The 68,796-nt window shown below is 36.3% G+C and overlaps 8 protein-coding genes, 1 long non-coding RNA gene and 1 pseudogene across 16 annotated transcripts; 8 read left to right on the plus strand and 2 right to left on the minus strand.

The window, feature by feature from the left end:
• On the plus strand, positions 662-2,499 carry LOC18789842 (UDP-glucuronate 4-epimerase 1). The gene has a single exon (XM_007222319.2). The coding sequence runs from the start codon at positions 859-861 to the stop codon at positions 2,155-2,157; it is 1,299 nt and encodes a 432-aa protein (XP_007222381.1). The 5' UTR covers positions 662-858; the 3' UTR covers positions 2,158-2,499.
• On the plus strand, positions 8,459-11,465 carry LOC18788880 (cell division cycle 20.2, cofactor of APC complex). Its single transcript, XM_007226740.2, has 6 exons — positions 8,459-8,829; positions 9,376-9,648; positions 9,765-10,034; positions 10,156-10,737; positions 10,822-11,036; positions 11,125-11,465. The coding sequence occupies exons 1-5, from the start codon at positions 8,731-8,733 to the stop codon at positions 10,960-10,962; spliced, it is 1,365 nt and encodes a 454-aa protein (XP_007226802.1). The 5' UTR covers positions 8,459-8,730; the 3' UTR covers positions 10,963-11,036; positions 11,125-11,465.
• LOC18793149 (HD domain-containing protein 2) lies at positions 11,628-15,261 on the plus strand. 2 transcript variants are annotated; one of them, XM_020554046.1, is made up of 8 exons: positions 11,628-12,547; positions 12,648-12,772; positions 12,853-12,890; positions 13,232-13,342; positions 13,451-13,527; positions 14,167-14,203; positions 14,614-14,655; positions 14,924-15,261. In XM_020554046.1, exons 1-8 carry the CDS (start codon positions 12,314-12,316, stop codon positions 14,992-14,994), a joined length of 735 nt encoding a protein of 244 aa, XP_020409635.1. In that variant the 5' UTR covers positions 11,628-12,313; the 3' UTR covers positions 14,995-15,261. The 2 variants fall into 2 exon arrangements, with proteins under 2 accessions (XP_020409635.1, XP_007223758.1); XM_007223696.2 differs by having other exon boundaries at positions 13,448-13,527; positions 14,924-15,132.
• LOC18788168 (5'-nucleotidase domain-containing protein DDB_G0275467) lies at positions 24,309-32,302 on the plus strand. Its single transcript, XM_007223016.2, has 14 exons — positions 24,309-24,530; positions 24,635-24,674; positions 24,917-25,114; positions 25,200-25,336; positions 25,439-25,588; positions 26,989-27,090; positions 27,992-28,156; positions 28,298-28,408; positions 28,643-28,740; positions 28,971-29,094; positions 29,186-29,275; positions 29,363-29,407; positions 29,814-30,134; positions 31,673-32,302. Exons 1-14 carry the CDS (start codon positions 24,486-24,488, stop codon positions 31,700-31,702), a joined length of 1,656 nt encoding a protein of 551 aa, XP_007223078.1. The 5' UTR covers positions 24,309-24,485; the 3' UTR covers positions 31,703-32,302.
• LOC18789531 (cinnamoyl-CoA reductase-like SNL6) lies at positions 35,713-37,791 on the plus strand. 3 transcript variants are annotated; one of them, XM_007222768.2, is made up of 7 exons: positions 35,713-35,782; positions 35,881-36,051; positions 36,122-36,279; positions 36,369-36,557; positions 36,977-37,130; positions 37,265-37,457; positions 37,554-37,731. In XM_007222768.2, exons 2-7 carry the CDS (start codon positions 35,883-35,885, stop codon positions 37,636-37,638), a joined length of 948 nt encoding a protein of 315 aa, XP_007222830.1. In that variant the 5' UTR covers positions 35,713-35,782; positions 35,881-35,882; the 3' UTR covers positions 37,639-37,731. The 3 variants fall into 3 exon arrangements, with proteins under 3 accessions (XP_007222830.1, XP_020415016.1, XP_007222832.1); XM_020559427.1 differs by having other exon boundaries at positions 35,716-36,051; positions 36,110-36,279; positions 37,554-37,791; XM_007222770.2 differs by having other exon boundaries at positions 35,717-36,051.
• Positions 39,406-41,181, plus strand: LOC18789303 (annotated as a pseudogene).
• On the plus strand, positions 43,961-47,432 carry LOC18788818 (tetratricopeptide repeat protein 1). 2 transcript variants are annotated; one of them, XM_020554685.1, is made up of 5 exons: positions 43,961-44,318; positions 44,631-44,810; positions 45,692-45,818; positions 46,033-46,146; positions 47,004-47,432. In XM_020554685.1, exons 1-5 carry the CDS (start codon positions 44,112-44,114, stop codon positions 47,117-47,119), a joined length of 744 nt encoding a protein of 247 aa, XP_020410274.1. In that variant the 5' UTR covers positions 43,961-44,111; the 3' UTR covers positions 47,120-47,432. The 2 variants fall into 2 exon arrangements, with proteins under 2 accessions (XP_020410274.1, XP_020410273.1); XM_020554684.1 differs by having other exon boundaries at positions 43,991-44,318; positions 44,628-44,810.
• On the plus strand, positions 52,753-55,319 carry LOC18788969. Of its 2 annotated transcripts, XR_002271099.1 has the most exons (6): positions 52,753-53,539; positions 54,022-54,181; positions 54,265-54,360; positions 54,497-54,563; positions 54,758-55,002; positions 55,103-55,319. It is a non-coding gene; the product is annotated as an uncharacterized LOC18788969 (long non-coding RNA). The 2 variants fall into 2 exon arrangements; XR_002271098.1 differs by having other exon boundaries at positions 54,758-55,319.
• LOC18793502 (putative clathrin assembly protein At5g35200) lies at positions 55,436-60,883 on the minus strand. 2 transcript variants are annotated; one of them, XM_020561480.1, is made up of 16 exons: positions 60,574-60,882; positions 60,068-60,205; positions 59,916-59,985; positions 59,448-59,545; positions 59,005-59,146; positions 58,821-58,921; positions 58,468-58,551; positions 58,077-58,127; positions 57,899-57,964; positions 57,744-57,809; positions 57,558-57,638; positions 57,392-57,469; positions 56,814-56,978; positions 56,651-56,726; positions 56,411-56,547; positions 55,436-56,171 (listed from the first exon to the last, which is right to left on the minus strand). In XM_020561480.1, the coding sequence occupies exons 2-16, from the start codon at positions 60,143-60,145 to the stop codon at positions 55,761-55,763; spliced, it is 1,704 nt and encodes a 567-aa protein (XP_020417069.1). In that variant the 5' UTR covers positions 60,146-60,205; positions 60,574-60,882; the 3' UTR covers positions 55,436-55,760. The 2 variants fall into 2 exon arrangements, with proteins under 2 accessions (XP_020417069.1, XP_020417074.1); XM_020561485.1 differs by having other exon boundaries at positions 55,548-56,171; positions 56,411-56,535; positions 60,574-60,883.
• Positions 61,897-68,216, minus strand: LOC18790565 (lactation elevated protein 1). 2 transcript variants are annotated; one of them, XM_007223251.2, is made up of 15 exons: positions 67,883-68,216; positions 67,260-67,543; positions 67,088-67,167; positions 66,610-66,710; positions 66,320-66,442; positions 66,018-66,087; positions 65,512-65,598; positions 65,357-65,422; positions 65,136-65,228; positions 64,808-64,864; positions 64,578-64,706; positions 64,390-64,480; positions 63,586-63,674; positions 63,018-63,211; positions 61,897-62,291 (listed from the first exon to the last, which is right to left on the minus strand). In XM_007223251.2, exons 2-15 carry the CDS (start codon positions 67,483-67,485, stop codon positions 62,186-62,188), a joined length of 1,512 nt encoding a protein of 503 aa, XP_007223313.1. In that variant the 5' UTR covers positions 67,486-67,543; positions 67,883-68,216; the 3' UTR covers positions 61,897-62,185. The 2 variants fall into 2 exon arrangements, with proteins under 2 accessions (XP_007223313.1, XP_020411073.1); XM_020555484.1 differs by having other exon boundaries at positions 67,088-67,173.

Raw genomic sequence — 68,796 nt, forward strand, 5'->3', positions numbered from 1 at the left:
CGCCCACTTGATTGATTGAGTCACCAATACCACTCTCTAGACTGCAGTACACAAAGCCTACTCTTCCCCTATCACAAGGGCCTCGTAGTTCAAGCGACCAAGAGTATGCATCGAGGTTTTAGTTTCGATTTTTTTTTTCTAATATCGCTTGTATTAAAAAAAATCTCCATTATCACTTTATAGTACTGTAAATCATATTTGTTAATTAAAATTAATTACAAATCATCAAGCAACATTGCTATGTTGTGTCGTATAACCTTGCCCTAGATTCCCAAGTACCCAATAAAAATTAGAAGCATCTATAATTACTATTGCCAGCACTAATCCACTCCTTTAGTTTAATTATTCAATTAAGGAAACAAAAAGAATCTTCTAATTTAACATTATTTAATATTTGTTAGGTCGGTTGGCGATGACAGTATTTCTATCTTTCACAGTTGAGTGTTTAAAAATTGATTCAACAATTTCAACTCCATTAGTATATTGATATTTTTATGTGACGAAAATACCCTTTTTGTTTTGTTTTTGTTTTTTTGTTTTTTGTTTCTCTCTTTTCTCTATCACTTTCTAACTGGCCGTCCCGGTCCATAAACGCGTTCACGCGTTTGCCTTTGTCGAGTATCAATGTGGGTGACCACTATATATAACCCTTCATCATCTTCAATCTATTAGCAGGTGCAGAAAATTTAATCACCCAAAAATAAATTTTCTTTTTCTCTGCACTTGTATTCTTCTTCTTCTTCAATTTTCTTCTCTACCCCTCTTTCTCTGCAAATCTAAAAACCCAAGATTTTGTAAAGAAAAAAGAAGAGATTTCAATTTTGGTTAGAGAAAACAAAGAAAGAGAGAGACCAGAGAATGCCGTCCGCATTGGAAGATGAGCTGTTTCCATCGACGCCAGGCAAGTTCAAGATCGAGCGTAGCCACGGCATGAACCGCCAGTTCCACCGGTGCTTCGCCTCCACCAGCACCATGTTCCTGTGGGCCCTGTTCCTGATCGCCTTGACGGCGTCGTATTTGAGTTTCCAGAGCTTCGTCGACTCCGGTAGCCGGTACTTCTCCGCCTCCTGGGGCGGCATCCAGTGGGAGAAGCAGGTCCGCAACTCCGCCCAGATCCACCGATCCGGCGGCATGTCCGTACTGGTCACCGGCGCCGCCGGTTTCGTTGGGACCCACGTCTCGCTGGCGCTCAAGAAGCGCGGAGACGGCGTCGTCGGGATCGACAACTTCAACAGCTACTACGACCCGTCGTTGAAAAAGGCCCGCCGCTCGCTGCTCAAGAGCCACGGCGTCTTCATCGTGGAAGGCGACATAAACGACAATCGTCTCCTCGACAAGCTCTTCGACACCGTGGCATTTACGCACGTGATGCATTTGGCGGCTCAAGCCGGCGTCAGGTACGCCATGGAGAACCCCCACTCGTACGTCCACAGCAACATCGCCGGCCTCGTCACGCTTCTCGAGGTCTGCAAAACGGCCAATCCCCAGCCGTCGATCGTCTGGGCCTCGTCCAGCTCCGTCTACGGCCTCAACGACAACGTTCCATTCTCCGAATCTGACCGCACCGACCAGCCCGCTAGCCTCTACGCCGCCACAAAGAAAGCCGGCGAGGAAATTACCCACACTTACAACCATATTTACGGCCTGTCAGTTACCGGGTTGAGATTTTTTACCGTTTACGGGCCGTGGGGCCGACCCGACATGGCGTATTTCTCTTTTACCCGCAACATCCTCCAAGGCAAGCCCATCACTATTTACAGGGGCAAGAACCGGGTCGACTTGGCCCGCGATTTCACGTACATTGACGATATTGTGAAGGGTTGTTTGGGGTCTTTGGATACGTCCGGGAAGAGCACCGGGTCGGGCGGAAAGAAACGGGGCCCCGCACCATACCGAATCTTTAATCTGGGGAACACATCACCGGTGACCGTGCCGACACTTGTCAGCATCCTGGAGCGGCATTTGAAGATGAAGGCGAAGAAGAATTTCGTGGATATGCCTGGAAACGGCGACGTTCCGTTCACGCACGCGAATATAAGCTTGGCCCGGAGGGAATTCGGGTACAAGCCCACAACCGATTTGCAGACCGGGTTGAAGAAGTTTGTTAGGTGGTATCTTTCTTATTACGGCTACAATCATGGCAAGCCTGTAAATTAATATTTCTTTTCCTTTATTTCCATTTTTTTTTTTAAATCTTACTTTAAATTTTCTAGGATTTTTTTCCCCAACCAAAAGGAAAAAAAAAACCTGTGGAAAAAGAATCCTATGGCAAAAAAAGAAAAAAAAAAAATCCGAGATACATTCTTTACTTGGGAGAGCTGTGAAGTTGTCATAATTTTTTTTTTTCTTTTTTGTAAAGGAAATATTTCAATATGCCTTTCTTGTGGGTATCCTAAGAATCGTTTGAAAAGAGGAGAGTCTGAGAGAAAGGTTCAATTTCCGGCATTCTATTTTCTCGGAAAGCGAAGCATAAAATAAAGTAGAGATTTTCTTGGCCTTTTTGAATTGTCCAAAATTTGAGTATTGAATGGATGGAGTTATTTTGGAATAATGATAAAAGCTTAGAATTCTTTTTTCCAATTTTTGTGGGTATAATAATATCCCAGAAAAATTAAACTTAATTGGATAAAATAAAAAAAAAGCATGATTATTAATAGGAAACAGCTTTTGCCCAAAAAAAAGATAAGAAGGAAGGAGACAGCTGGTACAACCGTGACATACGGCTGTGTCGGGTCCCACTTCGAGCTCGTACACGATTCCACAATACACACACAATATCCAGCTGTAAAGTGTCTGTGTAAACTAAACTCTGCTCGTACTCGTACTGAAGAAAAACGCACAGCTTTGGCTTTGCTTGCCGACCTCGGACTCGAAGGGGTATTTTGGTAATTAACAACGATTAACTTCTTTTGGACACCAACAATTATTAAGCTCATCTTTTGGTTGTCGTTTAATCATTTTATGTTGAAATGACTAACATGTCGATGTATCGCCGTAGACGAGAATTGGAAAAATCGAATGTAAAAGGCGATTAAAATGTCCACGTAAATAATATTTGACATCTCCTTAAACAGGATATCGGACCTAAATAAATTAGATGATTCTTAATCTCAATTATTGATGAATGATATGTGATTTAGACTGTTGATCGTAACATTATATTAAACTATATGTCATTTGCTTTGGCACGTCAAAACAACATGTCGGGGACATATTTTCCACCGACAATGGTAGGTCTTTTTTTTTTTTCTTTTTTTTTTTTTCTGGGAGAGAATTAGTGCGTCCATGTTCTATGGATGAACATGTGCGTTGCTTTGGCTGTTGACTAAAGATGGTAAGATCAATATGCTTTTCAAGAAGCCATGTGTTGTGCTGTCTTTGGGTCTGAGGTAGAGTATACAAATAAAACAACTTGTAGGCCCGTTGAGTGCCGCTTTCCGCGTAAGGTTGACAATTTTTATTCATTTATTTCTTTTTCTTATTTACAATTGTTTTGAGTGAACTTGGCTCTTGGACAAGTTTAGTAAAAAATATTAGGGTCGAAAATAATTTTGATAAATTAAGTTATGTCGTCAATCTTTGCGGTTATCCTACACGTGTGGTGTGTGCACGGCACGTGAGCTACCTTGCATCCCTCCTAGTACTTACCAAACGCAAAGAGAAATTATAGTGATCTAGTATCACCATACTATTAAGGGTGGCAATTTCTAATATGACCCGTTACACGATTCGAATTCGCATAATCAATAATTGTATAATTTTTAGGTCAATCCGTTATGACTCGTTTAATAATACGGAGCAGAAATCACGGAGGCAGAAAGCCAAAAATTACAGGTGTGGAGCTCGAGGAACGCCGGAAAAATCATAAACGAGTATCATAATGGACATCTATAAAAGGAAATAAGGAAAGAAAAAAATACAACTCAGAAAATGCAAATCTCGCCAATTTTCTTCCTTGCCATTTTTCTCAATCTAAACCTATCTCCCCAAACTCAGAAAAAAATGGCATCTCCTCAAACTCAGTAAAGTACCTTAAGGATAGAAGTCACCCAACACAGTGATAAAAACCGAACGTGTTAAAATTTGTTAATCACTAGTTAAGCACTTAAATCAGTTTCTTTGTGTGTTTGGACCTTGGTGGACACCTATTAAAATCAAAGAAAGATTACAACAACTTAAAAAACAAAAAGTTCCATTCCAAGCAGAAATCAAGAATCTAGAAGTGTTATTAAAATCACCATAAGTAATTAATTATCCCAGAAGAAAAGTAGAAGTGTCTAACAACATAACAAGAAATCAGTACCATCTCCTATTCGACGTAAGAGCTGACATATATTAGTGTAATCCTGCTCATTTTGGGGCATTTACATAATTTTTTAGGTCTATCGTCGTTTTGATTTTGGGCTTTATCTATATTTCTTTTGGGCTCTAGCTCTCAAACTTTGGACCTTTATGAGTACTGTCTTATGGGGGAGCTTATTCAAGCAAATATTTCTTCAATACGTAAGAGTTAGGTTATTCTTGTAAACTCTTTGTGGATTGAACATCTAAGACTTTTTACCTATATTGACCTTAGGTCCCTTCATGCATTCATATCATACATGAAAAATTGTTTTATGTAAAAATATTGGATAAGTATGAAAACTGGTTTTTCGGAATAATCATTTTCTCAAGATAATTTTTGGCGGTTTTTATTCCTTACACATCAAATAAAAAAACTTGATTTTATGGGATTTTAGTATGAAGTATATATTGACTTAATGAACCATTATTTTTTTGTCTAAATCGTAATTTGCACTAAACCCAATTTTTCATATTTTGATTTGGTGTGAATGTGATTTTCTAGTATGTTTATTTGAATCCAAATGGGGGTACTTTCTTATTTACATTGTAAACTTAAGTAAATGAAGTAATATAAAAATAAATGAAAGTAAAAGGACATATATATTTACTTAAATGATGAAAATGGAAATAAGGTAATATGTACAACGTCGTCATTTTGGCATCAGGAAAGTCCTTTGGACTCTAGAGCATTTCATCAAGCAATTTGTGGACAATTTGCAGGGGTCAACGTCTTCTCCTCCAATAGTGGATTCTAGGCTTGCAGGGGTCAATTGACCCCTCTTGTCCCTATCTGGATCAACTATGCCTACGCACAGCCAAAAGGGCTGGCTGCTTATATTTCTTTTTCTTTATATAAAAAAATATATATATTTATAAAAGTTTGAGTGGACTGGGCTTTGATTTGTGGGTTGCTTTTAGGGCATGTTTACGTATCAGTAATGGAGAAAGTAAGGAATCAGATAATTTAGGAATCGGGGAACTACTGAATCGGTATGGGAAGAATCATTCCCATTAAGCTATTTACTAAACATACGAAATTAGTAAAGGAATGGGGTTGATTCCCATTATTATTGTTTACTAATTTTCATGAATCAGAATCCAAATTAATTTGATTACTAAAATGCCCTACACATTTTCACCACATCACATATATAAAATTCACCCAAAACCAAAAGCTATAGGAAAAGGGGTTTTGAATTAATCAGTAAGAGGGAATCCGTTATCAAAGAAAATTATCAGCAATTTATTCTGAACCAAAAGCTAGACAAGCTAACCTGGCTAAGAAATCTTTGATCAAGTGAGATAAAATTCACAAAAGAAGTCACCTGTGTTGTAACGTTAAGGGTTTGAGTTGTTTGAACTCCTTCTGGCTTTTTTTTTAGGGTTTGAGTTATTTTGGAATTATAGTAAAGTGGTAAGGGTATTTTTGGAAGTTAATAAGAGAAAGCAGGAATGGGAATCGTATCGACTAGTCCCCCCTAGTCGATCTGATACCTAGTTTTGAGGGAATGTGATTACGGATTTTGAGGTGGGGCCCACTTATTTTTTCATTCCTGATTGCAAGTAAACGCAGGGGAAGTCAGGAATGGAAATCATTCCCTTTCCTCCCATACCCATTACTGATACGTAAACATGCCCTTAGTTTGTTTTTAGGCTTATTATCACTAAACGTCCCTAAGGTTTATGAAACTATCAGATTGCATCCTTAATGTTTTTTTTGTGTCACTTATGATCCTCAAGGTTAGTATGTGCAATCACAAATGGTCCATACCGTTAGGTTCTGTCAAAAACTCTGTTAGTTTGCTGACTGGCATACATATATATATATATATCACAAAACATCCCTGAGGTTTACACACTTCACAAATGGTCCCTATGAATTTTTTTTTTAAATTTAAAATTCATAAAATTTTGGTTTTCTTTTTAAAATTATTTGTAAATGAAAAAATCATTTATAGAAGGATTTTAATCTTGAGGACCATTTATGAACCCTAAACCTTTAGTTTTTTTCATTTTTAAATTTTATGAATTTTAAATTATTTTTTAAAAACTTCATTAGTTTGTTGATGTGGCATATACATGGAACCAACATCTACAATAATATTGTGTCACATGTATTTAAAATTTATTTTAAAATAATTATAACTCATAAAATTTTAAAAAGAAAAAAAAAATGTTATGAATTTTAATTTAAAAAATTAAAAAATTTCATAAGGACCGTTTGTGATAGGTGTGTGAATCTCAAGGATGTTAAGTGATATACATATATGCCACGTTAGCAAACTAACAGAGTTTTTGACGGAACCTAACGGCATTGACCATTTGTGATCATGCATACTAATCTTGAGGACCACGAATGACAAAAAAAAAAATTAAGGATGCAATCTGATAGTTTCATAACCATGACGTTTTGTGATAATAAGCCTTTTTTTTTTTTATGTGTTTGGGTAGGCAAGGGCTTTGTATGTTTCACATCATCACATGGGCTAAGTAGGAATATGTATGATTACATAGAGGGGTTTTTTTTGTTGAAAAAAAAAATGGAATAGGCGGCTGCCTACCTTGCCCTTGTAGGACCGCCCCTAAACAAAATAGTAGGATTTTTAGCTGAGCATGCTTAGTCCTCCAGAGTCTAAACCAACTAAGCAAGCCATAAAAAAAATACAAAGGAGCAACATTGACAGAACAACAATTGTTTAATCATGGTCATATGAACCTCCTTCATCAGTCATTATAAAGATTGATTATGATACTACATCTAAGAGACTAGATGAAACATGCGGGTTCAAGATAATCAAGATACAAGAGCAAGTTTTTGATGAATTGTACAACAATATAGCAGATAAGTTAGAAACAGAAGATAATGACAACGTATATTGAAACAGCTTGGAAGAAGAAGAGATACACAACATAGAAAACATGATGAAAGCATGAATCTCCCAACAAACACAAGCAGCCATAATGAAGCCATAACAGCAACATGAAGGCATGTGAAGATCTCATGATAAAAGAAGCAGCATCAACTTCCTTTGGACCCAAAAAAAAAGAAAAAGAAAATCTTTGTTTCTGGCGCTATATGGAAAGCATGAAACTTCTTTGGCACCATATGAAAAGCAGAAAAAGCCTCTTCAAGCAATCTAAAAAATAAATAAAGGCATTATTGTCCAACCACTACAAAATACATATGTATACGTCCTTCTTTATAAATACAGCCCTTCTCAGGCATATTGCTTGGGGAGGCCTTGATACTTTTCAAATAAAATTACAAATAAATATAAGGGTGGTGATTTTCCCACTCTCCTTTTATCCATTTACACTTTATTTTGTTTTTTTAATACTTTTTAAGATAAAATGGAGTGTAAGTGAACAAAAGAGGAGTGAGAACATACAATTTTAATAAAATGGAGTGTAAGGACCAATTTGATATTACTGTGCTGTAAAAATAATCGTTGTCAAATTTGTTGTGGATAAAAAATGAGTGGAAAAATTAGTACAAAACTATAAATTGCTCACCAACCTCACCTGTGCCTTTTCCTTCCCCTATAAATTGCATTAACAAACTCGCCAATTTTCTCCAGGCATGTCCAGAAAAATGGATTTTTTTTTGAGATATTTAGTGATATACCCATTTCTAGCACTAATATTATAAATAAACCCTACACAATTGAATTCCTATAAACAAACCCAAAAAAAACCCAAAAAATGATAGCTGGCCTTATTGAATTTAATATTAATTATTAAATTACTTTGATGCCCTATTGAGTGCTTTGGGTATTTTTATGAGATTTTGGGGTTGGGCTTGTTTTAAGAAATTGATGGCAGTTTTGTAATTTATAAGAAGTTAAAAGCTTTTTTGTTATGTTGTAAATGGACTTTGGGTGTGTTTCTAAAGTCCATTTTATATAGGGTATTTTTATAATTTTGGCCCCCATATTGGGTATAATAGTGAATCTCCCTTTTTTTTTCTTGTTTGTTTTGAAAAAAATTAAAAAATCAATCTTATCATTTTGACTCTCCAATTTTTGACCAATGTGGTAAATGAGCTTTTACTATAGTACCCCTGAATGTGGGTGTTCTGTCCGTCGTCACACAAAATTACATCATCCAAATCTTCCCCTTCATCTCATCATTTCAACTTCTCAATAAATCACTTGCGCGCGCTCTCTGTCTCTCTGTCTCTCTCTCGCTCTCTTCTCTGAATACGCAATTAATAAAGCGGCCTCCGATTTTCTTTTATTTCGTAGTCATATACAACATTCTTTTTGGGTTTCTTTTCTCTGAATCTGACATTCTTTTCGCAGGAATTTTCATTTTCATCTCTCTGCTATTTCATACTGTTTTCTTGTGTAGTCATATATATATATTCTTTTGTGCGCAGTAAACATAATGGATGCAGGATCAATGAGTTCTTCGTCTAAGTTGAAGTCAGAGTCAAGCTGGCCTCTTCGACAACAACTTCTTCAGGAAAGGAATACTAGGGAAAATGTAAGTTTTTTTTTATATCTTACACGTGGATCTTTATTAGTGTCCAAACCATTATAGATTGAATTGGATTTTCTTTATTGATTGGACTTTTCCGTTTTGAATCTTTTTATCCTAGCGTTTGGGGTTCATCTAGTTTGGGATCTGATGTAAGTTTTTTTTCTTTTCAAAATACCAAATTGATCTTTATTAGGGTTCGATCTATATGACCACTGAAATCAGGTGTTCTGTTATTCTTTGAATTGGATTTTCGATCTATACCAAGTTCTTTATATGAAGTTTATCTTTATTAGGATTCAATCTGTTTGATTGCTGATTGATTTTAGGGGTTCTGTTTTACTTTGAATTGGATTTTCTCTGTTCATTGGACTTTTTATTTCTGAATCTTGTTCCCCTTACATGTGCATGTATTTATCTGGTTTTCTGTTAATCTATTTTGGGATCTGATGTTAAATTGAATTTGAAAAACAGTTAGAAATATGATTGAAATGTGAGTTTTAATCTTTAATAGACTGATATTCTGATGTGCTTGCGTTATGTGACTATCAGCTGGACAGGTTCATCCCCAACAGATCAGCGATGGATTTTGATTTCGCACACTTCATGCTTACTGAAGGTAGGAAAGTTAAGAAAAACCCAGCTATGGTATCTTCCCCATCCAAAGAGGCCTATCGGAAGCAGTTGGCAGAGTCCATGAACATGAACCGGACTCGAATCCTAGCTTTCAAGAACAAGCCTCCGGCCCCTGTAGAGCTCTTCCCACGCGAGTTCTCTTCTTTACCACAGGAAAAACCGGCAAAGCCCCGAAGGCACATTCCTCAAGTGAGTGTATATTTGATTTTGATCTCATGACTGGATTATATTTGCTTGAATGTAATTGGTTATTTTGAAAGTAGTTGTTGTATAACTGACTACTTATGATTTGATCATATATGCAGACTTCAGAGAGGACATTGGATGCTCCCGATCTTGTGGATGATTACTACCTAAATTTGTTGGATTGGGGAAGCTGCAATGTTATCACGATAGCTCTTGCAAACACAGTTTATTTGTGGGATGCTACCAATGGTTCTACTTCGGAGGTCACCACATTTGAGGATGAAGTCGGACCTGTTACCAGTGTGAGTTGGGCGCCTGATGGACGCCACATTGCAATTGGACTGGACAATTCTGAAGTACAGTTGTGGGATTCGACTGCTAATAAGCAGGTTGGTTTGTTTTTGTTGTCTTTTATCTTTGTTCCTTTCATATTCCTCCCTTTCTGTTTTACATTACCTGCTGCCTGATTTTGCTAACATTTTTTGGTTATTGTGATGTTTCTTTCTTTAGCTGAGAACTTTGAGAGGTTGCCACAGATCACGAGTAGGCTCCATTGCATGGAACAATCACATTCTTACAACTGGAGGAATGGATGGCTGTATCGTTAATAATGATGTAAGAGTTAGATCACATATTGTTGAGACATACAGAGGACACGAACAAGAGGTTTGTGGGCTTAAATGGTCAGCCTCAGGCCAGCAATTAGCTAGTGGAGGAAATGATAACCTCCTCCATATATGGGACAGATCAGTGGCGTCTTCAAATTCACCGACTCAGTGGCTTCACAGGCTTGAAGACCATACAGCTGCTGTGAAAGCCCTTGCTTGGTGTCCTTTCCAGGGCAACTTATTAGCTTCTGGTGGAGGTGGGGGTGATCGGTGCATAAAGTTTTGGAACACCCACACAGGTGCATGTCTGAACTCGGTCAACACTGGCTCTCATGTTTGTGCTTTGCTGTGGAACAAGAATGAAAGAGAGCTGCTTAGTTCACATGGATTTACCCAAAATCAGCTTACTCTTTGGAAGTACCCCTCAATGGCTAAAATTACAGAACTCACTGGCCATACTTCTAGAGTTCTTTATATGGCTCAGGTAACAACCTTAACCTTATAAATATCATAAATCATGTTTCCTCTTAGACAAAATACTAAATTCTCTTATGTTGCAAATCTTCAGAGCCCGGATGGTTGCACAGTGGCATCAGCAGCTGGTGATGAAACACTCAGATTCTGGAATGTTTTTGGGGTTCCTGAGGTGGCTAAACCAGCTCCCAAATCTAACCCTGAGCCTTTTGCTCATTTCAATCGTATCCGCTGATCAAGAACATGAGAAAGTGTTCTTCTTTTCATTTCATATGGAGCCTTTTTGCGGCAGTATTCTCCCTTTGAAAGGCAAGTTAAATTGAAAAGTACATATTTGTTGTGATTATTCTCAGTACAAAATTATTTTTTTAACTTCCCTGTTTTTGGTCGTACGCAGTGGGTGCTCAAGATGATGGATTGGAAACTCTTCCAAAACTGATCATTGAAGCTTTAGAGCTCCTTCACATTTGAGAGCACCCGCAAATTAAGCGAAGCAAATATCAACATTCAATATGATCGACCAAACAACCTGTTCGAATAAAGTGCCATTCACTTACACCAGCAAGTAACAATAGCAGCCAAGTACAGCCTGCTAGAAGAGAGGAAAAAAGAAAAGAAAAAGAAACTATTTGTCAAACCTCGTAATTCAAGTAGCCCTCCCCCAACCCAAAATCACAGTTCTCATCCTCAGATTTCTTAACTCTAATCACGATTACTATTATAACTATTTTTCGTGGACGTAAAGATGACATGTTTCATTATATCAAAAATCCTAAGCACTGAAAAATAGTTTTAAAATTTTAGTTTCAAAACAAATAAGAATCTACCATACATTTCCAATATATATCATTTAATGAGACACACAAACTTTCTAAATTAGTATATTGGTCTATCAATCACTTTTTATTTTATACCAGCGATATTAGGGAAGGGGAAGTGCATGTAGGGATGACAAGAATCTCCTGCCCTAATGATGGTGATATTTTGGGGAAAAACCTGGAGTGAGTTCGGGAATCCCCAAATTTTATAAATCCTTGGTTGGATACGGGTCAAAATGGTACTGTTATTCCCATCTCCGAATTCGACTTGATAAGTGATATATTTAATTCTAAGTAATATGCAAATAATATAAACTATGTATGGTTATAATATAAAATTGTAATATTTACTTAGTTTTGTTAAATTAAATTGGGATGATTATGAGTAATTGTATTTAATTTTATAGGTCAATTAAATGTGATTGAGATTCGGAACGGATTTGCCCGAAATTTTTTATCTAGTATGGAAGCGGGAAGAAATGATATTACGATACCTGACTACGAACCGATCCGTTACCATTTGTTAGTGCATGGATAACTACTCTTTATCCACTTAAGAAAACTACACTCCTTAAATTGAATGTTTCCACATGTACTCCTTTATTTTCCTGACGTGTACGGCCGAGATCATTCCCACACTCTAATCACCATCACCAGGATATACCGAATCTCTAGGATCGCCAAAAGGACCGAACAAAAATTGATCACAAAATTCCGGAAAACATAAAAAATATAATAAAATCGAAAAAAAAAAAAAAAAAAACCACAATGAGCCGGCTGTTCTGTAAATCGCTCCTCCTAACTCCCTCTCTCGTTTCCGCTCCGATAAGATTCTCATTCAAGTCCATTTCGTCACCGTCTTCCACTTCCAGGGTTCATCGTATGGCCACCGAGGCTTCGTCGTCACCGTCATCCAATGCAGACCGCGAAGCAACCTCTTCTTCTTCGTCTGCCCCCGCTTCCTCTGCCATTGATTTTCTCTCACTCTGTCACCGCCTTAAGGTAATCAAATTTGTGTATAGCTATTTTTGTGTGTTTGGTTGTGGGAATGGGTTTTGGATTGTTTGGTTTTGAATGTGTATTTGTTCTTATTGGGAATTAGACTACGAAACGAGCTGGATGGGTGAAGAGAGATGTAAAGGATCCAGAGTCTATAGCTGACCATATGTACCGAATGGGATTAATGGCTCTGATTGCTTCTGATATCCCCGGTGTCGATCGAGACAAGTTGAGTTTTGCGATTACTTCAATTTCTATTTTTATGGGTCTCGGGGTGTTTTTTAAGATTTGTTTTTACTTAATTTCAGGTGCATAAAAATCGCCCTTGTTCATGATATTGCTGAAGGTGAACGAAAATTAAACTCTGTACATTTTTCTTTGATAGTTGGATAATGGAAATGAAAATGTAGAAATATTGTAAGCAAAAAATGGTATGTAGAAATGAAGTATCTCTTACACAGAGTAAGCATGTTATGCTAACAGAATGGTATCAGAAATACACATAGACAAGAGCCCATGTGGATTATTTTAAAAAAAAATCCACAGTATGCTAGAGGGACTATCTGGATTGTAATAAAAAAAAAAACCCAGAAACTTGATTTTTCAAACAACAATTGTTTTTTGAAATCTGATTTATCATTGCTATTAAGGTCGTAATTTTTTGCTTCATTATAATTTCTTGGATAGCCATTGTTGGGGACATAACGCCCTCCGATGGGGTTCCGAAGGCTGAGAAGAGTCGAAGAGAGCAAGAGGCATTAGACCACATGTGCAAATTACTTGGTGGAGGGAAAATAGGTTTTAAACTAGTTCATCCCAGGATTGTGCATTTGTTATTCTTATACCTGAAATCGGTAATTATTTCTCACATTTTGGTTGCTTTATTTGCTTTTCGTATTTCAGCAGAAGAGATAGGTGAATTGTGGATGGAGTATGAGGGGAATTCCTCGCCAGAAGCTAAAATTGTTAAGGACCTTGACAAGGTATGTAATTTTTTTCACTCTTGTTAAATGAATGAACTTTGATTCTACTTTTAATTAGTGTCTAGTCATATTATGGTAAAATTAAGTGTAGTTGGCCAGCCAATGATCTTTGTTGATGTGGTCTGGAAGAGATGTATGCAGCACTATCTGTATTGGGATTAAGGATTATGAATGATAATATGTTGAAAATTACCAACGTCTTAAATTTTCAGTCTTTGAATAGTAAAATTAAGAATATGTTTTCGAAGTTCATTTAGAGAAAAGAGTACATAATTTACCCCCTTGAAATATTGGGGTCAGTTCATTTTGTTACTTGACTATCAAAACATTGCAATGTAGACCCTAATGTTTGCAGTTCTTGCAACTGTTAGTTATCCGTTAACCGTTCTTTCAACATGTGGGCTCAATTATTTGCTCACACGGGCAACTAGGTTTATATGTGGACAAAGAAAAAATGAAAAATAAAAAAACTTTAGAACATGAAATAAAAAATAAATATATAAAAGAAAACTTTGATCCCCATTTTCCCCTCAATTTTTTCCAATCCTCATAGCGTCGCCCTACTTGTGTTGTGCAATTTTCTTCTTAGTGCATGATGTATTCATTGGATTGTTTGTTGTAATTTTTCATTCTATGCAGGTTGAGATGATACTTCAAGCCTTGGAATATGAAAAGGGTGAGGATTTTCTCTATTCATTTTAGGCTATTGATTTTAACATTCCATGTTTAGCCTCATGCACTACATATGTGGTGTGGCTGCAGAAAAAAATTGTAAAATATTCAATTTGGAGTGTAGATGGGTAAAAGAGGAGTGTCAAAATCGCTACCCTAATTTTATCATTTCTGAATTACTGTATCAATTATATTGCTAATTGTTTAATCACGCTTCACTACAGAGTCAAGACACTATGTTGTTTAACTATAAATACACAGATGACAAGGGTGTAGTCATTTTATCTGTAACAACCGAAGAAAAAGTCATGTCATCTATCTTGTACACTAATGACAGAATTCTATGTCTGGCTAAGATATTCTTCGTATTCTGACAATTTACTTTGGACTGAGCTTACCTTTGGATTTATGCAGATCAAGGAAAGGATTTAGAAGAGTTTTTTCAGTCAACTGCTGGTATATACATCTGGCTCTTGTAGCTAAGTTGCATCGGGATGCAAATTCTTTTCCCCTGCTTTCATTTTCCTCAAATTTCTTGAGCAGATTTCTGTGTTCATTACATGAGATGAAGTGCCATGTGCATTTTTGTGTTAATTAAAAATTCATCCTCCAAAGGAGAATGAATTCCTTGGAGTACGAGATTCTTATCATCTCACACTAAAGCATGTGTATTTTCTTGTGCGATGGACTTAAGGTGAGCCTCATTTTCTTTTCTTTTCTGCAGGGAAGTTTCAGACTGATTTGGGCAAATCATGGGCTTCAGAGGTAGCATCAAGAAGGAAAAAGCAAGGCTAATTTATACTAAATTTTCTGCAGTTGCGCAAGAAGAAAGCTTTAATTACTTTTCAATCCGCTCTTGATGTGTACATCGTCAATTCATTTTGTTTAATAAGAAGACGAAACATTTTAATGTAGCTTCTAGGATTACCTTAATTCTTAAGATTCACTTGAAGTTCTTAAATTCAGTTAACTCGTAATATTTTTTTAGAAATTATGATGCTCATGACAAAATTACAATTTTGGTCCTTGTAGTTTTGATCATTGTCTAACTCAGTTCCTGTATTTCGATTTGTCATTTGTATCTTTGTACATAGTTAAGGTAAAATTAATTCATGGAAGAGTAATCTTGGTCTTGTATGCGTAACCAGTTGCCTCAGTTGTATATCGAAAAAGTATTAACAGTTTGTTGGCAAATTTGGTCCCAAAATCAAGCCCTTGTTTAAAGATAAACAACCAAATGTTAAATCTGCTGTTAGTAAAGCAACTCCTTTATGATTATTTGCATCAAAATAATTTGTTTACCCGTTTTAAGAATAAAAGAAGGAAAAAGTTGCTTGAATCTCGATTTTTCAAAATCATTTGTTTACCCGTCAATACAGTAAAGCAACTCCTTTTGGGATTTTTGTAAAAATGTCACATGAACTTATACTTCAATGTCAATTTGTCATCTTAAAGAAAAATTTAAGAGAAATGTCACCTTAATTTTTCAAAATCCATGATTTGTCATCTGACTAACACCATTCATTTTTAAGGGTATTTTAGTCTTTTCATTTTTAAAGAAAAAAAGAAAAGAAAAAAGAGACCTCTCTCTCCCCCTTTCTCCCCCACCCCAACCCCACTCACCCTCAAAACACATCGCACAAGACCCCTCCCCTCCCCCCTCTTCTCTCTATCTCTATCTCGCTTTCTCTAAACATGTATTTTTTTTTTTTATGCATTCATTGATTATGTCTAAAATTTTCAAATATATGATTTAAAACTACTTACGCTTCCCACTCAAAATCCAACCCCTTTCTTGTTTAAAAGATATACAACTTTTTTATAATGATTTTTCCATTTTTAAAATACCCTTAAAAATGAAAAAACTAAAATACCCTTAAAAATGGATGGAAAATTGGATGATGTTAAAGTCAGATGATAAATCATGGATTTTAAAAAATTAAGGTGACATTTCTCTTAAATTTTTCTTTAAGGTGACAAATTGAAATTGAGGTATAAGTTCAAGTGACATTTCTACAAAAATCCCTAATTAAAAATTTCAAAATTATGAACCAAAATAAGAAAGGATACTACTTGTCTCCTTCTTGTAAATCACAATTGAACACGTGTACAAAAAAAAATTCATCAAAAAAAAAAAAAAAACTTCTACATACATGTCATACTATCATTGGTAAGAATGTAGGAGTTCCTACTTATAGGGGAAAAGATGGAAGTATTTTTGAATGAAAGGATACTGCTCAAATTAAGGTGACAAAAATGTAAAGTTACAACAAAGAAAAAAAATCCTAGCCACTCTCTCCGTTTGTGAGTGCCAAAGAAAAACTCCATAGAGGGGAAGCATGAAGAAGCGTCATTGCCCCTCCTCCCCTCCTTTCTCCTCGCATTTTTCTTTTGGGTTAGTGAATAAGTACATTGAGGCGTTTTGAATAAGAAACCCCCTTTGTGGTGATTTTTTCTGAGTCATTCTTAGATTGAAGTTCCCCATTACCTATTTTATGCATTCTCAAACAAATCCTTCTCCCAAAACCTGTTCTCTAACATTGCCCATGTTCTCTAAACTTGGGTCTACATTGTCTTCGACGAAGGTTGCTGCAAATCACTCAATTGTTCTTTGTTAAAGTTGTCGTTTTTGTTTATTTATTCGTATTTATGCGCATGTAGATCGTTAGAAACTATGTTTTCCCCAGATTTGTTACGGATGCGATAACGGATGCTTTCAAACGTTAATTACTTAATTATCTTTGTTGGAGTTGTTGTCCATGTGTTGTTGTCTTATAGGTGCGTACCATCACCTGGCAAGTGCCAAGTGGTAGTGCCGTACTATTGTATAATTTTTCTATGTGGTGTTGGTCGTTTAGGCTCATGGGTTGTTTTAGGGTTTCAGTTATGTTGGGTATATGAGCTTTGTTTGGACTTATGATTATTTATGGTGATGTGAACTAGTAGTTTTAGTGCGGCTTTTGTCCGTTATAGTTTTGATTTTAGCATGTTGAAGTTTATCTAATGAAAGTTTATATTTGATGAAATAAAAACGTGACAAAAATGTGATCCAACAGAAGAAAAGAACTTTTTTATTCTGAAAAAGGAAATCCCTTTCAGCCTGTGCTAAACAATTTGAGCTGGATATATGAAAAAAATAACAATAATAATAATGTTATAAATCTAAAGGAAATTGTAGAGAGGGAATTGAGATATAGAGAAAGGAATGTTTTCTCTCTATTCATTTCTGTCAATCTTAGTATTCTCAATCTAAACATTACAAGGAGGGGTGAACCCTTTTGTAGGTAAAGCTCCTTCCAACAAGTGGTGGGCTCCACCTTATTATTTACAACACTCCCCCTTGGATACCACAAATGATACGGAATATGCCTCGTTAAAAATCTTGCCAGTAAAAACCCAGTGGGACAAAAAAAACTGGTCAAAGGGAAAAAAAGTACATAATCATGTGTAACATAAAATTCTGTGTATATTGACGCGCGTGCGACACTGCCTCGTTAAAACCTTGCCAGGAAAAAACCCAGTGGGATAAAAACCTGGACGAAGGAAAAAGAGTACAGTGTTTGAAGATCTTTATTGATAGTACGCTCCCCCTGATGCTTGACAAAATATCTTTAAGCCATACTGTTGATCATCTTTCTGAATATCATAGTTGACACTGCTTCTGTGAGTCAATCTTGAGCGACACTGCCTCGTTAAAACCTTACCAGGAAAAACCCAGTGGGATAAAAACCTGGATGAAGGAAAAAGAGTACAGTGTATGAAGGTCTTTATTAATACCACGCTCCCCCTGATGAATATCTCCCCCTGAAAACTTCATGACTAGCTTTTCCAGTATGCGACCATAGAAATTTCCAGAGTCCGCATATCTAATAACACTTGGGCTATTTGTAAGTTCACTCAAAAATATGCCCGTATATGGTGTTATGCTGAGATTGCATCAAATATGCCTCACATCATCCCAAAATGATGGTGATGAAGTTGAGCTTTATCTGGAAAATACGATGTACGGTCCAATATACTTCCGGAAAATCCTTAAAGTGTCCAACGGATAATCCTCATAAAAATGCTTCAATACTTTCTTAGTATAAGCAAAAAAAAAATCTCATTTGGCACAACGCTCGATCGTTAGGTCGAGACAAATATTTCTTGAACTCTTCAGAAGTTTTAATGTGTTGCAAACACATTATAATCCATGTGCTCACTGAGGCAATTTATGCACATTAGTATTGAGTACAGATTTTGTGCTTCAGGCACATGTCCTTCAGGGACTTGCTTCATGCAATTTCAATCCTTTCAAGGATTTTGTTTAAAGGGATTAAACTTTATGATACATTATATAGCTTTAACCCTGCTATTTATACATCTTTTAGGGAATCACTTCTGGTGATATACTCCGTGTATTGAATAACCCTTAAAGATAACATGTTGGTCTCCGTAAATGTGCAATAAAGGGGGGCACAATTGAATCTGTAAATATGGAGAAAACCCAACATTCCTTGTTTCTGCCAGAAACATTGTGTCATACGAAGTAGGTATATTCCCTTTTATTCCGAACACCCAAGTATAACTTTCAGTATTAACAAATTTTGGGGTTCGTACAGTGGGTTTGTTCTTTCACGTTCATTCTCATCTATAATGGAATTACCTCATTCCATTTTGGCCAATGATATTGTCGACATTTAATAATTGAATGTGGTTCCAATTAATACAGCCCATTGATGATTTGAGTAGCTACTCCAAAACCAAAAATTGTCATTCATCAATTCATGATCCCATCATTCTCATTTGCACGTGCATGCATCAATTATAAGCATTTCTTTGCTTTTGGGTACCCAAGCCACTTCATGGGGCTTTTATTATGTGAGAATGTGGATTATAACCTCCAATGGAGCGTTATTTTATAGTAGGGCGTGGATAATCTCTATTTAGGGAGTTGGAACATTTAGAACCCATATATCTGTCATGCTGCAGGCATGCCACAGATTAATACATACATGTCAATTAATTTCTGGGACTTTAACCCATACAATTTGCTACGCATTAGGCGTGCACAATATCAATATTGACATGTCAAAGGATTGTCCTTTTGGGACTTCAATCCATATCATTTGCTACGCAACAGGCGTGCATCATATTGATCACTGCTATGCCCATATTCTATTCTTATGGGACTTTAATATGTGCAGTGTATTATCAATGTATCCAATTTGTAATCTGTAAAATTTGCATTAATAATTCATGGATACATACAAGCCATTCTTTTGGAACGGACTTATCTCCCCATTTGGTTACCTTTCAAGATAAAATATCAAATAAGTATATAAGCATAAAACAACACAAGTATTGCTTACATCCTTAGGTGGGAGAAACTTTTCTCAAGTATCATTCAAGCTCATATCGGCCCAGTAAATATAATGTAGCGCTTGATGATCTAGTTATATCCTGCAAGAGCAAAAATCATAACTCTTTTGCCTCTGTCAAAACAAATAACCCTCATAATTAGGATCACTTCATGGATTCATTCTTCAGATGTTCATTCTAAAGAAATAAAATCTCTTATGAACAGAGAGTTATAAAAAGAGAAAAAATACAAAAATAATGTGATATTGATTGAAAGAGAAGGTAAGCAATCAAGGAAGGAAGCTGGTGGGAGCAGACAATAAGCTCTCATATCTCCTAGTCTAGAAGGACTTCCGGAGATTAGAGCATAAGATCGCCTTCACAGTTTCCTGATGTAGCGGAAACGTGATCAGGGATAGTCTCGCTTCCTGAATGGATGATCAGAGATAGTCTTGCTTCTCGGGCATATTAAGTGCTCACTGATAAGAAAAACAAGTAGATATCGCATCACTAGGTATGGAGAAAACTGGATGTCTTCTGCAAAGAAAATTTCATTAGTAACACATTTATACACAAATAAGAGGAATAGGTAGAACCGGTGAATTTCAAATTAACCATAGAAAAATTGCGAGATTCTCGGGATACTTTTGAAAAAGTAGCTCCGTGAAATCCGTAAAGCAAGATCGGCTTTGACGAAAATAATACTTGAAAACGCCGAAAGTGCCGACAAACATTAATGGAGGCCGCGTGAAGTTTTGGAATCTGGAAAAGAAAAAGAGAATATGGGGATCTGAGATAATATTGGGATCCTGGAAACTGTAGCCATATTTCCTCCTATAGATATTGCCTTTGCAAAACTTGATTGGAGCAACTGCGTTTCAACTCAACTTCCTTCATTTTCTGAAACTTTAGTTTTTCTAAGACTTTCTTCTAAACCTTCTTAAAATGGCTTCCTCTTCTTCCTGCCCAAATTATTTCAATTTAAATGATGCTCCCACAACTACCAATGATGCCAAAGTTTGGCGTCCATCCTTTGTATCCCAAAATCGTCATCTCACAGTTAATGATTCTGTGATGATGAATGATGCTACTGCTGTCATAGTAGCTAGGAATTTCATTATTCCAATGGATGAAATGTTGTTGACAGGGAGATCTGAGGAAGAGGCTATTGATGACTCAATGGCTTTTAGCATTCAGAGTGCTGCTTCTGTTTCTAACATGGCTGATCGTTTGCGTGCCAGAGCAAACGAGGTTGAGAGGTTAACAACTGAAAATTCGTCCCTCCAAAGAATGCTTCATGAGTCTCAACAGGAGGTTGAGAAACTTAAAGGAGAGAATAATGCCTTGTTGAAACTGGTGAGTTCATACTCTGTTGATACACTGAGAAGGCTAGACATGCTGCAGGTCTTCAATAAAAGAATTTTGGGAGACCACGAGAGGCTCATGGCTAAGCTTAAGAGGCGTCGTCCTCTTCCTTCAGAGGCTTCCAGAACATAATGTATTTTTATAGATTTTACAGGGCCTGCACCTTCATTGCAGGTGGAAAAAATCTATATGTTGTATGCTTCTTGTCTGTTATAATAATTGCGCACATTCTTAAACTTGCACCTGTGGTTTTTACATTATTTCAAAATGACGGTTTGAAACCTTGTGCCTTATAGGTTCAAATAACCACATCGACTCTCCCAAATTTCATATTTCAACGTATAGGAGCCCGGAACTTTTGGCCTGGGCTAAACACAAACTCAGAATTTATTCGCCCTTTTTCAAATGGACATGAAATATGAATTGAGTAAAAGCTACGATAATATCGCAATATAGTAGTGAAGAGCATTAACTACTATATACCCACAACCTCAAATTTGGGATTTCTCATATATTTGAATCCATGTGCTTCCGGCCCAGATATATCAAAATATGTGGGGAGCCTCAATTCATCATTTGAGGTTTATATTGATATTATCTATTTCACGGTGTATTCTTAACAACCAGAATTCACAAAATATATTTCTTCCTTGAGGTGTCGAGTATAACATAATCGAACTTTATTAAATCCATCATTTTCTTATGCCAAAGAAATAGTGGTGTACCACAATTTGCAATAATACCTCAAGGATTGTCCATTTAACTGTTGGAACTTTAGGTTCTCAACACTGTTAGGTTTTGAACTTCAGGCCAAAATCACATATTCTCATGGTATGAACATTTTTACAATTTTCTGTACATATTTCTATACTTCAAGCTCTTACATAATTGTCCATATCTTGAGGAACTTTTGGCATCTCATTTAATTGCTCATCCATGAGTTTAAGGAACTGCAGGTTCCCTTTTGGATACAGTGACGGTTTACCCAAAATGGTTAATATTTATGTATACGTCACTATTCATATATCCGGTACTATTCATCAAGTCATGAATACGTATCTATTCATGTGGACAGTACATTTGCCAGTACAGTTATCATCCATGTGTACGGCACTATGAACCAATACGGTACTGTTACATCATTAAAGAACCCCAGGTCCTTATTCACATGTCAAGGATCAAGGACCCTTAAGTCCAATCACATGTTTACAAATATAGTACCGGAGAGACTGCCAGCTCTCATATTAATATCATCATCAAGGATCTTCAAGTCCTGATGTAATTGTATGATGAGGATCAAGGAACTTCTGGTCCTGATCTGCATACTATAAAAACTCATCATACAGCACAATTAATCCATAAACTAAATTGCTGGTAAATAAATTACTGGTATGGACGATAAACCCGCACCATACTTTAAATAAAATTAAATGTGCAGTAAATTAAATTCATAAAGTATGAGGGTTAATTCCACATAATACTTTAAGTAAAAGTAAATTTGCGATAAATTAAAGGTGCTTGTATGGGCACTAATTTTGCTCTATACATTTAAATAAAATTCAATGTGCGGTAAATTAAATTCATAAAGTATGAGGGTTAATTCCACATCATACTTTAAGTAAAAGTAAATTTGCGATAAATTAAAGGTGCTTGTATGGGCACTAATTTTGCTCCATACATTTAAATAAAAGTAAAGGCGTGGACGATAAACCCGCACCACCCTTTTAAATAAATACTGTTGTATGGGTAATAAACTTACACCATACAGTAAATAAAATAAATGTGGGAATAAAAACCACCACTGAATAAGATAAGAAAAGTGTTAGTATTACTAATGGTCTCCCACTGATAATATATTTAGTATTACCAAGGGTCCATTTTGTTAAAGGTTAGTAATAGAATGGCAGATAAATATAGTATATTATATTACCATCAACTTTTCATATATATATATATATATATATATTATAGAAGCATGGTCATCTGCAACTTAGTGCTAATTTGCTGTAAGGTATCACGCTTGTCACTGTGTTTTCATTTGACCTGCCATTAGCACATGCATTAATATTAATATTAAATAATATAGAATAATAATAATTGAAAAGATGGTGGGAAGCTCATCATTTCGGTGGGTGCTTTTCTTTATCGGTGGGTGCTGCTCATCATTTCGGTCGTTAGCTTTGTTTCCTTGGTGGACACGAGCAACAAAAGCTGGAATGTAATGTCCAGCATATGATTCTCCAGTTATGTAAAAGTCATTCTTTGCCAACTCAGGATGCTCAGCAAAGAAGGCAGAAGGTTAGATGCCTTATCCCAACCATACTCGTTCCACACCAGGGATAAGTTATTTGCGATATTGAAAGGACCATTTTCTTAAAATACAGCCAATTCACTGCTGCACCCTGGGCCTCCAGTCAACCATATAACAACAGGGTCCTTATTGTTTGTGCGAGACTCGAAGAAAAGGTAGAATATCCTTGCGGCATGAGAATGTTCGATCTTAAAGTAGCCGGCATGGTGGCCGAGGTCCTCGACGGAGACTCCTGAGCCGACGAGGTTGGGGAGATTGAAGCGCTTCTCGACGAGCCTCGGCGAATCGTGGAAGATCGAGGAATCAGGGCCGTCGATGATGTTGATATCTTCCTTGGGGAAGAGATTGAAGGCTCTGATGAGCTCCTGCGCGTGTACGGACGGGAAGCTGGACCTGGCGAGGCTCAGAGGGTTCGTGAGCTTTGATGACTAACATAGGCCTTGGCAAGCTCAAGAGGTCTCAGCTGGGCTCGTCGGAATTGCTACCAGTTCCGATCGGTGAAACCAGTTTTTCCGGCTGCTGCCTGAGGTTCCGGCTTTCTAGCTTCTGAATTTTTCTGGTCAAACTTAGCTGGATTGGATTATCAAGATCCCCTCCTCCACAACCTCAACTACTCTCACACCCCGAAGACGCAGTCCTCCATACATTGGACGGCTCATGGGTTGAGACTGGCGAGAGTTTTAACAGACAAATACCAACTAATGTGTTTTGTGTTTTTGTTTGGCTCTGTCCTGGGGTTTTCTAGAGAGAGGTTAGAAGGCCTCTCTGACTCTTCAAAAGATGGGATTTTGAGAGAGAGACAGAGGGGATTTTGGTGTGGGAAGTTGAAACTCCTTGGACTTGTATGGTTAGAGCTTCGTGCTGATAACGTGTTATAAATCTAAAGGAAATTGTAGAGAGGGAATTGAGATATAGAGAAAGGAATGTTTTCTCTCTATTCATTTCTGTCAATCTTAGTATTCTCAATCTAAACATTACAAGGAGGGGTGAACCCTTTTGTAGGTAAAGCTCCTTCCAACAAGTGGTGGGCTCCACCTTATTATTTACAACAAATAATAATAATTTGAGCTGGATTTGCTGAAGGTCTAATGTTAAAATGGCGGCCACCAGGTACTGGCGGTCCTTGATTTTCGCATAGCTAGAAAGAAATCATCATTTCTTTGCAATCTCCTTCCTACTTGGGCTTTCATTTCAATTCCATTTTCTACAACAGAGAATGAAAAAATAAAATCCCTAACTTCGAATGCAGAGCTAAAATCCCTCTCTTCCCATGGCCTGCTTTCGTAGGCTGCTTCCTCTCTGCTCTTCCATCAACGTAACTCTCTCTCTCTCTCTCTCTCTCTCTCTCTCTCACGCAGATATATGCATGTATATGTGTGCTCTTCCTCTCTAATCATGTTTGTTTCTGATTTGTTGCAGAGGACGACCTTTTCATCTTCTGGTTCTGGAGTTGTACAAGGTTCTCTGCTTCTCTCTGTCTGTCTGTCTGTGTCTGTCTGTCTGTCTCTTGGTGTGTTGAATGTAGGGCTACAAATATGTGCAACAATGTGTATTGAATATATATATTTTATATTTGGAAATGGTAAATACGTAATTAGTGGTGTACAGAATGAGAATTGTATTGGAGTGCATCTAATATGTTGTAAGTGTGTGTATTGATCATTATGGACGATTACAGTTGTTCTATTTACTTAAATTTAGGTTTTCGAAGCTACGGTGGAATTGCTTCGCCGGAGCAAACTCTGTTGAAATTGGAAGATGCAGAGACTCGAGCTGGAGCTGATACTTTAGTTCTTGATGATGAGATAGCACAAATTGGACGTGAATTTCATGCCGCGAAGCAGAGTTTCCTCAGGGTTCCAGAGGCACTTAAAGCAATGCCTAAAATGAATCCGGAAGGTTTGCCAGTGTATTCTTGGTTCTCAGTTAAGCTTCATTAGTCATGATAATTGTGATATTGATTAGTTTCTTATATTGAAATTAGGGATATATGTAAATAAAAACCTGAGATTGGACAGTATTCAAGTTTATGGATTTGACTATGACTACACACTGGCTCATTACTCATCCAATTTACAGAGCTTGATATATGATCTTGCAAAGGAGCATATGGTAAATGAGGTTAGTTTACACCCATTTAAGCGATGCTGATATAATTTCATGGGGCTATCCTTTACATGTAAGCCTTGTGTAATTTGATATATTCGTTTGTGGTTGTTTCAGTTTCATTATCCTGAAATTTGCATGGAATTTAAGTATGATCCGACTTTTCCAATCAGAGGATTGTACTATGATAAGCTAAAAGGGTGTCTCTTGAAGCTGGATTTTTTTGGATCAATTGAGTCAGACGGATGCTACTATGGTCGTCGTAAGGTACTTTACACCTGATCATTTTTGGCTTATATGTTTTGATTATGGCCAAATGCTTTCTGGAACTGAAAGGTTTTATGGAGGTATTTTCTTTATACTTGTGCCTAGGCCCTAGGTTATAGACAGCTTAAAATGTAGGTCTGTTGGTTCCAGATAAAAAGAAAACGAGCTGAGATGTGAGAATTTTGAGGAAGGTAAGAAATAACAAGTCTTTCACGGTAAATCTGAAAATCATGCAATGTCTAAGCATCCACATCATATAAAACGGAGAAAAATCATGGCTTTTGAAGCTTTGGGCTATGAGGGAGACAATTTAGAAAGATTGGCGTTTTGAACTGGGTCACAAGAAAGTTAGATGGTATGATTATTATTTTTTGTATTTAAAAGATACTTGTATATTCATGTATTTTGTGTTAGATTCTAGTAATAAGCAATTTATTCATTTATTTAATTTTTGCCCCACAAGCAGTAAAAGGCAATATTTAGGAAAGTGACTACAGTTGTCATGCAGAATCCTATGGGGCATGTTGCTGGGATAATGAAGTAATATGGAAGATGAGCTTTGACCTTTTACCTTCTGTGAGAGATCACATGTTTTAACCGTTTTAGGTCTGAGTCTAAGCCGATTGTCATGGTGCTTCAAGGGATCTAGAGTTTCATATTAGCTCAGCAGGAAAGCATGGATGCCATGAATAGACAAGGCCAGGAGATTCATAATTCCTAGAAAAATTTAGGTAATTGGAAGGAAAAAAAAGCCCAAATCCTCTTGTTTGGGTACTCAGAGGAGGACTAAATATTTAAAGGGATGAATTGCAGGTAAAAAGGTCATGGATTGTATAGTCAATATAGACTGTTTGAGTAAAACTTCTAAGCAGTCATAGACTGTTTGAGTAAAACTTTTAAGCAGTCAGGAAGGAAATTCAGTAGAGACTGTAAATGGAAAGCTTGTCCAGACTCTAATTTTCATGAGACCATTCTTCATCCAAACTGGTCTTTTCTCCTTTTAAGATTCCCTAACTTCAAATATTCCCTCATGTATATTTTAATTTCAAATTTATTGACTATATTTTGCTTTTGAATTTTTGTTTGAGCTCCCCCTCCCCAAGATATGATGCACAGCCTCCTACCTCCTCTGTAGCAGTTAATTTTCTTTAATTAAAAGATAATGATACCTTTCTTCTTCCGAAACATGGAAACTACTTAGTCGACATGTTATATGAGTCATGAATGATGGGACTTTGGTTATTCTTATTTATAACATGCAAGTAACAGTGCAGGCTTTGCCCAATTTGACAAAAAAATTTCTTGCAGTGCTCTGTGAACTAAAAAGACTTCAATAGATTTTGGCAAACTTTTCTTTCTTACTTATAGATTTGTTATTCTCTCTTTTGAATGAAATGCAGCTTAGCAGGAAGGAAATAGAAGAGATATATGGCACACGGCATATTGGTCGTGATCAAGCCCGGAGACTTGTTGGATTGATGGATTTCTTTTGCTTTAGCGAGGTTAGTTATTTAACTGTCACATTTCCCCAAACTTGTGATAGAAGAAGAAATTGATGCATGTATGGGCTGATCTCAACATTCGTGCATTGGAACATTTATATAAGAGACATGTTAGCATGGGCATGTTTTGAAAAATATAAAATAAATTTTGTAAATTGGGCAAGTTGTGTGGGTGAACTGTATAAATATTAGTGTTTTTTTGGTCGTTATTGGATACGGACATCGTTATGGGCTTATGAAAGTAGTTGGGACAAGGCACTTACTGTTTTTTCCCCATTTTGGTGAGAAAGATGGATATTAGAAGTAGAAACTTAAAGGGCAAGCTATCCCCTGTGGCACATATTCAATCCACCAAACCGCATCTAGGACAACAAAACCTGCCCATAAAACTGAAATACATTACATAGAAGTTGAGTCAATTGCGAATGAAAATTTAGATACCACCACATTCTATTTGCATGATAGAGAGAATGGCTTAACCATAAATACCGATGAAATTGAACCCCACAATGATGTCCTAAAATTGTACTCTGTCCTACAAACCCTGCACTTCCTCACTCCCCATAATTTTCGAAAATCCTTTTGTTTCTTTCCACCCAGGCAGTGGCCATCAAACAACAGTTCTACAACAGTTTTGCTCTTTCCCCCCTCCAAAAATGCTAAATACTTTTTTCCACAAGAAAGAAATGCACAACTTTGGAATTACCTTCAACACATTAGCTTCCTGAGAAGTTTGTGCCAAAGTTTTAAGGTAACAGGCCAGTGAAGAAACTAGCCGTCTATACTTTCAGCTTTCGTTTTACACATAATTTAGTTCTGAACAATTCTTTTGTCAGAAGTTGTAGGAATATGTTTGTCCCTTCTAACCCATCAATGTTTTGTTTCAATTGTTACTATGTAGGCATGCCTCATTGCAGATATCGTGCAATATTTTGTTGATGCTAAGTTGGAATTTGATGCTTGTTACATCTATCAAGATGTAAATCGTGCAATTCAGCATGTTCACCGTAGTGGTGTGGCTCATAGAGGAATTCTTTCTGACCCCCATAAATATCTTGTAAAAAATGTAAGTCCTGCCACATTTTTTGAGTATATTCTATAACTTATACTGATATTTCTGGCTGTACATCTAGTCCAATTGTCTAGTTTGATCTCATTATTATTCTTGAGGTGATGGCTCATCCTTATGTGGGTTAATATTTATTAGGGTCAGCTGTTGCACTTTCTCAAGATGCTCAGGGAGAAGGGAAAGAAACTATTCCTGTTGACTAACTCTCCATATTACTTTGTGGATGGAGGAATGAGGTTTATGTTGGAGGTAAGCCAACTAACTGTGAATTCTACCATCACCACTTTTAACAGCTTTGGTCTCACAACTGAAGCCCCTTTCAGACCAATTGGAATGGTTTCATTATTTGTGAAAAAGTGGATGCTAAATTAAGAGATGTTTTCTGTCCGTGAATGTTTTGGCTAACTTGCTGTTGTTGTCATCTAGACTTAAGTTTATGGTTTGGGTTTTAAGTTTCCTGAGTTGATTGTGACATTTTCTTAGGATTCCACGGATTTCAGAGACTCCTGGAGGGAACTTTTTGATGTTGTGATTGCTAAAGCTAATAAGCCAGATTTCTACACATCTGAGCATCCCTTCCGGTTTGTATCTTCAACTTGCAAAATTATTCTTCTTTTCCTTAATTTTTCACATGTGTGATAACAATAGACACGATGCTCTGTGTTGTTTCCTTGTCTTCAAATTGTTTTCAATGGTGTCTTTATTTTTTGCCTAAATAAGTTTCATTCTCTTAATCACCCAAGAAAAAAGATAGGCTAATATCTTGTATGGTATCTTGGCCTGCACCTTGATTTCTGGAACTTCCATGCAGTTGCTATGACGCAGAGAAGGACACTTTAGCTTTCACGAAGGTGGATGCATTTCTTCCTAATAAAATATATTACCATGGATGCCTTAAATCCTTCCTTCAAATTACCAAATGGAAGGGACCAGAGGTGCTTTAATTTCATATGATTTGTTTTCAAATTTATTTCATATAGCTCATACACTTTTGCATGTCATTGATCACCTACTCCCCTTTGGTAGGTGATATACTTTGGAGATCACCTATTTAGCGACCTTAGGGGGCCTGCAAAAGCTGGTTGGCGCACTGCTGCTATAATCCACGAACTAGAAGTATGTCTTTGTTATACTTTTGAGTCTTGCATTATACTTCCAGAGTATTTCTTTTTGGTTACTTCAAAGGCCCTTTGTGTTTTGCAGGATGAAATACTTATACAAAATGAGGATGCTTACCGCTTGGAACAGGTATTATTATGCAAAGTTATCATATATATATATATATAATTTTTTTTTTCTGTTGGTTGGTTTTGTTATAATTCATTTTCTTCTTGATGTTGGCATGCATAAACTACTTAATGACTGTATACATTATCTTATCATCTTTAGAGTACTTTTGCCTAGAGTTCTTAATTATGTTATTTTTTACATAAGAACTTTCTTGGAAGTCTTTCTGTCTCTCTCACACATCAATTCAAAGGAGAATTCTCCTGTGAGGATAGTGGATTTTAACCATGGATTACACTGTGGATTCAGGTGATGGGTTCAACCTACGTAGCACAATGGTTAAAATTCTCCATGCGCATAACTGAATTCCTACTATTCAAATTTGTGATGTCTTTTTCATGATTCTGAAACTTCTTTCTGGGCACAGGCGAAATTTCATATAGTACAAGAATTGCTTGGTAGAGTGCATGCTACTGTAGCTAATAGCCAGAAAAGTGAAGCCTACACATCACTGTTGGAGGAGTTAAATGACTGGAGGCACAAGTCAAGCCATAAGATGAAGAGAATGTTTAATAAGTCTTTTGGAGCCACCTTCCTTACTGATAGAGGTCAAGAATCTGCTTTCGCGTATCATATTCATCAATATGCAGATGTCTATACCAGTAAGCCAGAGAATTTTTTGCTCTATCCTTCTGAAGCATGGCTTCATGTACCCTTTGATATTAAGATTATGCCACATCATGTGAAGGTATGTCTCACTCTGCTTATTTAAATAATATGTGGATAATAAACTACAGCATTTGTTATAAAATCATGCTCTTTGGTGTGAGATGCCTGTAGTAAGAATTGAGTAGATCTGATTCTTGAAAATTTCCTATGTCATTGCTCTTGTACCTTAGTCACGTAACAAATGTTTTTATTTATTTTTTCTCATATTGATTTAATATCAAAGGAAAGGAAAGAAAGAAAAATCGCCCAGGGACCCACTGATTCCATACTATATTGGATTGATAAAATTTAAAGTCACTGTACAAGCATTTGTGTTTGTTTTCCTTTTAGTTATATTCATTTAAAACAACCGAAGCCAATTCAGTCTGTGCTAATCATAGAACTTGTATATCGTTATGATGCCCCTTTGTTGGCACATGAGATTTTTGACATTTGTTTGTGGTAGGACCCACAGCAATTGGAAATTTTGAATATTGTGGTTTCAAGACTGATGGGAATTATAGGGAATCTGTCTTCGTTTCTTGTTGAACCTTTCCTTATATTGATAAAGTGCCAGAGATAGCAATCTCTTTGCATGACACATGCTTGCTGAACTTTCAAAGGCATGCCTCTTTCAAATTTTATTACCCCCCGTCCTGTTTCACATTGCCTATGTTTGCAATGTCTATTCTGTTTTTTTCCCCTTTTTCGATTTCCAATTGTAGGAAATAATGTGCTGCTCTGGCTATGCTTTTTGAAGCTCCCGCTGTTGGAGCTCTTGAGAATCTCAATTTCCTTGTGATGTAGTCACGGATACTGTGATAGAACATTTCAGTTTCCTTATCCTAAGTATGTTCTCACATAAGACACCTAAACTTAAGATATCTGGTAATACTTCCAGTTATATAAAGTGGGCTGGTCTGAGATTAAAGTGGGATGGTCACTACATTTTAAACTGGTATGTGATCTTCGGAAGATGGACAAACAAGTTTGTATGAAGGCTTAGGGTTCTGATCCTGCAATGAAGTAGGCGAAATTTGTAGGAAGGGTGATTTGGGTTTGATTTCTTCAAAGGATTTGCATTCGATTTCTGGTTCTGGAAACGAGTGTTTGATTTTGGTGGGTTTGGTTGGAGTGACTTAGGTGAGTTTGAGTGTTTGATTTCTGAAGGCTGTTTGGGTTTCATTACTGGTAGTGGGTTGTTGGTATTTATGTGTTTCTTTGTACACTGACGGTCTGGATGAAGAAAGGGTGTAGGTTTTATTTGAGTTTGGGTACTTGTTTGTCCACCTTTTGAAGATCATGCACCAATTCGAAGTTTGTCCATACATTTTTTTTCTGGAGACGAAGCAGAAGAAGACGAAGAGCGTGGGTTGAGTTTTTCGATTTTGCTTTCTTAACCAGTCTGGTCAATGGAGTAGTGAATTTCAAGGTTTTGTTATGTACTTGACAATGAAATGTGATATGATTCCATCATTGTTTCTAAAGCCACCATTGTGCTAAGCTATTAGATTAAAACCTTGTGATATATCTGCCCACTGTATCCTGTGTGTTCTGACAGCACCCTCCTTTTTTCAGGTTTCTTCGAGCTTGTTCAAAAATGAATAAATATTATCTCTCAACATCGTCATGGATGGGTCATCACTTATTGTGCAGTTTCTGCTGTGTTCATCTCCCAACATGGCCAGTGCAGGTTTCATGTTCATCAGAAGTCAACATAGTATGCTCTGGTACTATAATTCAGACAGTTTTTAGGAACATTCTTTGAAACTTGTAAGCATATCAAGCTGCAAGTTCTTTCATTCTTTTAACTGCATACTGAAACCAAAAAATTAGTCACTAGTAAAAGATAAAAGAAATTTAATAAAAATAACTACAGAGAAGAAAAAAAAAAATTATTCTGATGATGTGAAGTTGAGGGGTGATCATGGCGATTGCGGACCAGCGGAGGGGTTTGAGGGGCCGGTGGAGCCCTCTTTCCCAAAAAAGTTAGCGTCTTTGTGGTATTGGGTTCGGTTGGTCATGTGCTTGGTTTTCTTGGCTGCGATTTTGTCAAATGGGCTGTGTAAGGTTTATAATGGAGTGCATGAATTTTGTTCTATATACAATTAACCTACCTCTGGTGATTCTGCTACTGGAATGGTTTTTGACTAATTGTTTGCATTGCTTTTATAAAATTTTACATGGAACGCGTTTCCTTTGTGTGCATTGCTCTCATACTGTTGCTCTCAGATTCTAAGCTTTTAGACTACGAAATGAGCTTTTACACAGCTTCTGATGGTGGGTTGGGACAAAAGGACAATAAAGCTCCTGTCAAACTGACGGAAATGAAGGTTTGGACTTGATTTGTTAACGACTGCAAGTACAGTAACGAAATCGGGAAAATTAAAGTCACGGTGACTAAAATTGATTTCGAGCCAAATTCCAGTGACCAAAATTGTAATTAACCCTTTTAATTTCATGGAATTATAGTATGATTCAAATTCTGAAATTATAGTATGCTTCTTTCAGGTTTCCTTAATTTACCACATATTAAGGCTGGTAATATGTTGGTAATGTGTTGTTAGGGCGAGAATTAAAATCCAGCTTTATTAATAACATGAACAAATAGCAGCACAAACGACCTTTTCTTTACTGGTTGATTGTCGGTGACCAAAACTTACAAGACGAAATGCTTGTTCTGTTTAAGTAAAACCATTATTGTCCATTTTTGGGTTTCTTAATCAATCAGATTTCTAGATATTGCCTAGTGAGGAAAGTTTCCACACATGTTTGCTTGGCTTGAAATTGATGGCTCCTTGAAGGCTTTGCTTGACGAGAAAGACTTTCATGAAACGGGAATAGCACTATTGTGCTATACTCGGCCAATAACGATATAATATGCGTGTTAACACTTTCACGTGATATGAAATTGCTGATTGAGGATAGCACTATTTTTCTCAAACTTAACATTCCTTTCACCAATTTATTTCTTATTGTTGTTAATATTATTATTATTTTTCTTCTACATGGTTCTAGATAACTTGAACGACTACACAACTGTCTTTCCAAAATGTTGAGTTGCGTGCCCTATTTTATAACACAACCAGTCTTTTGGTACGTGTTCCCTTTGAAAACATAGAATAGAACCAGTCCTGTTGTTGCAAGCAGCTAATTTTGTTGATGTGAGAATTCATGACAGTTTGAAAGGTCATTCATCAAAAATACTAATTGGTCAATACCTCAAATGTAAATGTCAATACGGCTGCTTCAGGATAATAGCTGGATCCTTCCAGTAAGAGTCATTTCTCCTTTTTGACAATTTAAGTTTTTTAACGTGTCAAACTGTAATTTACACATAAGTAAGAATGACTTTTTCGACAATTATGTTATGTTTGATGATTGAGATTGAATTAAATTATTAAGTAATTGGATTGGAAAAAATAACACTAATTTTTGAATGCATTTTTTTTTCTTTTTATATGTGATTAAAGGGCTGGTTTAACTAAAATATGCCGTTACATGTCTTAGCAGGATTATAAATAATCCAATCACGTTGTTTTTAGGCCACTAAACATTTAATTATGATTATGAATCTTGTCCACCTTTGTCACTCTTTCGTGGAAATTCTTCTTAAGAATTATATTTCATTTGTCTTTCTTTCTCCTCTTTTTTTAAGAGTATTTTTCCTTGGTTACCCTAGCTAATTGCTACTGACTGGCAGCTGCTAAATCTCCTGTTCAATAATAAAAACGGCAACTTTGCCATTCAATTCAACCTACGAATCCCACAATGCCTGCCTAAGCCTTGTGCTCATATATGACGTGCCCTGCCTTGGTTGGTTGGTGATAAAACGGAAGCAAGCTAAAAAACTCCAACTAATTTGTGCATGCCACGTGGTCCACTTACATTGGATAGTTTTGGGGATCCAACACATCCCTTAATTTATCGGATTACGGCACAAGCAAGCATATGTAGCGTTAGGAATTGGAGTTGTACAACAACTAAACACACGCATGCGAGAGATTTTGGGTACTTGTGAAACCTACCCGTCTTCCTTATTACGGAAACGGTGCGAATTACTGTTTTTTTTCCCGTTATGTTTTGGCATCCTGGTGCTTGAGGCCTATAACGGTGGTCCCTACCTTTATAAATTTGGCAAAAGCAATTATAGAGTTACGAATAGTTGTATTATTGGCTCATTCGTCCGTCTAATTACCTTACGTACAAATTTATTATAAAGAAGGGTTATGTGTATCTGAGTGATGCGCGAAGGGGGAGGCATGAACAGGGAAATTCGGGTGAGCTGGGTATGTTATTTTGGGTTGAATAAAAAAAATCACTTGAGTTATAGTCCATGGTAGGAATACTAAGTCCGTCCCTAATTATAGATGTCAAAATGATACTATATAGGTGATTTTTCATCTCTCCTTATAGCTAGAAATTTAGGATTCCTATAAATTATATATTGTCCATATGGTAGGGCTCATGTTAATTCATGCGTATCAGTGGAAAATTGGCCGGCCTTCCAAATGCTATGTTAAAGGGGAACAATTGACTTGAAAAGGTTAGATAAATAGTTGGACTATGGTGTAACAATTTGTAATTTTATGATTGTTTTTAACAATTTTTAAAAGAGAGTAATCACGCTTCATACACTCCAACTATTGTGATTGACTGTTTTTTTTTTTAATTACATTAGAATTGATGAAACCCTTAACCTATCATAAATCAACCCATCTTTCTACCATCTTTCACCACCTAGACTAACCCAAAAAAGGGTTTCTATACAAATTACTCTTCTCTAATCAATGTAGGAGGGAACAATTAAACTTTGGATCTCTTCTAATATTGAGAAGAAAGAGCTTGTTCGTAAACAAAACACATCATTAATCATACTAACTAACCGCATGGGTAACATATGATGTGTACTTATTATATCAATTCATATGGTACAAAGTCAATCAATATTACGGTAAGTTGTTAATTAATACAATGAATTAGACGATGAGTTTTATTTTTTGGGTCAAAATTATGCAATGAATTAGATTATATTAAAGTAAATTATCGTTTGTATAAATTTTTTTGGGTATGTATGACATTATTAGTAAGGGTAAATTACTCAAATGGTTCTCAAATTTGTATCCGATTTACATTTTGGTCCATAAACTAAATTATTCGTTCAAATGGTCCACCAACTCTTTATTAATCGGCGCTTTGGTCCTACCATTACATTTTCTGTTAAATTTAGTCACGTGAGTACATGCTATATTTGTGGGGGTAAATAAGACTTTTGACCTATGTATCACCTTTTTATCACCACGATATCACCCCTTTATCACAACTGTATCACCTATGTATCATAATTATATCACCTATGTATCACCTATTTGGGGAACATAAGACGGTTATGGACGGTTTTATCCTTACATTTGATGGCAACATTAACATAATGTCATAGTAGGATCAATGGAACAATTAATATAGAGTTGATGGACCACTTGAACGAATAATTTAATTAAAGGATCAAAATGTAAATTATGTATAAATTTGAGGACTATTTGAGTAATTTACCCTATTATTAAAGTTGAGTATTATAATTGGTATTTGAATTCACTCGAATTGAATTGGTATGAGGCAGCATAGGAAGAAAAATATAAAAATAAGGAGCATGCGGTAAAGCTAAAGGGGTCTTGACAACATAAGATGGTGAGTAGATGGGAACGTGTAACAAATAGTTCACCAACCTCTTCCTCCATTGATGCCTATCTCACCTTGAATCCCTCTCACAACTTATATAAGAGCAGAGATGGTAGGGAAGCCACAACTTGAAACGAAAACAAAAACCGAAAGAGCGCGAATGGACAACAAAAAACCCATCGTTTGTGTTCTTGATGCTTCAACCTACGTGGGCTTCTGGATTCTGAAAGGATTGCTTGGTAGAGGTTTCACAGTCCACGCAGCCATCCAGAATAATGGTAAGCTTTTTCTTTCTTGAGGTTTAGGTTATATGAGAATCTGAGTTATTTGATATAGGGTTTGATGCAGGGGAAACAGAAATTCAGAAGAGAATTAGGGAGATGGAGAAAGTAGAAGAGAGATTGGAAGTGTTTGTTGTGGATGTTTTGGACTACCATAGCATTCTTTTGGCTTTGAAGGGTTGCTCTGCTATGTTCTGCTGTTTAGATAGTTCAGATGGATATGATGTGAGTTGTAATTTTGGTGAAACTCATATTTATAAGTATTTTTTAAATTTACTTTGATTATACTAACTCCATTTTTATGGACTGGTTAGGAAAAAATGGTGGATTTGGAGGTGAGAGGAGCAATTAATGTTGTGGAAGCATGTGCTCAGACAGAGACTCTGGAGAAGATTGTGTTCACTTCTTCTTTGACTGCAGCAATTTGGAGAGAGGACATTTGTTCTGAGAAGGATGTGGATGAGAAATCATGGAGTGATCAGGATTTTTGCAGGAAATTGAAGGTTTGGGCCTCTATCTTCATATTTATTTCTTTGTCTGGCTAGACATCACTTTGGTTTTGATTGTTTATTTATTTATATTAATGGTGGAGAGGAATTCGAATATAGATTTCTTTCAGTATTGAGAAGAGAAATATCATTGGATAATAGCCAGTTCGGTTACCTTTTAGTTTTTGTAAGGAAAATGGCTGGGTGGCTATAATCATATATACAATAGGTTAGGATTTTTGGTATTTTGGAAATATTTGAAGGATTGTTATGACCAATATGTTATTATTATTATTTTTAAATGAGTGCTAAAAGTATGTAGATTGGGTGAACAACATTTCTCCCTCTAACGAAAAAACAATTAATTACCAAATTATACAAGTTTTCTCAGAATTATATTTTACTGACATTGTGTATTTTCTTTTTGTTTGTAGTTGTGGTACGCCCTGGCAAAGACACTCTCAGAACAGGCTGCTTGGGCTTTATCCATGGACCGGATGCTCAAGATGGTTTCCATAAACTCTGGACTTGTCCTTGGGCCCAGTGTCGCCCAACAGAACCCTCGGACAACTATGTCTTATCTTAACGGTAATTAATTAATAATTAACATCACTTAACACAACCGTTGTATTCGTAAGTTCGTAACACAATAATACTAGAGGCAGTGCACCAACGCTTATCTCAACCTCTTAATTCTCTTGAACCATGATTTCATGTTATAGGAGCGGCTCAAATGTACGAAAACGGGGTGCTTGCATTCGTCGACGTGAACTTTCTAGCCGATATTCATATTCGAGCGCTGGAGGATCAGTCCACATGCGGGAGGTACTTCTGCTTTAATAGAATTGTGAATACTGAGGATGAAGCTGTTAAGCTTGCCGAGAGCTTAAGCCCTTTGATATCATTGCCACCAAGGTATGAATAAGCATGTAGGAGTAGGAACATAAGTAATTTTGATGGAGGCAAAATGACAACGTTTTGAGGTTGATTGGTGTCCTTTGTTGCATGCAGGTATGAATACCATGGGAGTGAGGTGCATACCGAGCGATTGAGGGCCAAAAAGTTGAGCAAGTTGGCTGAGGGCGCTGCCTATTAGTACAAGATGACAGATTCTTTCTTAAGTTTGTAATTTTCTTTTTAAGATCAACAATTGTGCCAGAATGTTATGATGTGTACAGTATTTGGAAATAAATTAAGGGTCTAAAATTACGTGTTTTTTTTCAATTAGACCCAACATAAGTTTGTTTTATCACGTGACATAACCTGACGGCAAAATAGCAACTAATTCTTTTTCTTTTTTTTTTATTTTTTTTATTTTTTTAAAGACATTTCTTATTAAGAGAGATGATAATACACTAAATTCACACACACAACATAGATGCTAGGACTTGATGTTGGAAGTATGCCTTGAAAGCCAATCATTAGATGAAATCTTTCATAGAAAACTCCGTTTAAACCAACCATTTAGGTTAACACTTAAGGGCAAGTATGTCGACTCAGGTAACGGCTCAAACGTGACTGTTAACCTATTTGACAAGTCCATGGATTCATGAGATAAGGAAAGTGGTCTAAATAGTTTAGATGCGAAGAGACCTTTCCCTATAACTCATACCCAAAATGTTATTGGTCATATGATCGTTCAACTGGGCATTGATGAATCGCAAAGACCAGTACGCACTATATCTGCTCGACTAGGAAGATGACTAGTCTCGAGTCATTTGTGTATGGACACTGAGATAAGTGCATAGGTGCTCGTTTGAGTTCACTAAACGCCATCAAACTAGAAATCTTGTATGGAAGTTTTACTTACATGCCAAGCAAAATTTCTTCAGTTGCAATAACGTAAGGTTAATCCTTATACTTGAGGCATCATGGGTTCCTTATGGATGTGTAGTCGGTCTCTGATTGTATCATAAGGTTGAGCTCATCCCTGGGCTCAGCTCAAGGTAACATTGGAATCTTTGACAAGTCCATATAGGCAAGTAAGTATACGACAATGGATCTCAACTTCCAGTAAGGGGGAGAGAATGTTCTCAAATATGATTTGGAAATTTCCGGTCGAAGTCAGAGCTCAATTAAGAAATAGTCTTCTAATTATTCTCATATTGAATCATTAGCCAAGAACGATCACGTTAAGGATTAGACATGAATTTTATGTCCTATTAACGATATACAGGACATTGGGAAATAGAGAAGGATCGAATTGCGTTGTAATTCCAACTAAATGGATTCTCCTAATATATTCTATATTAGCTTGGGTAGCTGTGACATGTTATTAGACATCACTTACGGTTTGTGGAAGCCTTAAGGACATTTCGTAACTGAGTCCTCATTAAAGCGATAATTAAAAGGAAATTTTAATTCACAATCGATAAGAAAGAATTCAAGATCGCCCACGGCCTCACTAATTAGAACTCAATAGATCGCACACCCATAAGTTCATAATTTGGATAATAATGGAAGATGATGAAATCAATGATTAAGTCAATTAGTTAGATTAATTGGTTAAAAAAAAAGTTAATTAAAAAGTTAATTAATCACGTTGAAAGAGAATGAGCCTTGAAATGGTTTAATTACCCAAAGTTAGAAAGTGTTAGAAAATGCTTACAAACTTAGTAGTGTATAGAGATTACTGAGCAGAAGCAATCGACTTTATGATTAGTAATGCTTATAATCGGGGTTCGGCTATATGTCCCCCATTTTGATTTTGATTAAAGTATTCCAATGCAAAGGTTTAAGCCCAATGCAAAACCGAATTAAAAATAAGAGTTTACTAAATGAAGAAGCCCAAATATATTCAAAAACAACTCTTGCCCAAATATTTTCCTTATATAACACAATTTGTACAAGTGGCATAAAACGATTGGACAAGAAACACGAGAGCGAAGGCTCCCGCTTTTCGTCCGTTATCACAGTTACTTCGTGCTCTCTCTCTATCTGAAAAGCGTGACCGGGGGCTACCGGAGATCGGAGACTCGCCGGAGAATCGGGTAGGATGAACAAAGAAGAAGAAGGTTTTTGTCAAGACTTTGAAGGGCACTAACTTGGAGAAAGAAGTGAAACCCGAAGAGACGGTACAAAACATACATATACATATCCGTGAGTTTTCTTGATCATCAGAGGTTCAAAATTGAATTGTTTTAAAGCTGATTTGGTAATGAATCGCTTCAATTTTGATTAATTAGGGTTTTTGTGAGATTGAATGCGAATTAGGGCTTTTTCTTGGTTTGGGTAATCGTAGTATTACGTAAGTGTTTGAGAATTTATGATGCATTATACGCTGAGCAACAAAATGAAGGAAGAAGAAGTGAATCGATGCCAGATACAGGAATGGTATCCTAAATTCAAATCTCTGTCCATCAAAACTCGGATTCATGAACTTCCAGAATCCTTTGTCCAATACCTGCTAGATGATTCGGGGCCCTTCCTCCTCCCTGTTTCAATCTCAAATGAAGATGCTTTTCCCAATAGAATTCATAATCCTGAGGAGGCAGATGACTATCAAGTATCAGAAGGGTCTGATGATGACGAGTCAGAGCAGCCTCCATTGCCACCTTCTTTCCCTGAGCTTGAGTTGCAGGTCAAGGAATCAATTGAATCACTTGGAGGGTCTGTGTTCCCTAAGCTCAACTGGAGTGCACCAAAAGACTCTGCTTGGATCAGCACAACTGGGACACTCAAATGCTCTTCGTTCAGTGAGATTGCCCTCTTGCTACGCTCATCTGATTCATTGATCCATGACTTGTGTCATGCCTATCATTCGTGCTGTGACAAAACCTCATCAAGACCTAAGAGTTTCTTCCTTGCACTTCGTAAATGGTACCAGTCCCTTAAGCCAGAGATGGAGTTGCGTTGCTTCGTACGAAATCAGAATTTGGTTGGAATTTCCCAACGTGAGGTCACTACTTTTTACCCTGCTCTGCTTGAAAAGAAAGACAGTCTTCCTGTGTTGATCGAAGATTTTTTCGTGGAAAATTTGATGTCGAGATTTGAATTGGAAAACTACACCTTTGATGTCTATGTGACAGAGGATAATCGGATTAAGGTTTTGGATTTTAACCCGTGGGGTGCATTTACCCTGCCTCTCATGTTTTCATGGGAGGAATTGGATCAGAATTGCAGTGAACCAGGAGATAATGGTGTGGACTTAAGAATTGTGGAGGGTCATTGTGCTGTTAGGCCAGGTCTGAAGACTGCAGTGCCATATGATTATTTGGACACTAGTCCCGGGAGTGGCTGGGACCAGTTTATGAGAAATGCCGATGAAGAGCTACAGCAGCAAACTAGAAATGCTCAAGCAGGTGCTTAAGGTCATCATTGTTTCAAAATCTTTGAGGTGAAATTTGAAAGTAACTGTTTCACCTATCACTTGTACTTGTTAGGTTGAATATGGAGCATGGATATTCCATCTTAGGCCATGTCTAGGAAGAAACAAAGTTTTGCATTTCAATATCTGATTATGATTTGTTAAAAAGAAAAGCCGACTGCTAGAATTGAATTTCACGCTGGATTCTGTCAATTTCTTTTGAATTTCGATTGTATTTTGATGGCTCCTTACTTCCTCTGCCTTCTCCTGATCTGCAACGCCTGCTCATGTTAGCCCAGATTCTTATTAGTTTCAAATACCTTTGATCCTTTATCTGGCCTCACTTTCTTTAATCTAGCCAAATCTTACTGTTTGAAATGCTGAGCTGAGCAGTTAGGAAAGAACATGCTCCTAAATGATTGTGGCAGCAATGCAGATGTTGAGATGGATATTAGACCAGCCATACTAGATGAGCTTGGACAAAATTTTCAGCAGTTGGATTGGAAATGTTCATAAAATAAGGAATGGTAGGATTTGCATATGTTCATGCTTCCCAACAGTAATTTGCATATGTTCATGCTTCCCTTCCCATCCGTTGTGACTCATCACAGTCAACAATTCCTCTCTAATCTCTATCTTCCCTTTTGTAAAATTAAAATGTGAAAGCAATGGTTTTTTTAATCATTAGCAGATTATGATCCTCTGAGTCCTTTGCCTTCCGCTAACTATGACGTTTTTAATCCTTGTTTTAACAGTAATTTAAACACAAGGATTGGTATTGCGCACCGACACAACAATCATTAACACCAAATAAGGGCACTGCATGTTGATGGAACATATCCAAAGATTCTTCAAACTGTTCATCTAACTACCCCTTTTTATATATTTATCATAATTAACAAGTCTTGATCAACTTGTTAATGCAAATATCTAAGTTTGTCTGCTTTGACAAATTGTTAATGAAGATATCTAAATTTGTTTGCTTTCGGCTAGGTTCCTTCAAGCCACTTGGTTATGGCTGGCTATGGCCGGAGGAGGCCCTACAGAATATAAGAAGATTCGGTGTGTATGCTTAGAATACAAGGGTTAAAAGCACTTTCTAACAACTAAAAGCGCTTCTAATTGTGTTTGGCAGAAAAGCTTATAAGTGCTTTTGGGTCATATAAGCATTTTCTAGAGAAGCAGGAAGCACCTTCAACGTATTTATAATAAAAGCACTTATGAGCAAAAGTGCTTCCTAGAGAAGCAGTCCTAAATGAGCCCTAAATGTTAACCATCAAAGCTGATCGAATACTTACATTGTTCATACCATCATCAATGATCAATCCGCATGTGTTATGGTCGTTTATTCTTGTTAAACTTTGAATCTAAATTATAAATTAGGCGAATCACTTTTGTGAAACTGTTGTAAACTTAAACCATTGATTAAGCTGATTATTGCATGAACGTGCGATTGATATTAATTGGCTAGTTTCAACATATCCAAAGCGGATATTGAAAAGAGAGAAATTTCACAGTAAATCAATATGAGAGTTCAATTTTTCTTCTTCTTTTTTTGTGGGAATGTTTGTGTTTGGTCTAACTCGTTCTCTCGAGTGAAACTTGTTGGAGGAACAACAATCAATATTATTTGAATAATTTAATTAAACAACAAATAGAATAATGAAATTAAATATGGCAGTAAATTAAAAACTGACTGCTCTTGCAGATAAAGGCTTGCAGAATTGCATTGTCCTTGAAACATAATTTCACCCATACTCATTGCTTGTAGTTATGCAGGTGTTTGCTCCCCCAAGATACAACTATCTAAATCAAAGTCCTAGCACTAGGGCTTTGATTTATAGCAAAATTTGTGTGTTTATCTCTAAGGATACATGAATGATGATATGAATGTTCTTTGCAAATTTTGTATAATATGAATGATGACATGTGTATAATACGTGAATTTGTGTGTATTATTGAAAATTTTATAAAAAAAATGTATACTAAACATGAAAAATATATACATACGTGTACAATAGGAGTATTGTACATTTTCTTTTTAAAAAATATGTATTTTACTGAGTCTTAAAAAAAAAAAACTGAGTATAACCACGTGGCTATATTATTTTGAAAAAAAATATTTAAAAAACCCGCTAAAAAAAACCAGAGCGCCTATGCGGGCAGGTGTTAACACAAGTATAGCCGCACGGCTATACGTTTTTAATTAAAAAAATCCCAGATATGGCCGTGCGGCTATACTATTTATTCACAAAAGGGACCGCCAAGCGCTAGGTGCCCGCGTGTGAAAATCCGTATAGCCGGTCGGCTATACTATTTTTTCTATAAAAAATCCCGCGTATACGATTTATTAGGGGTGGGCATCGGGACCGGAAAACCGGAACACCGAACCGAACCGGTGAAAAAAAACCGGAAAAAAAACCGGTTGACCAAAAAAGTCAACAAACCGGACCGGAACCGGACGGAACCGGTTCCAACCGGTTCCGGTTCTGGTTTTACATCTCTCCGCACCGGACCGGACCGAACCGGACCGGTCATATATTTTATATTTATATTTTTACAAAATTTTAAAATCTAATGCCATTTTTTAACTTTTATAATCACTAATTTTCCAAGTTCAACTTCAAAAAATTTCTAAATGTATGAATTGGATTATTTGTTCATTTTTAAGCTAAAAAAATAAGTTATTTATTATAATTTTTTTTATTAAAAAAATTTAAAAAATAAAAAATTAATAATCCGGTTCAAAACCGGAACCGGTCAGAACCGGACTGGAACCGGTTAGAACCGAACCGGCTGGTTTTCGAAATTTTTTTTACCTAAACCGGACCGAACCGGACCGGTTAATAATACCGGTTTCGGTTCCGGTTTGAGGTGAGAACCGGACCGCGCCCACCCCTACGATTTATAGAAAAAAGAGACCGCTAATCGCCTAGGAGTCCACGTGTCGAGATAAGTATAGCCGCTCGGCTATACGAGAAGTAACGCCGCTATGTCTCAAGATAAGTATAGCCGAGCGGCTATACCATTTTTTCAAACAAATTACCGTGGTAAAGCTGTGCAAAAACCCGAATAAAGCCGCACGGCTATACTATTTTGTATAAAAATTACCAGGAGCTTTCTGGAAGCACGGAGTGTAAAGTCATCTGAGTCATTTTCGTATATAAAATCTCCATAAGAAAAGCTATCGTCGCAGCCAAAATCCGTCACCTTTTCCCGTTTCTGTTGCTCTTCGTGGAAGAAATCAATTTCCTGACAAAGCGATGCGGATCGAAGAAAAAGAGACAGAAAAGCATAGCGATTTGAATTCCCCGAAACCCTCGTCTTCCAACAACAGAAATGCCTCCGATGGCTTCGAAACTGCCAGTGACGGAGAACTCGGATCCAACGGTAGCGACAACGACGACGAAACCCAACAACAAGAGGAACAGCAAAGTCTCTCTCAGGCTGACGACGTCGTATTGAAACAGGTACTTTCTTCGGAATACTATCTTTCTGCTAATTCGTAATCGAATGTGAATCAATTATTTATTGTTACTTGGAGCTGATCAGTGAGTTCAATTTTGTACAAATTTTGAAAAATGAATTTTTTTGGGTAAATTGTTATGTTGTGGAATCTGAAATCTTACTGTGAATTGCTTACACTAAAACCCAATTAGGTTTTTTCTCTCTTTGTATATGCAGTGTTTCCTATGTGATCGGTAATCTGGTTTTATAGCTACGATTCTCATTTTCCTGTTAAAATAAATTTGATTGAGTTTTTCTGGTTGCATCTGAAGCAGAAGGCGTTTGAACAAGCAAATGATGTGAAAATGGGAGGCAATAGACTGTTTGGCAGTGGGCAATATGAAGAGGCATTATCACAGTATGAGCTTGCTTTACACCTTGCGCCTGACATGCCATCATCTGTGGAATTACGCTCAATATGTCACGCAAACAGTGCAATATGTTGTTCGAAAATGGTATGTGATGTGGTTAAAATCGGTGGAAATATCCTGAAAATTTTCATTGTTTTTCGTAATACTTTCATATTTTGTTTACACAAGTTCAAGTTTTTCTATTTTTTAGAAAATTCTTGATGGTTCCACTTCATGTTAGACAGAGTTGCACGCACTGATGCATGCTTCATGTACTTTTAGAGTTTGTTTAATTGGCCTACAATTTTTCTGGCCTCTAATGCCCTTTTGATGTCCACATATTGGACAAGCTATGACACCAAATATGTAGGAAAATTTATTTTGATATACTTGACATGATGGTGCTTTTACTATTTCAAAGTGGATGCTATTTGCCTTCCCAACCTTATTTTCTTGGTAGTCTTTGTTGGAGCATGCAAGTTGTTCCGGTAAAAGTATGTGACTTCAAGTGATTCATAGATTGGTCTAATGAGCAAGGATGTGATCAATTTCCTTCATCATTTGACTTGACATTTTTATTAATCTTTGAATTTGAAATGATGATAGATATGTTTCAGCGAAAGTAGCTATTTTTTGCTCTAAATAAAATGAAATTGGATTTATTAGGGGACTTTCGAAGGATGATTAGTTTTTAGGATTAAGATTTATTGTGAAAGGCAACAAATTCTAATATTGAATGTTTTAAATGATGACAATGGTTACCAAATCTGATGATCACATGTCTCCCTATGTCCAGACTGAGTAGAACTGCTGATATTTATTGTAAGAAGCTGTTCACTTTTAGTTTTTCCCCTGTTTACTTGTCTTGTTATGTGGTTTTAAAAGGCTTCTTATTCTTTTCATTATAACTCCAGTACACCAGTAAGCTCTTGATTATGCATTCTTAATACTGAATTATTATCAATCTTGGAATCCTAATATCACAGGGAAAATATGAGGATGCAATCAAGGAATGCACAAAAGCGCTAGAACTAAATCCTTCATATATGAAAGCTCTGCTTAGAAGAGCAGAAGCACATGAAAAACTAGAGCATTTCGAAGAGGCTATTGCTGGTAAGTTTGGATTTAATGCCACTTTTTAATTTTAACCATTGTACTGCAGTCTAAGGTGATATCTTTCATCAGTTCATCGTTCAATTTCCTGGACAGTACTCCACTATTCTTGACACTTTTTCAGCTCACTAGAACCAACTTCTGTCCTCTCATGTATGTGGGTTTGTAGTTCTATACTCATATGTATTGCTAAATTTTTGTTTTTACTTTGCAGATATGAAAAAAATCTTGGAACTCGATCCCTCAAATGACCAAGCCAAGAAGACCATTCGTCGCCTGGGGCCGCTGGCTGAAGAAAAGAGAGAAAAGATGAAAGAGGAGATGATTGGTAAGTTTCTTTTTCTTTTTCTTTTGGTAAATTAGATGATTGGTAAGTTGGATAAATTATTTTGTTGTGCATTTATATTGTTTATAGTTTCATGGTTTATGGTTTTATTTTCTTTTTCTTGTGGCCACTTGATCAAATTGTTCCCAAGAGCTGTATGTACCCTGAGCAATGCCCAAAAAAATAAAATAAAAACCTAATCCATGTCTTAGATAGACCACTCTTCTAGCCTTCACATGACTTCTTTCCTCTAGTTATAAACGAAGAACAAAGGACAGGGCAATTAGACTGTATTGTTGGGGCAAATAGGCAATGCGTTTATGCGAAGTCAATTAATTACTTTCCCAAAGACCAGTGTAACTACTTTTTTCTGACTTTGTGACATAAGGCAAGACTAACATATGAAATAAAGAAAACAAATCCTGAAATCAGCCTGCTGATGATCTTTGCTTATGGAACACTAACCTTTTGCTGGAACTTGTTCATAATTTCTGAAAGACGTTGCTGTTGAAGGAGCGTTCGAGCAATTATTTTATACTCGTGGATGATGTCAACTTAATAATAATAGGACCGTGTAGATCATAATTCTTCAATCTCATGTCTGCGACAGTTCTTCACATATTCTGTGTTTTCTGGTGATAGTTGATATGATGTTTCTAAATTGTTATGCCAGAGACTGGTATATGTTGCATGTTGTGGCATACTTCACTGTTAAGTTTTAGACTTGGCAGTTAGCTAGCATATTGTCCTCTCTGATGTATAATTGTGTACTTTCCTCAGTTTCACTGCAATTTCATGTTTCTCAAAAGGAAAACAAATCTGTTGTAGACTAAGCATTTGAAATTTTTGTATGTGAGCAGGGAAGCTGAAAGATATGGGTAACTCTTTGTTGGGCCGTTTTGGAATGAGCGTGGACAACTTCAAATCTGTTAAAGATCCAAACACTGGCTCTTATTCTATTTCATTCCAACGTTAGTGTGGTTGTGGTCATATTCTACAACAATGTGGGAAGAATCAGGGTGGTGATCTGAAGGAGTATGGGCTTTGTCATGTATGCAGGATTGGTAATTACAAGTAAATGCAGAGTTGATAAAATCATTTGTGGATAGTATGTATTGATATGATGAATTTTAAGATATTAGGGTTTCTACATATGAATGGAATTATTACTTGATGAATGTTCATTTCATTTGAGCTCTCTTGTGTTTGTTTTGTGGGGTCTTCTGCAAAATTGTTAGGCCTAGTTTGGTAACACATTGCTTTTAAAATAAACAGATTCTATCCGAAAATTTTAAATTTTATGTGTTTGGTAAAACATGGGTATGCTACTTTTTCCCTCAAAATAATGGTCAGAAGCAGTGGTTTTTAAGAAGCATCAGCTGCTTTTAAAAACTGCTGGTTTAAGAAGCAGACGATACCATTTAGTTAACTTTTTGGATTAACCATAATGTCCTTATCTATTACATGATTTATTCTCTTTTTTCACAATCGGAATAAAAACCTCAGATCTCCCCTTTCCATCTCTACACTCTACCCAAATTGTCCTTATTTATTACATGGGCATCGGAAGCTTCCTGACTTCTAGAGGAAGAGAAAAGTTGTCTCATCCTCCAAATCACTTGCTTGGGCTCTCTAAAGCTGCTCTCTACTCTCTCAGTTACAGGTATCTTCCCCTGTCTCTTTGGTTGAAACTGCTCCATACTCTCAAACTCAAATGTCATGTTTTTCCACATACTTTTTTCTTTCTTTTTTAAAGTTAGGGCTTCTGTGTAATACTTTTCCCTCTTTACATTTTGAACTCTTGCATCATTTAGGTGTTTGGGTTAGGATGATTCTTTGCAATCTTATCTTTGTAATCTAGTGCTTTAGTTTAGGAATTCTTTGTAAATATGCAGACCTGACAAATTTGACCCATAAGAAATAAAAAGGAATCAGAAATTGAGAAACATGTTAAAAGAAATTAGGTACTAGTTGTTAAAAACAAATTGTTGAAAGAAATTGAGAAACATGTGTTGAAGTTAGTTTTAAAAGATCTACATGTACAAGTTGGAAGCCTTATTTAATTGTGGGATGGTTTTTCTTTTTCAGATATCTTGGTTGTCAAACTTCTAATTAGGCTTTATTTTATTAGTTGTAGATTTGCAAAACCTGGTTGTATGACATTCTGTTTAAGTATGCTCTTCATCATTTCATGGGTCTTTCTTGATTTTTAGATTTCTGCTTATTTGTCTTTTGGTTTTGATGTGTTCTGCTTATTTGACTTTGAGAATTCCCGGCTTGTGTGCTGGTTTCGATGATAGAGCATAATATAGGTTGCTGGGAATTGGGAATATTGATAGTTAATTTCAACATGCTGCATTATCACTTTGCTCATTTTTTCTGAGTATCATACTCTCGCAACATATGTTGCAACTTCCAGTTAGCCCAGCAAAACTTTAGTGTAAGTGATAAGCATTAGATAAGATCATTACCTTATCATCAGCATTTATTCTTTTGAAAATATGTGCTATAAGATCAGTATTGAGCAAAATTTATAAGAAGACAGTAGGAGCATGTCCTTTTTGCATATGGATGTTTATATGTTTATTATTTGGACTGTTTGGATTGTTTGCTATTTTCCATTTCTCATATCTAAGCCTTATTTCTTTAGTAAGGATGGGAAAAGAATGTGGGAAGTTCATCAAAAGCGAGATGGAGAGGGAGGTTGATGTAAGAAAACATCACCGTAGTCTTCATTATCATGAGGCACAAGAGAGATGGAAGCATTGAGAAACACCACAAGATTAATGAATGCATCTAATTATACATTTTTTCTGTGTGGTAGAGATCTATTTAAACATTTTGATATTGAACACTTTTTGTATATTTGTTAAAAGATAGGAGAAGGCAAAGGTACATTTTCAGGGTAGGTACCGTAAGCATCTATCAAGAATGTTGTACTATTGAACCATATCATGACATTTTTACGATTGAAATAACAATATTTTGAAGTATTTTGTCACAGTAATCATTTTGAATTTGTGGTATAAATGTACTTACTCTTTTCACTTTCTCGATTGCAGTTTGTTTATGGGTTCTTTAGATTACAATATATATGGAATTTTTGTATGTTAAGTATGTTCTTATTATAAGAAAAGTGCACGAAACTCTGGCTATAAAATGGCACAAACCTTCAGTTTTTCAGTAATTACAAATATGTAACAAGAAGCACTTCCTTACACGCATATATCTCAAATCCATTAAAAATACCAAACAGTTACCCAAGATATATTAATGAAATATAGCACTAGATTTTGATTCCATACCCCGAAAGCACTTCCTTTTGTCCTGACCTTGAATTGCGTAGGTGTGGCACTACTGGGTATGAGACCAGCCCAATAGATCTGGTATATGTAGTGTATGATATTGACTTATTGGATTTGTGCTTATTCTGGACTTCTGCTCAAGCCATTGTGCTCCAAGGGGGTACTGGCCTGGATAAGTTACTTTCTATGCCTCAATCAAGGGAACTTCAATATTCTTTCATTTGTGCGTTGTTAGTTTGATAGATATGAACAATACCTGATCAAACAAGAGGGAAACTAGAGTTTGGTTAATGTTACCCTATTTGGGTTCAGAAACCTATCTTAAATCCAAATTGACCCTAGATTGGGTCAAGGTTTTAATCAATTCGGGCTCAATGATATAGTTCGGGCCTGAACTAGCCCCTATTCTCGGACAAGCAGAGCCCTATTTGGGCCTAGACCTCTGTTTTGGGTCCGAATAATGGACTTGAATGATATAAAGGCGGGAAAGTAAACTATTTTATGGAAATAAATGTGAGAACAGTTACATTAGTAGATATTTGATAAAATAACTAAGACAAATTTCAAGATCTCTTTATCCAATTTTAGCTTGATAGCAAAGAAAGACAAGAGTCATAGAATTCTCCATTTAACTAATTCAAAACACCGATTACAATACAAGAAAGATTGGAGATTTCTCTATCTAGTTTGAGTAATACATAAATGCAAATTGATCATTTAAAAGATATCATACCATGAAGATGGCAGAGCAACAAAAGATAAATGCATGAGTTGTCAACTGGTTATCTGAATATCAAGTAAGCCTGTTTGAAAGGATCTTGAGTTTTTTCAAGTATTTTCTAGACGTTGCGTCGGGTTTTTGGAGAGAGAGTCGTTTTTTGTTGATTATTTCTCCTTCAATTTATAGAGAATGAGGTCGGTTGAGTGTTGGGACCAACATCCAATTTGAAGTACCCACTTGCCATTGATTTTGGTGAGTGGGTTGCTAAAAATACAAGCAAACCCAAAAAAGTTGCTAAGAGACTTTGATGAGAAATGACAAAAGTTGTCACTATTAGACTTAAAGAAATCCAAAGTATTAGTCCACTTGCCTTTGATTGGTGAGTGACAGCCAAAGTAGCTAACTAAAAGAAAAAAGAAATGAAGAAATAATGATCACCATCTCTACTTCTTTCTTTATTCATTCTTTAAGTCTACTTGCATTATTTATTCTTTTTCTTTCAACCTTTTAACTTGTATGTTGAGCTTTAGCTTTATTTTAATATTCTTCATCACAAAGAATATTAAAAGGTTTCCATCCACCTCATCATTATTTTATTCTTCTTTGAATCAACTCACTTGTGATGAAGTCCCTTCATTGATGAAGTAACTTGATTAGCAGCTACTAAATTTCTTCTCATGACATGCCTTGATGCATAATAAACTGGGAATGCTAGGTTCATCCAATTCCTGCCAATTTCGGATATGTTGTTCTCCACATAAGTAGGAACAACATTTATGAAGAACTTAATTCCATTTGAGCAATATAAAATCTGATTTAGCATGGTTGCAACTGACTGGTCGTCACAGACTGCTGTCACAGTCAGAAATCATTATTAATGCCCCGAAAATTCAATACTTGTGCAAATGACTCCAAATTTCGATATGTCGTAGTAGACATCCAAATGAACAACTTTCATGAAGAACGGATGTTAATTTGAGGACTGGAAGCTGGCCCGAATTGGGCCATAATTAGGCCCGAATTGCCACTGTTTTTAGCTTTCGCTGTTGCTTGCTGGTATGCTTCTGATGTTTGATGTCCCGAGGATTCCAAATTTATCCGAATAAACCCAAATTTGGATATGTTGGATGAACAACTTTCATGAAGGATGAAACTTGATTTGAGAGCTGGAAGTTGAAGTTTGGGCCCACTCCAGCTGACTGCAGCAATGCATGTCTAGCCATATTTTGGCCATTTTGATGTTCATGGAACATTATCTTCCATTTTAGGCAAAAATACGATTTTTGGTACAAACACTACCTGAAGTGTTAGTGTTGCATCAATTGGGCAAACACTTCCTAGGCATGATTTGAGAAAACTATCAAATGAAGAATGTTGGCTCATATTAAAGGATAAAGCATTTCCAGATGGGAGTGCTCCTTTAACTAACGATGAAGGGAGGATTGCAAGGGGGATTGCTAAAAAATGTGTAGGTGTACCATTAGTGGCAAAGGTATGTTTATCAATTTGTCACTCATTAATTAATAAAGCTCTTATTTCCTCTTCTTTTTTTATTATTTTACTTTCATTTTGTAACATACTGTCATTTGATAAAGATTGAAACTCATGTTTGAACAAGTTTTGGGCAATATGATGCGTTTTAAAAAGAGAGATGGATGGTGCTCAATTCAAGAATGTAACATATGGGATTTACCAGAAGGAGGAGAAAGAAAGAATATTATTGGTTTTGAAGTTGAGTTTTGATCAATTAAAATCATCATCTTTGAAACAATGTTTTGCATATTGCTCAATGTTTAGCAAAGCTTTCGAAATTCAAAAGGGTGACTTGATCCAACTTTGGATGGCTCAGGGGTTGCTGCACCCTTTTACCAGCGAAGATAATCTAGAGATGGAGGACATAGGTGATAAGTATTTTAGAATTCTATCCAAGAACTCATTTTTTCAAGATGTTACCAAGGATGATCATGATATTATCACCGAATGCAAGATGCACCATCTTTTCCATGATCTTGCAAAGCATATATCACAATCAATGAGTAAAGACTTCAACCTGACTCCACATATGGCAGAAATTCCAACTTCAGTGCTACTTGCAAAAAAATATGGTCATGAATTACACTCGGTTTTTGTGAAAGATGAAGTTCTTGTTAATGCCTTACTGAGCTTTAAAGGTTTACGAGTCTTAAAATTATATGAGGGGGCTTGCTTCTCTGCCAGAAGTGATGTTAAAAAACAACCAGAACCTTGCAAATTTGGAGATAAGAGATTGTGGGAAGTTATATGTCAATTAGAAAAACGAAAAAAGTATTACAAAGTATTATACAGGCCCTGTATAGAATTTCTTGGATCTTCAAAAAAAAATTCTAAGTTTCAGTACAAGTAATGATATATATTGTTAATTATTCAAATTAAATTTTAAATGGGGATTCCTTGCTCAAAGATGTTCGTTGTATTGCTCCCCATTTATTTGGTTGTTGCGCATCTCTTGAGTCTCTGTGTGTTTCTAAGTGTCATTATTTTAGGAGTTTGCCTGATGGGCACACTCTCTTCTTAAGGAGTTGATTGTCGACAACTGCCCTAGACTGGAGTTCATTCCAGTCACACATGCTCTTACGTCTCTCCTGAAGTTGCCTGTTAAAGTATTGCAGGAGTTTAAAGTCAGTTCCAACTTTACATGGCTTTGCATCCCTTCGTCAACTGGAAATCGAGGGCTTTCATGGGACAAGTCCACTGATTGGCCTAGAGTCCTGTACCTCGCTCCATTCACTGCGTATCTATGGTTGTGAACACTTGACACATTTACCAGATGGGCTAAAAATTCTTCTCTCTTGAGGAATTGACAATAAGCAGGTGTCCTAGTCTACAAACTATTCCGAGCTTAGACAACCTTGCCCACCTCCGTGAGTTGAAGATATCATTTTGTGCTGGATTGAAAAGTCTACCCCGTGGATTAGCATCCCCACACTGCCTCACCAGCTTGAAGGAGTTGGAAATTGGTCGGTTTTCGATGGTGCTCCATTCATTTCCTACTTTTCAGGTATCACAACTTGAAAGATTGAGTTTGTGGGGTTGGCCTAAGCTCGAGTCTCCGCCTGAACAAGTTCAAAACTTACTTCTCTAACATGTTTGGAAATACCATCCTTTGACTGAATGGAGGCTCTTCCAGAGTGGCTGAGAAACCTTGCATCTCTTGAGTATCTACGTATAATTTGGTGCGCGAATCTGATTAATCTACCTACAGTTGAAGCTGTACAGTATCTCACCAAGTTAAAAGAGATATGCATTAGTGGTTGTCCCTTTTTAAAAGAGAGATGCAACAAGGAGAGCGGTGCAGAATGGCCCAAGATTTCACATATTCCAAAGATCACAGGTACGATTTTTTCTTTGGGTCTTAAATCAACTACTCCTGATGTATCTCGTACTATTCATTTAACTTAAGTACCTGTTGTGATGCAGTATTTCTTTCTTATTTCCTATGCCATAGTTAATGTTCATAATAGGAATTCGATTCCAACCACAAAATAGTGTTTTTGTGTGTGAATATTTTGCACATTGCAATAATAAGATATCTGATTATTTAAACCACATGATAACCTGCTAAGATTTGTTTCCATCAGAAGCATCAGATTGAGTACCTTTTAGAATCGAGAATCATGTAAATATTTATTAAGAATGCTTTGGCTGTTTGTTTTCATTTCTCAGTAGATTTGTTCTCTTCCTTGCTCATTTTAGTTAATCAGTCAACCAGTTGAAATAAAGCTACGAGTTATAATATTATTTGGGTTAAAACAAATAAATTCTGAGTTTTGAAGTATTCTTTATATTCTAACATATTTATGTTTAAATATGTAGTTCAAGATTGAGGATGCTCATTAACAGAGACCCGACTTGTCAACCTGGATGGAATCAAATTCAGTAAGCTTACAAAGTATCCCCAAATGCTAAATGTTTCGAAGTAGTGTGCAGTGGTGGTGTGAAGTTTATACAACTCAAGTCAGTCATTCATCTCGAGGTACCAGTTTTGTTTCTAAAACACATCTCCAAAAAAACTAAAACTTGTCGCCTCCGGCATTGACCAAAGTTGTTTTTTATTAGTTCCATGAGACATATGCTGGTGGAGGCAGTTGAAGCTATGTGCCTGCAGTTGTATGTCTGGTTGTGGAAAATTGATTTCGTTGCATTGGATGCATGGTGAGCTTTTCAAACCACGATCTCCTCCTCTCTTCTGGCGTCTCTCTAGATTTAACCAGAATTTCAATGAATTACAGTTTACATTCAAGGTTGCTTCTGCAGGGGCATGTAATGAAATGTTGAAATAATTTTGCAGGTGGGTTTATAGGTTGTTTTTACTCAACTTGAGGAGCTCTTAGGCAATGGGTACAAACAGAGTCGAGGTACTTCAGTTCCCTTTTCCCTACATGATTATTTACTTAAGGAGTTGTTATCGGCACTCCAAAAGTATTATTCTGCACTTCTCCAAGTGAAATTTTCCCCTTATGTTGTTATACTAGAGGAGTACATGATCACTTTTTTGGAGTGCCAATACCAGTTACCTTTACTAGTTTCCTAATTTGTGGATAATATGCAGATATTAGGAAACAGTAATTCATGAGATTATGGTTGTCATACTGATAGTGTACCTCCTAGAGTTGGCTTGGTGGGAGATTGGAAGCATTTATGGTTTTGAAACAGACTCAGGTTTCTTGGCAGCTTTAAATTTTATGGAGGAATTGGTCAAATGCATTTTACACATTCTCATATCTTCAGATAAGGCAATCAAGTTGATGAGTGTGTCTCAAATCATGAAGTTCTGCAGTTCTGCTTTTTGGAAAGGTTCCCTTTTTTTTACCTTGTCCATTTTCATCATTCTGTGTTGTATGGTTAAACTTCTTCCAAAGGAACATTTGTGTTATGTGATTTTCATCTCAAGCAGGTTTATGGACACCATGAGTTCCTGCAACTCCCTCTCAAGCAAACTTCAACGAGCCAGGATTTTATGTTGTATTTTTGTGAGCCTTAATTATTTCTGTATTTTATTCATGTGTTTTGTATCCCTGATGGTAGGTCTTTTTAGAGTGAGATGGTCTAAAATTAGAAAGATGGTTTGTGAGTTTTTGGAGTTCATTGTTGACAATTTGGGTGAGAAAAATGAAACTTACAAGGTATGGTTGTATTTTTTATTTTAATGTTTTTGAAGTTTAACAAGTTCCTCTTTTCTTAGGACCAAAAGAAAGAAGAAGACGAAAGAAGAAAAAGAAAAGGGGTTTAGGGGGAAAGGGTCTTGGGTTGCATTTCATTAGCCAGGTGATTGATTTCTAGCCAATCTCACCCATAATAAACTTCATGAGAGGCATCAGATGAGAGACCAATTTGGTCTCAACTAATTATATTTCAACAAACTCATGCAAACCATTTTCTCATTAGAAGAAGATAGTTATGTACTGATCAACTGTCCAGTAAACTCAATGGAGAACTGGTTTTCTAACATCAAAATCGTTCATGACACTGAGTGCTGCTTCTTCCACTGCAAATGTCTCAAACCTTTGGGGTAGAAATGTTTAATTACCACAACAATTTCCTGTGATCCTCCACTAAATGAAGCCATTGAAAGAGTTTGGTGGCGGTTGCGAATAACTCTGCTCAATAGCAAAGGGATTGCCAGAAGAATTTGATGGAATATCACTGATGTTGGCTAACTGTTGCTGCTGCATCATGAAAGCTTGTTGTTGGGTCATGAAAGGCATTTGTGAGTTAGTTGAGGCTGTTGGAATTGCATTGCTATAGAGACCATAAAACGGGACTTGGTCTTGTACATGTTGTTGGGGCATGATAGCCATTTGCGTGTTGTTTTGGGGAAGTGGGACTAATTGGTAAGGACTAATTGGGGCATCATCAAAAGGATTAGAGGGTGCCTGTCTGTGGTAGAAGCCATTCTGATTTGGTGTACTTGCCATTGCACCATCATATAGACTATCCAGTGTCAATCTGTCCAGTCCAACAGCCTGCATATATTTGAGAACAGAATTAAAATTGACCAAATACATGTTACCCTAATCTTCTGAGTAATTCTTCCTCACAACATGTTATAACTTGGAGTGATTGGATTGGCCTAATCCAAATCCGAATCGATTTATAATCGAAGTGGGATTGTATTTGGACCGAATTGGCCTAATTCAAATGTAAATAAGCAAAGGGGCATCCCTTAGGTAGAAGTGTCAGGACATGACAACGGAAGACTTACCACCTTAGTCTCTTCAGCTGAAGCTACATTAGAACTTGGTGCTGAAACTGCATCTGCATTAGAACTTGGAGCTGTAAAAAGTGCAAGCTCCCAACTAGACTCCGAGCTTGTTGAATTGAGACCATCTGGTTTGGAATCTGATGGGTTTTATGTGATAAGATGTAGAAGGAAATGAACAATATACCACTAAGACACTTCATGTTACTATATATCAATTTAAACGAAAGGAAATCGAGTTACCAGATTGAACAATTGCAAGTGCGAGAGAATTTTGCTCATCTGACTCTGATGTTACTGGGGGTAATTCATCGAAGCTCTAATGGAATGACAAGATCATATGAGTAGAAGGAAATAAAAATTTGTCTGTTTTGTGCCAAACAAAGTAGCTCATATAAGCATTTACCAGAAGATCAATCACTTGTGATGTGCCAGCAGCCTCACTCTGATCAGGGGCTGTCCCATTGGCATTTGATTTTTCTTCTACATTATCATCTTGTTTATGGTCAATTAACAAATCACCTTCTACCAGATGAATTACCTGGGGAGCCGCATCTTCCTTCTCATTGATCTGATAAACAAGTTATGGTTGTTAATTTGCTTCAGGATTAATGAAGGAAATCAAGATCCCAATTGCCTAAAATATATCCATTGTTTTCATAATCGATTTTGAATGATAATCGATGCAGCATAGTTCAATAATTGAGAATTTTTAAAAGAAAGAAAGTTTGGTGATGAAAATGCAATGCAGTTAGAAGTTATGGAAGTACTTGTGCATGCATGCCTCTGTATGTGTGTGAGACAAATTTCAACAGAACTATTTTATAAACTTATAGTGGTATATGCTTGCCAAGAGAAGAAGCATGCAAAACAATTTGATTTTCTTCACAAGGAAATTAGCTTCCTTTGCATCAAATAAGTTTGCCAAATTATGGGGGTGTGCATTACAAGATAGCCCCAAAGCAAAGAGTTGAAGCATCATACTTGTGTATGTTGAAGCGTTGAACTGCTGGGAGCGTCGTTCACATAATCTTCCATGGTAGTCAAGAATGATGCAGGGGGCTGCAGTTATAAATGTTACCCATACTGACAACCCAATTGAAGGGCACTAACAAGTACAGAACTACATGGACACATTAAAAGCTCCAACCTGTTGAATTTTGATGAATTTCAGTGCCTGTCCAAAGTTAAAGCTCCTGCAGATCTCAAAGAACTCACATAACCTCTCTTCCTGCAGTAACATAAAGTTTCCAATGTTGAATATAAATTTGATACAAGATCTTTCAAGGAACCAATATTATGACAACATAAGCAATGTATCATAGATGACATATACCTGGCTTCTCGACTTCTTATAAATTTCGAGTGCTCTGACTGCATCATTGTGCTGCATCTCAAAGAACTGCCAGAAAATAAAGTGAGTGATACATTGATGTTTCTTGGAAGCTAGGAACCGCCCATCATGTTGCACAGACAAAAACCACAACCCACCTTGTCTAATAAATTGACATTGCCATCAGTAATTGCAGCATACAACTTAGCACTTTCACCTGCAACCTGATGGAGGAACACCGTAAGGAGGTTAGTTTGAAATGGTATTAGATTAAGCTAGTTTATTTTTTCTTTTGTCTTTTTTATTGTAATTCTTATAGGTTTTGATAATTCTTACCATTGACAGGGCAAACTGAATCAAGCAATTACATACAGTTCCCTCCTTTGGCTGCAAAATAGGACACATTCAGTTTTTCAGTAATTATAAGGCATTCTTAGATCTTTATATGTATACATGATTCCACAGAAGAAACATATACTTTTGTTATATATAAGGGTGAGATGCATAACATTGCTGGAAAAGATTCCCATCAATTTTCAACAGAACAAAACCAAAACGATACAACTACAACCAATAAGATTACAAGAAATACAACTTCAATCAATCAATATAGCCTGAAAAGAAAAAAAATAAATAAAGGTTGAAACACAGAGGAAAAGAAGACGACGATGGCACATAAATTTCAAAGAGGATAAAGCACGATTACTGGAAAAACATGGGTTCGCACCTGACAATCAAGAAGGCGAGATAGAAGCTGTTGCAAGGCAGGTAATTGCCTTAGTAAGTCTGGGGTATCAAGTTCCTTAGTTCTCTGGGGAAAATGTATCAAAGATATCAGACCCTTTATTTCAAACAGCATAACAAAACTGACCATAATATGAAAAGAGAATAGAAACAACATGAAACCAATATAACATGGTCAGGGTTTATGAGTACAAAGAAGGGCTACATTCCTTTTCTTTTTGAGTTGTTCATAAGTTAATATGTTAAAACCAATGCATAAAGCTCATACTAAACAATAGTTGGTTTACCCTAAAAATGACATTGCTTACACATAAAGTTCCAATTCAAACTTCATACCGAGTGATCTTTCTGGGCATCATACTTCAATACGCGGAAACACTCCAGACGCTCTTCAAGGTATGATGCATATGTCCGCACCCAAGCAGAAAAATCCAATGCTTCATGCCAAATATACCTCCATAGTCAGTTACCGCTACTAAAAACCCTCGTTTGAAAGAAAAGATTACTGAAGGAATCATACCACTTGAACTTGATCCATCCCAAACATGAGATAAATTCAGCATATGACCTCTACTCCAGCTATATTTGACTACAGCGTCACAAAATGTGTCATCAACTTCCCTCAAAGCACGGTGTACAATAATCACGGTTTTCAGTGCTACCTAGGCATACACTGGAAGCTGAGATTGTTTGTATATATTCATATACTAACAAATAAGGGGATGTCCTTTTCAGAGGGAGATCATCATAAACAAGAACCATATGGAGTTTGAAGCAGGAATACAAGTAATAAAACAATCTTATCAGCAATAGAGAACGAGGAGTTAAAAAGTTGGTATTGAATAAAGAAAATTGCATGGCCTTTTTTTTCTTCTTTCTTTTTTTCCATTTCTTGCTTTAGTATTTGTATAATATCCTTGCTCTAGTAAAAATAAAATTGAACCAAGGTCATCAGGGACATACCTTCCAATTGTGAGTCTTACTAAGACGCCTTGCAAGACCATGGATGCAGTAAGCAGCTTCAGCACGAGGTCTAAACGCCGAAACTGCATTTAGTATAGCTGGCAACAGAAGAACACAATGATTAACTCAAAGTAATAGCCCATAAATAAAATATTTTTGGAACTGAATTTTGTTCATAAATCAACTCAACAAAGCAAATGTGTATATCATTCAAAATTATACATAATAAACTTGTCATTTTTTGTATCGACATATATTAGATACTTGAAATCACTCATTGCTGCAATATTTCCCTGCATTTTATCCGTGCAATTAAGAAAGAAAAAAAGTACTGAAAAATTGAACGGTCAATTTCGCTATCAACATGAGTTTGCAGATCATGGATCAAACTGTATACGACCGAACGACAACCATATATAAACTCCACAGAAAATGCATGTTGGCCAGGAAGAAAGAAGTTTCACATACTTAAAACATGTTTCTCCTTGGGCAATGCTTCATCATGACTTGTGGCCTTGGCAATGGCAACATCCAGTGCCTGCAGTAGTACATATATGAAATATCCCTTTCAAAACTTGTCAATCATAAACCATGATGTTGCATGATGTAAAATTAATTACCTTGAAATCGCCATTGGCTTTTGCCAATCCAACAGTTTTCAAAGCTTTTCTTAAGCTTTGCTGACTGCCTGCTGCCATTCCCTTTCAGGAGAATATATATATATAATCTCTAAACCCAAAGCAACAATTCCGAACAAACTGAAGAAAACACCAACAAAACAATTTCACCCCCAAGTATTGATCTTTATCAAACAACAAAATTGAACAAAAATTCATTTCAAAATCACACAAAAATATACACAATAATCCTAATTAGGCTATGGTATTTAATATTTGAAAGGAACAATTTCATTCAAAAGAAATGAAACAAAAGAATGGACAAAAAGAAAAGGGCCATACAAAGTTATACATAGGTATTATTGTACATTGTATTATTAATTGCTCCCATTGGCAATGAATATTAACATGTACATGTACATACAAAGAAGATGATGGGGGCACACACACACACATATATACACGAATTAAATGGTTGGAAAAGGAAAAAACCAAAACCATGCGATTACCAGAGGGTTTGGTTGCCTGCCAGAGAATGCCTAAACCAGAAGAGGAATTAAAGCAATGAGAATAAATAATTATTTTCCAAAACCTATATGAACAAAAACAGAAGCACATAACTCAGGATGATGAACATCATCAGCAGTTATTGCTCCGCCCACCATGAGCTCTGGTGGCATGGCATTGGGGTGGGGTGAGAAGATGGTAGATCTAGATTTGGGTTTCCCCTAAAATGCTTTGGGTTTTAGGGTGGCATTACTCAGAATAAAAATCATTATCCAAAAATGACTAATTTTTTCTTAATTTAGGAAACTAACCCATTTTGCATGTTAGAATTATTATGGCTTTGGGTAATGAGTTGTTGGGTCAATACGTCCTTGTTGTATTTCCAAATCCAATAGGCTATCGATTGGTGTCTATTGCTGTTTCCAGGATTCTATATTGCTATTTGCTATATTTGGTGTGGGACTCTTATCTTTATAATTATTTGCAGATGCCATATGGTCGTTTTTTTAAAAAAAATCTTAGAAGAGCATGACGAGAATTGTTTGGCTCTTTAAAACTGAGGAGGAGCTCCACACCAAAAATCTTCGAATTTTCTATAATCACAAAATTGAATTGACGCCTGAGTTTGATAGCATCATTTTTGACACATTTCCCTCTCTTGCTGTTCATATCTATGTTAGACGTTTGGTTGGAGCACACCCATTATATTGTTCACTTGACCCAAAAAAAAAAAAAAATCAATTGGAGAAGCTCTAAAGTAAAAACATCTTTAAGCTTTGGAGGTTAGATCCTCTCGAAGAGATCTATATTTTGCCCTATTTCCCTTTCCGGTACCAAATTCATCCAATTGATAGGGAACTTGATCCTATCAATATTGCATGGGTAGAAGGTCCAAAGAGTGAATAATATTTAGTTTAGCAAGATAATAGTGTTTTCGTGTTTTGGACTAGAAGTCTGCTCGAGAAAACCAGAAAATAAAGATTAAAAAGACTTCCTTATGTGATGTGGATGCTGATATTGCTTGGAACTTGGAAATATAATAAGAACAACACAAAACAAGGGAAATATAATAAAGACAACGGGACATAAACAAAAATAAGAACGTGTACTACAAAGAAAATATGTCATCCTCAACTTTCTACTTTTCTCGATGTCTTTATATCTTGAGGTTGGACCGGTTTAGACATTGCTTGTATTTTAGGGATTTTTTTATCATTTGCCCTTATAAAACAACTAAAATGATTGAAAGCCTTAGTTTAATATAGTATGACTCATCCAGGTAATTCTCACAACCAAGTTCAATAGCTCAGAAACATATCCTCTGCTTCAATGACAGGGTCTGCATGTTGCATGAAAATAATCAAGCCTCAAAATTTCAGAGCCTTATTATAAAAACAGGGGCGTCAACCAGTAGAACTGTTGCTTGTTATAACGTTTACGACAAGGGCAAATGAGATTACATTTATTGAACAGACTAAAAAAATAGATCTAGTGAATCCTATTTTTAACTAGGAACCCCTCACTAAACCTGGTGAATTGCTAACATGTAATCACACTATTTTACACAAATGGTTAACTGGATGGACATAGAAGACGTTGGATCTTTTTGCTGCATCATGCTTGCACGGTTTTATCGTGAATCGCGCCTTCCTGTGAGCTCTTCTCTCCAATCGTTGCAGCATGGTGCTCCAAGTATTCTTTGCTATTCATCTCTGTTAATCTGCGTTCATGGTTTCAGAATCAGTACTTGCAATAGAAAGAAATAGAGAGAGACCCAAATTAACCACACTCATACAACCTAAATACAAAATGCAAATAGACTTATTGACAAGTGCTTTCTTCCTTTCCCTTCCCAATTCTTCCGGGAGGTTATATATAAAAGATAATAGAATTGGTAAGACTCTTATGATAGTTGTAGCTCGATATCCTACACTACACCATAAGCTGCTTAGTTTCAGTTACTTATCTATGACCTAGGAACACAGATTGACCACAGGAACAAGTTCTTACATGCTTAGGTAATCATCGATACAGTCCCGTATAAATATCAAGATTTTGTATTTGGAAGAGAGGACAAAAGCAGGTTGTAAAGGTTAGAATCAGACTAAAGCAGGTCAGAAAATAAGCAAACCAAAAAAAGATTTTTCGATGAAACAAAGTTTCGAAACACATAGTACACACACCAGACTTTCTTCCACGCCCTTCAACCCAAACCAAGAGAATTGATTGAATATTGACCTGACAATTAAATCTAACTGAAATGCATATTTAAGAGAAAATTATGAGTTGTCATGAATTAGAAAGGACATGTTAATGTGCAATAACAGGCAAATGAGACTGGTAGAAATATAGTTCCAAATTCATAGTTACCATATTAAATATCATATATCACCATATATTGTATTAAAAAAAATATTCCTACTACTGATTCTGCAGAGTAACATACCTACTAATGGTGCGTTCTTTAGCAAAACCCAATTCATTATCCACACACAGCCCAGAATCATCATTTTTCCTTGACCTCGAAGAGGTTCTAGGTGCCATTTGTTGGGCATCAGAGATCGTCACAATCTTTTCAAAGAGTTCAAATGGAGTTCCCTCAGCTGTACACAACAGTCTGGCCTTGTTCTCGTACATCACCTGTAACCGCATTGATGAAATTAATACTATTTCAACATCTCAATGGGAAAGTAGACAACAGATGATAGCATAATTTAATTTGTGCATTTAATGAACTTGTTAAGAATGATAATACACTAAAAAAGCACTAAATCTATCTATCCAACACTTGTAGACTGAAATGAATGTCTTATTTCCACAATCAGTTCAAATTAAATAAACTCCTCTCTGCAAATGAGCGATAACTCAAATGCAGTTACAAAAGTATCCAGTGGAGGTTAACCAAGGATATGAACAAATCTTAGTCCCAAATGCTTTGGTTGCAGAAGTATGAAGTCCAAAAGTAAGTTGTAATGAAAACAGGCAAACTAATCATTAAGAAACAGGTAGCATACGTCAACTAAAGTGACAAACCGATATGCTGCTGTCCTATTGTGGAGTCCGAATATTGGGACGCCCTCCAATGCCAGGGTATGGTACTTCTCTGTAAAAGGAAAATGAAGAACCTTTAGACGAAATTATTCTTGAACTACCAAAAGAGTAGGGTGTTCGACAGTCACAAGGACAAGATAACTCCACAAATTTGGTTGCACAAACTACTGGGGATCCAATAAATAAGACCCAAAATTTAAGCAAATATTTCAATCCGTATCTTTGTGCATCCAAGCAAAACCTTTTTTATAAAGGTTCATAAGGATATATGTACTAATTTATCATCCAGATTTATATCATGAAGCTCCTACTTTTAATGTAGGACTGCACGAGTGCTGAATACTGCTTTGCATCCCTACTCAAGTCTCACCCCAATAGTGCCATATGTCAACTATTTAACTAAAATTCATTGGGAATGCCCTCAAATACAACTATTACTGTAGTAAAGTTCTCAAATAGCAGAATCACTTTAGTAAATAGTCCCATTATATCGATATCATCTAGATATGCTGTCGAAATTCGTCCATATTTCAATAGCAAACAATCCCAAATAGTTTTGATATGACATAACTAAAGTATCAGTATTCTGTCAAAACTGTAGATATTGTCGATTTGCTATAGTAATAGTGCTATTTGAGAACTTCACTACAGTAATACTGCTATTTGAGAACTTGCTACAGTAATAGTGGTATTTAAGGGCATTTCCCAAAATTAATTTAATATGCTAATATGCAAGAAAAAATCCAATCTGCTAAGTTTTTACTTACTGCACAATCCAAAATAATCTGCAGCTCCCATAGGTCTGTCACATAGTTCCTCAAAAGGAAAATAGGCAATTCCATCAGCACCTAGTGGAACCTGATGGCAATAAAAAATATATTGTCAGATCCAAAAAACAACAGGACTATATAATATTGTCTTCACATGCCTGACCAAAAGGCAACCAAGAAAGTACCTTTAAGGTCCTTCCCATTACTACTTCTGCCTCTTGTGGGCCAGCTTCGTGTTCCCCAATCAGTTGTTGAAACTTTTGTATCAGAAAGCCTGACAAATCTTTGCCAACAAAGTAGAAACCTTGCTCAGCCTGTAGTTAAGGTGCAAACATGAAATTAGAAATTTATAAACATTAGGCAAAATCACCTGAACATGTGGAGGTAACAAATCTTAGTGGACTTGATATCTCACCGAAGTCAGTTTCCGGTAATCTACTGCCGAACCAATTTCATGAACTACACATCTTTCCTACAACCAAAAAATTCCCTTGTTATGAAGTGCAAACTAAATAACACACTAGGAGGGCAGGACACACGAGTATTGGTGTCGGATGCAACACTCCAAAAAACCGCATACATGAGACAGGTTTTTCTAATACAAAATAAAACCCAACTAAAGGTTTAGTCACGCCACAAGTGGCTTGGCCACATTTTATCTTGTTTTGTGCCAAACATATACTAATATCACAGGGTTGAACTAACCTAACAACAAGCAGATGAGACCACATCCAGATACATACCTTCAAACTTGCAATGAAGGGTAGAAAAAGATCCCTCTGTAGTCCACCTTCGTACAGCTTATCTGGAGCACGGTTGGAGGTGGAAACAAGAATCTACACTTGCCACACACCAAAAATGAAAAAACAAAGAAAAATAGAATTATTTTAATTAGAGAATACATAAAATCACATTGTATAAAAGACTACGATCACAAGAAAGTAAATGGAGGTAAACTACTTACGATACCGTTGCTGAATAGATGTCCAAACAGACGGTTTAATATTAATGCATCAGCTACATCAGTCACCTATGAAAGACCGCAAGACAATCAGTACAACAAAAGTACTAGTAATCAGAGATGATTTCTAATCATAGTTCTAAATACTAGTGCTCTACCATGAATTCATCCAGACACAACAAGATTGCATCATCGGATATCTCTCCTGCAACCACTTCAAGTGGATCTTCTACACCCTTGTGCTTCTGAGAAATTATAAAACATTCATGTTAACCTTAATCTGGAATTTGTATAATACGTAATACCAATGCAACAAATATCCAGAATGAAAAGAACTTTTTGTTCAAAGGTGTGCGAATATCAAATGACTGAAAAAAAGAGCTACTAATCCTGAAGTATGAAAACCAATTGTACTGTCAGAATAATCTGCTTGGATTTCATCCATCCAGGAGTTGGTGTGCAAACTACCAAATGTGCTACTGTGCTTGATGACGTTATCTACATTTATAATGATGGGAAGACATATACTTTCCAATATGTATTTTTTTCTGGTTAAACATTTTAATTATAACACTTTTACCAAACACAGAGCTTATGTTCCAGTAAGAAAATATTTCTCAGTCCATAACAAATAAAAGCCCATACAATAGAATTGCATTCTTACTCGCAAGCATCTATGGACATCCAACATAAAGTCATGAAAATGAATCCTCTTTTTTCTCCAACTGCATTTTCTGACAAATGAAAATCAAAGTATTAGGAGATAAAAACAGCAATCTATGGTGAGAGAGAAGGTGGACAAGTTGATAATCAAGAACAGAAATAAATAAGATTTTGATCTACACCAAAATCTGTTAATAATAATAAATTTACAATGGCTGTTTCTCAAGAATTATGAATGACAGTGCGGCATATCTATGGAAATCAAACAATAACAGGACAACCAAACATGCATTTCAAACTTACAGCTGATCATAAAACAAGTCCATCAGCATGGTTTTCCCGGTGCCCACCCCTCCATAAAGATAAAGACCTTTGACTGGTGAGCTTGAAGACTGTGGGATGAAACGAGACCACAACCACCTACTCCTGCATTCATACAAATGGATAAGCAATTGGTTACTACTTCAACATGGAACAAACTAAAAGTAGGAAAGTACAAAATTCAACACAAAGCTAATGAAATGCTGTATCAGTATAGAATTTAAAATTGGATCACAAGTGGTGGGAAAAAAAAACAAGTTATGAAAGATTACCTTCCAGATTTCGCAGAAGCTGTATACCTATCCAATCGGCAGGCATCAGCTGACTGAACAAGTTCATCATAGAGCCTTTGAAGTTCTCTTAAGGTGCCTACCTGCAAAAATGAGTCAGATCGAAAAGAAAAAAAAAAGCAACACCAATAGGTAAGACATATTGATTGCCCTACTCAATACAGTTTATTGAGCTGCTATTCAACAGGACCACCCCAAAATTAACACAGGATTTACTAAACAAGACCTGAAGTTTAAATCTTTTAGCCCAAATCAATGGTGAACTTCCCACTAAATAACGTGTCCCATAACAAACAGTACATGAAAACATGAAGTTCAATTCCAAGATTTCCATACACCGTTATTGCATCATTTAGCATTAGAATGAAACCAAGATGCCCAAACAGTATTCATTTTAATCTTTTCCTCATTTATTTCTACGAAATTGATAAGCATGCACTTGCTCAGTTGTTTGTCATACCTGGCAGGCATCACCATCAACAAGTTCACCAGCGGCAATTCTTCGTTCATACTCAACAAGTGGCCCTGCTCTGTTTTCATCTGCCACTAATCCGAAAACCAACAAAAAATTGAGGAAACTAAAACTAATGATGAAAGAAAGGTATATAAGACAACCCAAAATAGAAGAGTACCTCCGTTAGAAACATGAGCAGCATCTATTGACAGAGCTCTTGAGATCACAGAAAACCTGGGTCGTTGAAAGATATCGAATTCGGCATTGTTAGCGTGTTTATAAACAAACCCAGAATAGGTGTTTGTCAAAAGCTTTTGCCTTCTCACAAAACCACTTGAGTATTGACATGCTTGATGCTGTAAAGCTGATCTACATTGGCTAATAGATCGAGCAATTGCTCTCATTTTCAATCCAGAACTCCAACAGAAATTTCAGACTCCAAGAGGTAAACCTCAACAAACCCTGAAACAATGGCATCAAACAATTCATATGTGAAGCAGAATAAATTTCTTGAGTGTGATAAGAAAATACATAATAATAATTACACCTGACAATAAGTCAATCAATTTGAAAAGAAATAGAAAACAAAAAACGAACAATAATTCATGGGTCGTTTAAAGATGATATTTAAATCCAACAACTAAGAACAGCTGAATTGGAAAACTCAAATTTATCTATAAACTAAAAAAGGCACCATAACATCTCGTCTTTAATCTGCATGAATCCCACTTCATACCCGATTGCGATAAAAAGAAAATTTAATCAAAACCCAGATAAATAAAAACAAAAACAAAAACGCACCTGAATGTTAAAAGAAGAAACAGTGCCCAGAATTGATGAGCTTTTCACCAGGAGATGAAAAAGTGTAAGCCCTCTGCTTTTAGATGAACGACAACAAAACTAGTAAATAACTAAAAAGGCAATTAGATTGCCATGTATAGTAGCACACGAAAACAGAAGCCCAGCAAAATCCGAGGAGAGAGAGAGAGCGAGAGTTCCGAGTTCTTTTGAGGTTTTTGGGTTGTTGGCTTTTGGCCTCTGTGCTGGTTTGACTCGGAATACAAACGTAAAAACGTCATTATCATCGTCATCATCCCTAAGTTGTTTTGGTTTGGAAAAAGAAAATGTTTTTTTTGTTCAGATTTGTTTTGGAATTTTTTTTTCTGCTACAAAAAGGAGAATATGAGATATTCGATTTTGTTTGGAGAAAAAATTAAAACCAGGATGGGCATGGGGATGTGGAGCCCGCTGAGGAAACCCATGCTCTCCTGATGACGGGCGGCAGCCGGGTCGCCACAATTCTTAGCTATAAAAAAATATGGGGCCCTCTAATCCGTATGGGGGCTTCAATCAGATAGGCATTATAGGATAGATCGTTGTCAAACCTATGATTTATGTTTGATTGAAAGAAGTGATTCTAGAATACTATAATAATATACAGTGATTTTGTATATTTTGTACACATTTATTAATAAAGGAAAAATAAATTTTGTCATATATTTTTATTATAATACGTATATAAAATGTATTATGTGGTCATATTACCGTATTTTATAATTTCTTGATTAAATGATCATATGATTGTTGAGGTCCAAAAAATCTATGGTTGGGCCGAATAAATTCTCAGCCTAATACGACACATTATTGAGAGAAAATACTCAATTTGGACCATGCAAAAGTCTGCCATACACGAGTCACACTCCACGTGCCATGCC

The sequence above is a fragment of the Prunus persica genome, chromosome G1 (genome assembly GCF_000346465.2).
Source record: "Prunus persica cultivar Lovell chromosome G1, Prunus_persica_NCBIv2, whole genome shotgun sequence".
NCBI lineage: Eukaryota > Viridiplantae > Streptophyta > Magnoliopsida > Rosales > Rosaceae > Prunus > Prunus persica.

Excerpts from the sequence above, each read along its gene's own strand:
- LOC18789842 (XM_007222319.2), top strand. The coding sequence starts at position 859 with ATGCCGTCCGCATTGGAAGATGAGCTGTTTCCATCGACGCCAGGCAAG.
- LOC18788880 (XM_007226740.2), top strand. The coding sequence starts at position 8,731 with ATGGATGCAGGATCAATGAGTTCTTCGTCTAAGTTGAAGTCAGAGTCA. Across the intron at positions 9,649-9,764 it reads CCCGAAGGCACATTCCTCAA|ACTTCAGAGAGGACATTGGA; the intron begins GTGAGTGTATAT and ends TCATATATGCAG. Across the intron at positions 10,035-10,155 it reads ATTCGACTGCTAATAAGCAG|CTGAGAACTTTGAGAGGTTG; the intron begins GTTGGTTTGTTT and ends TTCTTTCTTTAG.
- LOC18793149 (XM_007223696.2), top strand. The coding sequence starts at position 12,314 with ATGAGCCGGCTGTTCTGTAAATCGCTCCTCCTAACTCCCTCTCTCGTT. Across the intron at positions 12,773-12,852 it reads CCCGGTGTCGATCGAGACAA|GTGCATAAAAATCGCCCTTG; the intron begins GTTGAGTTTTGC and ends ACTTAATTTCAG. Across the intron at positions 14,656-14,923 it reads GTTTTTTCAGTCAACTGCTG|GGAAGTTTCAGACTGATTTG; the intron begins GTATATACATCT and ends TCTTTTCTGCAG.
- LOC18788168 (XM_007223016.2), top strand. The coding sequence starts at position 24,486 with ATGGCCTGCTTTCGTAGGCTGCTTCCTCTCTGCTCTTCCATCAAC. Across the intron at positions 28,157-28,297 it reads ATAAATATCTTGTAAAAAAT|GGTCAGCTGTTGCACTTTCT; the intron begins GTAAGTCCTGCC and ends AATATTTATTAG. Across the intron at positions 28,741-28,970 it reads ACATCTGAGCATCCCTTCCG|TTGCTATGACGCAGAGAAGG; the intron begins GTTTGTATCTTC and ends ACTTCCATGCAG.
- LOC18789531 (XM_020559427.1), top strand. The coding sequence starts at position 35,883 with ATGGTAGGGAAGCCACAACTTGAAACGAAAACAAAAACCGAAAGAGCG. Across the intron at positions 36,280-36,368 it reads ATAGTTCAGATGGATATGAT|GAAAAAATGGTGGATTTGGA; the intron begins GTGAGTTGTAAT and ends TGGACTGGTTAG. Across the intron at positions 37,131-37,264 it reads AACTATGTCTTATCTTAACG|GAGCGGCTCAAATGTACGAA; the intron begins GTAATTAATTAA and ends TTCATGTTATAG.
- LOC18788818 (XM_020554684.1), top strand. The coding sequence starts at position 44,112 with ATGCGGATCGAAGAAAAAGAGACAGAAAAGCATAGCGATTTGAATTCC. Across the intron at positions 44,319-44,627 it reads ACGACGTCGTATTGAAACAG|CAGAAGGCGTTTGAACAAGC; the intron begins GTACTTTCTTCG and ends TTGCATCTGAAG. Across the intron at positions 44,811-45,691 it reads CAATATGTTGTTCGAAAATG|GGAAAATATGAGGATGCAAT; the intron begins GTATGTGATGTG and ends CTAATATCACAG.
- LOC18793502 (XM_020561480.1), bottom strand. The coding sequence starts at position 60,145 with ATGGCAGCAGGCAGTCAGCAAAGCTTAAGAAAAGCTTTGAAAACTGTT. Across the intron at positions 59,986-60,067 it reads AAGCCAATGGCGATTTCAAG|GCACTGGATGTTGCCATTGC; the intron begins GTAATTAATTTT and ends GTACTACTGCAG. Across the intron at positions 59,546-59,915 it reads CAAGGAGAAACATGTTTTAA|CTATACTAAATGCAGTTTCG; the intron begins GTATGTGAAACT and ends TTCTGTTGCCAG.
- LOC18790565 (XM_020555484.1), bottom strand. The coding sequence starts at position 67,485 with ATGAGAGCAATTGCTCGATCTATTAGCCAATGTAGATCAGCTTTACAG. Across the intron at positions 66,711-67,087 it reads TTGATGGTGATGCCTGCCAG|GTAGGCACCTTAAGAGAACT; the intron begins GTATGACAAACA and ends TCATTTTTGCAG. Across the intron at positions 64,481-64,577 it reads TAATGGGAAGGACCTTAAAG|GTTCCACTAGGTGCTGATGG; the intron begins GTACTTTCTTGG and ends TATTGCCATCAG.